Source organism: Chenopodium quinoa, unplaced genomic scaffold (assembly GCF_001683475.1).
Source record: "Chenopodium quinoa cultivar QQ74 unplaced genomic scaffold, ASM168347v1, whole genome shotgun sequence".
NCBI lineage: Eukaryota > Viridiplantae > Streptophyta > Magnoliopsida > Caryophyllales > Amaranthaceae > Chenopodium > Chenopodium quinoa.
In genome coordinates, this window is record NW_018742205.1 from 2,282,076 (window position 1) to 2,350,125 (window position 68,050).

The following is a 68,050-nucleotide window of genomic DNA, read 5'->3' on the forward strand; positions in this document are numbered from 1 at the left end:
TTACTAGGTTTCTAGGGATGTTCATGGTCGATTTTAGGAGTTTGGGGTGGGTTATGTGGTGGTTGGGTAGCAGGGAAATTGGGTGGGTTTCGGGGTTGTTGTGAGGAAGGAGGGGGTAAAGACGGTAAGGGAGAGGCAGGGGCGGCAGGGGGTCGGGTTTTGAGGGTCAAAGGGAGTGCAAGGAAAGGGAGGGGAAGGGGCTGCCGGAGTCGAAAGGGGTGCGAGGAAAGGGAGGGGAAGGGGGCTGCCGGATTTTGAGGGTGAGGATTGTGTGGGTGGGTGGCCGGAAACGAAAAGGGGAGGGGAAGGGGTTTTGGGTGGGGTGGCCGGAAATCGAAAAGGGGAGGGGAATGGGGTTTTGGGTGGGCTGGCTGGTGTTAGAAGGGGTGGGGTGGGGATTTGGTGGTGTTCTTTTTTTTTTTTAATTTTTTTTTATTCTTTATTATTTTTTTTAAAAACGGACCAATCAGAAGGTGGCACGTGGCAAGTGGTGGGGTCAACTAACGGACACTGACGGTCAACTAACGGAAATGGCATTTGGTGATATTGTACTAAATGTCGGTGGCATTTGGTGAATTTTGAAAAACTTGATGGCATTTGGTGAATTTTGAAATTACTTAGTGGCATTTTGTGAAATAGCCGTAAAAAAAATTATTATTAATGATAATACTTTGTGGGCAATGCCAAACTTAGATGAGTTTTTTTTTTTACTCCCTTTGTCCCTTATTTTTTGCTCCATTTGACTTTTCACGGTCACCAAGACGCGTCTTCAAATGCATATATCTCTATTTCTACACGCGTAAAAATTATAAAAATTTGATATTAATAAACTATACAATGAGACAATTCTAACAAGATCCCACATGAATATATTATCACTTATAGATCAACGAGAATTCATGGTCAAAGTTTTAAAGTTTGACCCACATTTTTGCAATGGGGCAAAAATTAAGGGATAGAGGGAGTACAAAATAACTTAAATGAAAATGGTTCTGATTTTTTGTTGAACTCATTTTTTATTTTAATTCTTCATAAAATTTATCACAAACCACTTTATAAAAAAATTTATGTCAAAATCCACTCGTTAAAAATAAATAAATAAATAAAATTGTTAAGAGCAATCTCTTCCCAGATTCTGATGGTTAACTAAATTTCCAGCGTTGATCTGGCACATGTAAGTCACGTGACTTACAATACCACCACCAGCAGCTAGCCACCCCCTCCCTTTTCCCAACCTTCGCCTAGCTCCCCAGCCGCCAACAACCCACCTTCCCCACTGACTAACCCACTCCCTCCCTCTCCCCCTTACCCCAACCCTCCCTCTTTCCCCCACGTACTATGACCACCAGCCCTCCCTAAACCCTAACCCGGCACCCGCCCTCTTCCTTTTCCCCACCCCAAAACAGCCCCCTAATCCCTTTCCCTAACCCCGAAACGACCCCCTCGCCATTTTGTGGTGGGGGAAGGGGGGCTATTTCGTGGTGGGGGAATGGAGGCATGGGTGTCGCATTAGGGTTTAAGGAGAGGCTAGTTGTCATAGTAAGGGAAAAAGGGCGGCAATTTAGGGTTTAGGGAAGGATAGATAGGTCACCAGCAGGGGAAGGAAGGTGTCGGGGGCTTGGCGATAGCCAGAAAGAGGGAGGGGGTTGTTGGCAGAAGAGTGGGTGGTTGGGTGGTGGTGGTTTTGTAAGGCACATGTCTTGTGCGTGCTCGGTTAATGCAGGATATTGAAGTCAAACATCGGAATCCAACCAAAGGTGGCTCTTTACAAAAAATATTTTAAATGAGGTGTAAAAAAATTAAATTATAAGGTGGTTTGTGACAAATTTAGAGTTTTATTAGATGGTTTTCAGACAATTTTTTTTATATATATATATTCTCCATACTACAAAAACATTTAACGAAGAGATTCAAATAAATGTAATTGATCTTAGCCCCACGATGTATAATTTCAGTTCCGTCACTAAGTGTTGTGACGAGACATGTTAAAAAGATCAATGTGATTGGCTTTGAATTTGATTGTTTCAATTTGGGTTATTTTCGTGTGAAGTCATATTCAATTTCAGGTCGAAGATACTTGACCGTGACCCATAATTGGTTTAGTTGTTCGGGGTCAAGGGTGTTGACAACACTTCATTTTATTTTATTTTTGACGGGATTGTTGTTCATTTTAATGTAAATTTATGACATGATTTGCAAATTCTAATACAAATGCGTTCTTGTACGAAGTTGTATTAACTTGATATATAACTAGTCAATCCCTATACATGAAAATTTGAATATGGAGTAAATTTTATTAGTATAAATTTGCAATAAACATTGAGAAAATTAATTTTTGAATATAAAAGTAAAAATTTATTTTATTAGTATAAATTAATTTGAAATTGAGGCTCCCTCGTTTCTTGGGGGCGAAAGGATTGCTCAGGGACGGGCTGGCATGGAGAGTTGGAAATGGGAGGGATATAAGGATATGGAAGGATGTATGGGTTGTTCGTAGGGCTCACCTATCACTCCAAACCGGCAACCTGGTTTTTGATGAGAACTTGAGCGTGAACGAGTTGATGATGGAGGGATATGGAAAAAAGTCAACACCATAATAGTGCTTGTCCGATTTGTGGAGCCACATCAGAAACAACCGGGAACATAGCACCTTCACGGAACTGCTTTGTAGTATCCTTTGCAATAAGATGGATGTGGATGCATAGCAAATTGGAAGGGAGAAGTTGTGTAAAATTGCTGCTTTAATGTGGCCAATATAAATTTGATCATCTTCAATAACGAGCAACCAAATCCTCTAATGTTCTGCAAGATGGTGGAGGAATACACCTCCTACGCCCAGTGATGTGTCTCACCCAGTTCATAGTGGAAACCTCCCCCTACTGGCTGTGTCAAAGTGAATGTCGATGCCCATATGGCTAAGGATGGAGCTGCAGGTTTCGGAGTTGTGTTCATAGATGCAGTGGGTAATACAGAGCTTATTCATCTAAGCTCCGTATTACCATCCGTAGCATATTTTTGCTTATATGATTTGATTTAGTTAGATCTGATCTCATTATTTAATTTCATCAAACTTTAACTTATATTAAGTGGGTCTTGTTAGATTTGTAATAATGTGTATTTTATTAATTTATATTTTTCGTGATTTTTCTTTTTTACGAAATTAAAGATATTTAGCGAAAAAAATTACACGTAAAACGATAATCTAATCTGAACTTATTTTTTTCTGATCTGATTCGATATGATTTCATCTTTTTTTTCTAATATGAACTAATTTTTCTAAAATAAGTAAAAATAAGCTGAACAATAAGATGAATTCATTTTTTTTTCTAATATTGTTAATCTGGTTTTTTCAATTATTTTCATTTTATTTTCAATTTTTTTGGTTAAGTTCTTTTTTTTTTTTCTTTTTTCTTGTTATAGTTATGGTGTATTTTGTTGTGTTTTTGGTGGTTTTCCGACGCCCCGTGGATTGTGTGTTGGTCTGTGGGTGGGTATTGTTGCAAGTGGCAGACGGTGGTGATTGGTTTGAAAATTGGTGAGTGTTGGTCCAAATTAAAAATGGGTGTCTTTCTTTATCTTCGTTTTTGTTATGTTTTTGGTATGATTTTTGTTTATTTGAGTTAAATTTCATATCTTAGTTTGATTATTGTTTATTTGGGTTTGATTTTTGTTTATTTGGTTTAATTTCATATTTAAGTTTGATTTGGCTTTGATTTTTGTTTATTTGAGTTTAATTTTTTTTTTTATTTGGGTTTGATTTTTGTTTATTTAGGTTTAATTTCATATCTTAAGTATTTTGTTGGAAAGTTTTGGTTTCTTTTAAAAATAAAAACAAAAATTAAAAATAGAGGTATAGTAACCGGTTGGAAAAGGTCATTGCCGGATTATGATCGCTTCAGTACCTTATTTGCCACGGTTCAAAGTTCAATATTTTAATTGCTATAACTATCAAAGTTTAAGTGCCTTCTATTGCTATTAACTCTTCATATGTAGTACAAGTATGTTACAGTACATGTTCTTTTCATCTTAAAAAACTACTTCGGAATATTTAGTAAAAACAATTATAGTTCAGTAAAAATAACTTCAATTCACTAAAAATATTTTCAGTTAAGTAAAAATTAGTAGCATTTAAGAACAAATATTTTAGAGAGTCACTGAAATAATTTCAAATCAGTAAAAATAATTTCACTTTATCATATTTAAGTTAAAAAAAAAACAAGGTAAAGAGTATAGGGCCTAAGAGAATGTGAAATGACCGAATTAGTGAATGACACATCTTTTATTTAAACATTCTAGAAATAAAACTGGTGCATAATAACTTTTGTGTACCCAACCATATTTTTTTAAAAAAAATTTACCTTTTAGATTCATTTGCATATTAAACTATCTCCCCAAACTACATTTTTTATCTTTTGCTATATTCCGAAAATTAGTTTTATCAAGTGAAAGGTAATTATATCATATTATTCAATTAGTAATTATAACATTCGAAAGGTAAGTATATCGTCCGAAAAGTGATAAGATTATTAGGAAGGTGACTATATTATTTGTAATGTAATTATATCAAATAAAAAGTAAATATAAAATTCAAAAAGTAATTCTATATTCATGACACACTTTTATTTTCACACGTCAATAATTGACTCACTATAATCATTCTATTAAAATAAAACAATAATAATAAAAACTATTTAAAGTGAATTAACACTTTAATTTTAAATATATGAAAGGCAGGTCATAATCAATCAACCCCCCTCAGCTCTTCCATTTTGTCCTCAAATTATCATCATATACCATCAACACAATTAATTAGTCAATTTAAATACATACTCCGTACATGATAATTGATACATACACATTTTACACCCGGATGTAATCATCAGCCTCTAGAGATATGCAACGTCTATCTCCTTGATTAAGGAGTACAACACAAGAAATTGAATATGAGAGAACACATCTTACCACAAATCTACAGGCTACAGCCCAAGAGCTAGGGAGTTTTTGACCTTTTTGTGTCCCTATTTTATGGAAGAGTATTTGATACAAGTTCGGAGTGCATGTTTTGTGCATTGGACATGACGTCAATTCTATCTATCTATTACATAATAATAATGCTAAAACAAACACTAAGAATGACACGTGTTATTGTCATTTCTCGATCCCTCAAATAAACCATTTTCAATTAATAATAATTCTACTTCATTTTCTTTTTATATTTATAATTTTTCATTGACAATATTTGTAGACTATAAATATATCTATAATAGCAAATACATATTCTTAGTATTAATAAAAATATTATTTGCTAAAAATGATATTATAATAATACATTCCGGTCAAACTTTTCAATTCAATTTATAGTAGAAATATCTTAACTTACTTACAAAATAACAATAGATATACATAGTATAATTTTTTATTAGTCTCTCCATTTTTTTTAAGTGGTACACTTTTTTTTTATTGTCATTTTTATTTAAGTGCTATGCTTCCTAATTTTTTGTAAACAACATTATTTAAATACGTAATATTATTTATCTCTCATCTCATGGTCCTTGGACAAACTCAATACTACTCATTTATTATTTCTTTCTTTATCACATCTCTTATTTTCCAATAAAATTTTAATTCTATATATTTTATTATAACTTTTTAACACTCCAATTGTTCCACTTACATATTTTATTCAACTAATAGGTTGCTTAAAATTATGTGCAAATTAAAGTGTAACACTTAAAAAATTGGAGGGAGTATCTAGCTTATTAAGTATATAATATTTTTTAGATGGATTAATAATATTATTTTTCACAAAAAAATTATATTTATTATAGTAAATTCATTTCAATAATAATTTTTTTGAATAAATAGTCATATGACATTTCTTTAACTCAATTTTTTTCCTTGTCAAATTAAGGCCAAATTAAAAAATAACACCAGAAAAAAGACACGATTTTGATAATAACACCACAAAAAAAAAGTTTTATTATAACACCACCAAAAATCCCAAAATTTTGGTTTCACCACCCACTAACGGATTTTTAGATGGAAACCGTTAGTGGGGCTCGCCATGTACACGTGTCATTTGTTTATTGGTTTAAAAAAATTAAAAAAAAAACCTAACCCCCTAACACAGCAAGCCCCAGCCGTCGCTGCCGCCGGCATCCCCTGCCCTCACATAATCCGGCGAAACCATGGTGGAGCGGAGGAGCAAAGACAACCAAAAACTACACAGAGGAACACCAGTTGTAATCAAAATGGAGAACCCAAATTGGTCGATCTAAGAGATCGAAACCCCATCCTCTGATGAAGACGATTTCATGCCTAAGAAATCTAAAAAAATTCGAGGAAAAAATGCTAAACAACTCACCTGGGTTTTACTCCTTAAAGCCCACTGTGCTGCTGGTTGCCTCTTGTCCCTTGCTTCCGCTGTCGGCCGTCAAGTCAAGTCTGGCCGCACCGACTCCACCGACTCACTTCGGACCGAGAACTCCGCTGTTTGTTCTCGTCTTCATACCTTTATTCGGATTTTCTTAGCTATGTCGTTGATCCTTCTTTGTGTTGAGGTTGTTGCTTACTTGAAGGGCTGGCATTTGGCGGATTCTGCACTTTATTTTGATCACATTGTTATGAATGAAAATGCAATTTTCGGGTTCGGGTTTTGGGGTTTCTTCGGATGGATGTATAATAAGTGGGTTTTGATTAGGGTTAGGTAACTTGCTCCACCTCTTCAACGGCTGGGAAGGAGGTGTTTTCCGGTAGGGGCTGGGCTAGGAAGGAGAAGGGAAGGGGAAGGGAAGAGGTAGTTGGGCTGGTTTCGGCGGATTATGTGAGGGGAGGGGATGCCGGTGCCAGCGACGGCTAGGGCAGGTGGTGCCAGTGGTGGGCTGGCTGGGTTAGGTTTTTTTTTTTAAGACCAATAAACAACTGATACGTGCACATGGCAGACCCCACTAACGATTTCCATCCAAAAATCCGTTAGTACGTGGTGAACCAAAATTTTGGGATTTTTGGTGGTGTTATAATAAAACTTTTTTTTTGTGGTGTTATTATCAAAATCGTGTCTTTTTTCTGGTGTTATTTTCTAATTTGGCCTCAAATTAAACCTATAATGAAAATGTTTATATATATACATCTTGCTGCAAGATGCACCTAAAGGTCAATATATTATTACTTAAAATCTTATGTCATTTAAAGTTTGTCAACTAAATAGGAACAGAGGGAGTATCATACAGATATTAACCTTAACTAACATTTTGAGCCGTGCGATGCACATGCTGTTAGTTGAAAGTAAAATAGGAAACCCATATTGTAGGGTGGATCTCAAGAGATATGAAAGATCTCCCTCACCGTACATACGACTTTCATCGAATACGACTTTCCACAGAATTCGATATGTATCTATGAGATCGAGTATGAAATTCTGTTTACTCACTTTAAATTGATATATGTATATATATATATATATATGTTTTTCTTCATATATTTTAATTAAATAGAAGTGGGGAATTTTTTTGAGGAATGTTAAACTATCCAAATTAAAGACACTATATCATGAGGAATGTGAAAAAAATACCGTCATTGCTTTCATTTAAATAGTTAGATATATAGGAATGCTTAAAAAGGAAAGAAGTGAGCTCAGAGATCAAAGGAGGATGAGACAAATGTCATTGATGATTTGTGCTAATTAAAGGTATTAAGTATAAATGTTTTTGTTATAGTATAAGTATATATTATATACAAGTATAGTGTTGAGCTAACTAAAGGTAGTAATTCGAAATGGATGAAGTATAAATTTTTCAAAATGGAGGAAGTAATTTTAATTTTTTTTTATAAAAAAACATAGTATATTTTGGAGTCGTTTGGTTCGCACAAGGGAATAGGAATGGAATGTAGAAAGGAAATGAAGGAGAATGGAATGAAACCCTTACAAATTAGCATGTTGTTTGTTAAAAAAAATAAAAAATCAAGGAACCATTCATCCACAAAATCACCACAGCACCACTTCCTTCATCATTTTCCAACTTCTCTAGCCACCCCATCACCTAACCAACACCTCTTAAAATTGTCGGCCGCACTTAACCGGTTCCTTGCCGCCCTTCCCCTGACCATCGTCGCTCCTCCCATCACCTTGAAAACATCTCCCCTCCCCGGAGAACCCTCCCTCACCCACGCATAACCTTAAAAAACCCTCCCCTTCCCTGATTCTTATGTTCTTTTGTTTTATCCTAGTCTTAACATGGTATAGTCTTTGCCCTCCCAAAATGTGTACTAAAGCACTACTAATGACAATATAGGCAAACCTAATATCTATTTTTTGAGTAATTTTTTTAGTTTAAATGCTTTAATACATTAGCCTACTAGTTCAACGGGTAGAGCATTGTGGAGACAAGAGTTTATTTTCATAGTGTGGAGACAAGAGTTTGTATGTGAGTTAAGTTGTAACAAAGTTTCCATAGTCGTTAATCATATCAACCAATTTATTCTTGTACAGAATATAACTTAGAGCTAATTTAATTTTCCTTTTAAAGTTATTTTTAGAGTTACCTATGTAGGAATCGAACCTACATCTTCTATGCATTTGCATAGTGCTCTGCCAATTGAGCTAATAGGTTTTAGCATATGTTCTAAAATTTATTGCAAATGTTTTAAAATTAGAACATAGGAATTGTTTAACAGAATATTGCTATGGAACGGGTCGAATCACACCAGCAACCACCTATTCGGGTATACAAAGGAGGCACAAACAAAAGAACAAGGGACAAAAATCAACAACAACAGTAAAGTATAATGAGGAAAGACAAAGAATTTTAATGATCCACTAAAGAGTGTGGCAAGGAGTATTTCTGTATGAAGGCTAAACTGGCAGTACATGACAAAATATTAATGCATGTTGGAGTACTTTGTAAGAGAAAGCTTGATATATAAAGGATTAGCAATGCAACAATAACTTCATGTTGTTGGAGAAGTTAATACTCCCTCCGTCCCCTCCGTCCCTTAATTTTTGCCCCATTGCAAAAATATGGGTCAAACTTTTAAAACTTTGACCATGAATTCTCGTTGATCTATAAGTGATAATATATTCATGTGGGATCTTGTTAGAATTGTCTCATTGTATAGTTTATTAACATCAAATTTTTATAATTTTACGCGTATAGAAATGGAGATATATGCGTTTGAAGACATGTCGTCTCAGAGACCGTGAAAAGTCAAATGGGGCAAAAAAATAAAGGACAGAGGGATTAGTAGTGTAGTGTAGTAGGTGTAGTCGTCCTCAAGAGTAGTAGCTCTGATATTTCCTCATTGTAGTCGTTATAATCTTATTAATCAAAAATCCTTCGAGCTATCCTCTATTTATCTGTTATTATTATTGCAAGTCAATAATCAAATTTCTTACACTACTAGAAAACAGTCAATCAACGACGGAAAAAATCCATTGGAAAACCCTAAAATTCCGTCGGAAGGCACCGTCGCATTACATTTTGTAGGAATTTCGCGATATTCCGAGGGAAATTCCGTCGGAAAGGTTCATTCTTACGGAATTTCCGACGGATTTTGTTCTGTCGGAGCCAAGTTTGACTTATTTGGAAAGTCCGTCGCAATGTTCCAACGAAACATTTTCCGTCGGTATGAGTTATATTCCGACGGAATTTTCCGTCGGAAGAAGTATATTCCGACGGAATTTTCCGTCGAGAAAAGTATATTCCGACGGAAAATTCCGTCGGAAAATTCAATAAAAATAATAATAATAATAAAAAAAACAGCCCTGCTCACCACCACTCCACCACCCTCTAACTCTAACCCTAAGCCCAGACCACCCAGCGCTACCAACCACCACTGAACCCAGACCCACGTATCACCTAGCCCAGATCCTCCTAACCCAGACCCACCCACGCCCCCCCACACCACCAGCTACCACTTAACCCACCCACGCCTCCCACCACCCTAACTTGAACCCACCCACCGAACCCACCTAACCTGAAATACTCTCCTAACCCGGCCCCACTTACTAGACCAACCACCTTAGCCACCAAATCTACAAACCACCACCGAAACCACCATTCCCCACCCTCCCCAACCACCACCGAAACCCACCACCCACACCCAGCACCGAAACCCACCTTAAACCACCACCTACACGCAGCACCGAAACCCACCTAAAACCACCACCCAGCACCGAAACCTACCTAAAACCACCACCCACACCCAGCACTGAAACCCACCTAAATTCACCACCCATACCCAGCACTGAAACCCACCCAATAAAACATCAAAAAATTTGGAAAAAACAACCGAAAAAACATCAAATATCTAACAACAAATTAATGAAAAAAAAAACCGAAAAAAACAACAAAAAAAAACCGAAAATACAACAAATTAATTAAAAAAGAAAAAGATACGTACCTTAATTCAACCACACAAAACCTCGAAATTGGGTTTACGAGGCCAAATTCGACCATGAAAACTCTAGATCTAGAATTTTCATGGTCGAATTTGACTTGAAAACCTTCGTTTTAACCATCAATAACCTTTTCATTGTCGGAATTGTTGTCGATTATAGCGGTTTGTCGTTGTTGTTGACGGTGCGAGAGTGAGAAAGAGATGAAGAACAGCGACAGTGAGAAAGAGAAAAGAGCAGCGAAGAAAGAGAAGAAGATATAATGAAGGAGGAGAGGAAATCACAGAGGAAGAGAAGAGGAAAGAGGAAAGGAAAGAGAAAGAGTAAAGAGGCGGAAAGAGGAGAGAGAAAAGAGAAATGAAAGGGGAAGGGAGAATTTAGGGTTTTCGGGTTTTTGTATCGATTTTTTTTTTTAAGTATTAAATCCGTCGGAAGAGCTTAAAATTCCGTCGGAACTTTCCGACGGAATTAAAATCCCTCGGAATTTTCCTACGGATTTTAATATGTTCCGACGGATTTTTTTCCCTCAGAATTGACAGCTTTTGACGGAAATTTCCGTCGGAAGCAATTTTCCGAGGGAAATTTCCGTCGGAAGCAGTAAATTCCGAGGGAAAAAATCCGTTGGAATATTTCCGAAGGATTTTCCGTCGGAACTAACATGTTCCGGCGGAATTTTCCGACAGATCCAAATTCCGTCGGAAAATTTGAATTTTCCGAAGGGAATTTCAGTCCGTCGGAATCTGGCCTATTTCTAGTAGTGTTAGTCTATAGCAAATATAGAATGCTAAATAAAGAACATATGACACATTCTTAAGAACATACTTTAGTTACTGAATATTCTTTTTTTATGTTCTAAATTTCTTTTCGCTACTCCTATGTTCTAAATTTAGTCTACTTATGTTCTAATTTTTTTTCCTATGTTCTAAATTTGGTCTACTTATATTTTAAAAAAAAAAAAATTCCTATGGTCTAAATTTTTTCTACGTATATTCTAAAGTTTTTTTTTTTTTTTTTTTATTATGTTCTAAATATTCTTTTACCTATGTTCTAAATTCTTTTGCCTATGTTCTAAATTTTTTCTACTTATGTTCTAAAGTTTTTTTTTTCCTATGTTCTAAACATTCTTTTACCTATGTTCTAAATTTAGTCTACTTATGTTCTAAAGTTTTTTTTCCTATGTTCTAAATTTTTTCAACCTATGTTCTAATTTTTTCCTATGTTCTAAATTTTTTCTACCTATGTTCTAAAGTTTTTTTTTCTATATTATAAATATTCTTTTACCTATATTCTAAATTTTTTTTTCCTATGCTCTAAATTTAATCTACTAAAGTTTTTTTTTCCCTATGTTCTAAATATTTTCTACCTATGTTCTAAAGTTTTTTTTTCTATGTTATAAATATTCATTAACCTATGTTCTAATTTTTTTTTTCTTTTGTCTATGTTCTAAATTTTTACGGCTATTTCACCAAATGCCACTGAGTAATTTCGAAATTCACCAAATGCCATCGAACTTTTCAAAATTCACCAAATGCCACCGAGTTTTAAAAAAATTCACCGAGTGCCATTAATGACTGACAGCCGTTAGTTGACCCCACCACTTGCCACGTGTCACCTACTGATTGGTTTTTTTTTGAAAAAAAAAACTAAAATTAAAAAAAAAATAAACCAAAAATATTTAAAAAAAATTAAAAAAAAAGGGAAAACAACCGGCCACCAGCCTAAGCCAGCAATCCCTTGCCGCCGGGACCGGAAGGCACGCTACCCACCCTAGCCCAAACCCCTAACCCGCGAAACCCCACCTCCCTTCCTCCACCACCTTGAAACCCCACCCCCCTTTCTCCACCACCCTGAAACCCCCTCTGAACCCACCACCAACACAAATTCGTACTGAAGAATCCACCAGAGCGAAGACTGTGACAGGTCCGGAGGAAGGGGGGTGGGGTTTCGGGGTTCGGAGAATCGTCTTAACCCACCTCGAGCACGGCCAATGTGAAGCCCACCGTGAGCACGACCAACGCGAAGCCCTTCCTTTGAACCGACCACCAACGCGAAGCCTTCAACCTTTGGAAAAAATCCGGCAGCCTCCTTCCCCTCCCTTTCCTCGCACCCCCTTAGACCACCAATTTTCGACCACCAATTGGTCGGGTTTGGGGTTTTCGGTCGGGTTTTGGGAAGTGGGTGAATCTTTAATGGGGTTTTGGTTTTTGGGGTTTAAGGGTGGGTGGGTCGCGACGGGAAAGAGTAGGGAAAGGGGAGGACTTACTTCGGCGACCGCCAGAGCGCCTGTCGGTAAAGGCGGCAGGATTTCGGGGTTTGGCGGCAGGGAGGGGGTGGTGGCTGGGGTTTAGGTGGTTTTCTGTAATTTTTTTTTTTTTTTTTTGGTTTTTTTAGTTTTTATTTATTTTTTTTAATTTTTAATTTTTTTGTTAAAAACGGACCAATCATAAGGTGACACGTGGCACGTGGTGGGGTCAACTAACGGTCAACTAACGGTTGTCAGTTATTAATGGCACTCAGTGAATTTTTTTAAAACTCGGTGGCATGTGATGAATTTTGAAAAGTTCGGTGGCATTTGGTGAATTTCGAAATTACTCAGTGGCAGTTGGTGAAATAGCCGAAATTTTTATGCTTTAAATTTTTCTGTATGTTATAAAAATTTTTCTTATGTTCTAAATTTTTTTCCCATGTTCTAAATTTTTTTTTTGTGTTCTAAATTTTTTTTTTTGTATGTTCTAAATTTTTTTGCCTATGTTTTAATTTTTTTTTCTTTATGTTCTAAATTTTTTGTGCCTATGTTCTAAATTTTTATTTTCTTCGTATGTTTTAAATTTTTATCCTATGTTCTAAACCAATGTTCTGATTTTTTTTTTTTTTCTGATGTTCTAAACTTTTTCTACCTATGTTCCAAAGTTTTTCCCTTATGTTTTAATCACTTATGATTTAAGCCTTTTTTTCTTCTCATTTTTCTATGATTTATCCTATGTTCTAAACCAATGTTCTAATTTCCCCTGTATTTTAACTATGTTCTCATTTTTTTTCTACTTATGTTCTAAATTTTATTCTTATACTGTGAGCTTTCTTTATGTTATAAATTTTATTCTTATACTTTGAGCTTTCCTAAAGTTAGGAGGCAAGACAATAAGCCTGAAATTCAAACCAAAGCCGACACCCCAACACCTCATGGCACCACAAGCTCTCACAAGATCTTGGACGAAACTCTTAACCCAATGTTCTAATTTTTTATTCTCATATTCTAAACTTTCTTCCTATGCTCTAATGTTCAGCTCATTCACTTTTACTTTTTACTTGTTCTTTTCCTTTTGGTTATATAAATTACTAAATCATATCTTATTGTTATGTCAATTGTTTTATGTATGCAAGACACAACTTTATAAACTAGACAACTCATCAAATAGGCACAACAACCAGCCACCTGTTTTGCGCTTAACACACTCATTTAACACTCTATAACCCTCCTAGAGCATCTGCACTCGCTGCACTTATTAAGACAACAAAAAAATACTTGTAAAAAAAATTTCATCACTTCCTTAAAATCCTACATACAAGTACAGTATTACATTATAATTAGAGCTAACATTCTAAGTGAGAGTTTGTTGCAAATTAGTTAATTTTTTTATAATTTTATTTTATATTGAATAATCGGATCCGATCCGATTTTTCTAGATCCGTGATCCGAATCCGATTCGAAAATTTTCGTATATCCGAAATCGAAAAAATCGGATCGGATATCTAATTTTTCGGATCAAATCAACTGGATCACGGATCGAATCGTTTGGATCGGATTTTTTGTCCACCCCTAAAATGGAATTAAGTTGGGAATTCATGACAAAATCACGCGCAGATTGGTGTAAGTAATGTTAATTTATCTTGAATATTTCCTTTTTTAGCTTCTTATACATAGCCCTTAGGGCTATGTTTATCATTTTCCTAATTAAAATAATAATACTCCGTAGTACTCCCTCTGTCCCTTATTTTTAGCCCCCAGTGCAATGTTACTTTGTAAATTATTTTTTTTGGTATTTAGAGAGTCACAAGGGCAATGATGACAATCGATCCCAAGATCTCTTAGAAACGAGAGGGAAGCTCTAACCACTCGAGTTATCCCTCACTCTCTACTTTGTTAATCTTTGGTTGGAAAAAAGTGATGAGAGAGAAAATAGTGAGATAATGGAGTTGTTATGAAAGTAAAATTGTAGATGTCCAAATATAAAATATGACAAAATTAACAAGATGGACTAAAAAGGAAATTGATGAATATAGAGAACGAATATATTACAAGTAAAAAATTACTGTGTGAAACTGTGAAAGGAGAGGTTTGTAATTTTATTTTTTTATAATAAAATGAGAATTTAATAAAAACTTCCTTGGGAAGATATACAATTATACATCGCGATGCTAAAAAAAAAAAAAAAACTAGGGAAATCTTTTTTCAAAAAACAAGAAGGTGGAAAATTTTTCAAAAATCTCTCCTCTTTCACCCTTAAAACTACTCCGCCAATTTATCGCCGTCATCAATCTTCTTTCTTCATCAGTTCAGCATTCCTAAAGGTATAATCTTTGTTTCTTTTATTTTTCCTATTTTATTCATCATTTTACTCTTTTTTTTTTTGTTCATAATTCTTCATTTGAGTATCTGCTTACATTTCAATCACACAATTCTGTAGTTTAAAAAATAGAATTGAACTTTGCGTGGGAAATTGTTGTGGGTTTTTTTGTAAGAAATTGTTGTGGATTTTTTGTGGGAAATTGTTGTGAAGTTTTAGTGGGAAGTTGTTGTGGAATTTTAGTGTGTAATTGTGTAAAATTGACAAATTGTTGTTCTTGACTGTTGGATTTTGTGAATTTGTTTTCAGAGGAGTGCCAACCCTTAATCTACTATGAAACACGCCAAATACGAAAATTCCACATTGATGGGGTTAACAGATGATTTAATCCATGAAATCCTGCTTCGAATGCCTGCAAAATCCTTAGGAAGGCTCAGATGTGTGTGCAAAAAATTGAATTCCCTAATCTCAGACCCCGAATTTGCCATATCTCATATCAATTTTTTGTACTCGGCTGCTAATCCACCCTTAACCGTTGCTATGCTTAGATATAATACCTTGTCATCGCTCAAGTTTAGTAGTTATGCTGATATCACTGAGGGCGTAAAGTTAAACCCATGGGGAAGACAATTCGACAAGGATGACACTTTCGAGGGTTGTTACTTTTTCATGATTGGATCATGTAATGGCCTTGTATGTCTTTACATTAAGGAGATGGATAAGAAAAGATATGATGAGGATTTTATGTATCTTTGGAACCCTATCACCAATAAAGCTAGAGAAATTTCATTGCCTGTTGGAGGGATTTCGACTTATGTTTATGTAGATTCTGGCTGGTTTGGCTTCGTTCAATCCTCAAATGACTACAAGATCCTCTTAGTTTCTGAAAAATATAAGCCATACCATGAAAAGTACATGTATTTGTACTCGTTGAGGAATGATAGTTGGAGAAGGATACGTGTTAGTGATGATGATTTGTCTTCCATTTCGGGATCTAACTCAGTATTCAAGGATGATTCATTGCATTACCTTGTTCACGGCAAATGCATACTGAAATTTTATTTGGTTACTGAAGCCTTTGAGAGGATACCCTTCTCGATTGTGCCTGAGCTATTTCCGAGTGTCAATCAGATGCTGCTGGGTGTCATTGGAGAATCTGATTGTCTTTGTGTAGCGTTTGTTCATTATTCTCACAATGAATTTGGGGATGACTCAACGGAGGAAGACTCAACAGAAGATTCCGAGGAAGACTCAGAGTCAGATACCGAGGAAGAAATTGAGGAAGGGGAATGGATGTTAGAGCTGTGGATGTTGGAGGAATATAACAATTGGGGTTCTTGGAAGATAACGTATAGGATTGACTTGCAAGAGGAGATTGCTGGATGTTGCATCAGAGTATTAGGGCTTACGTACAATGGCATTATCTGCATTCAAGCCGTAAATCATGGACTTGTGGTTGTTGATCCACATTGGGATCTGCCATCATATGTTATTGTGAGAAATTCTTGTTCTAAGGTTTACAAGATGAACGATTATGTAGAGAGTATTGTTTCCCCCTTTTCTCCTTTTCCTCTTGATGGTGAAGATGAAGATGACGATGATGATGATGATGGTGATAATGATGATGTTGATGATGAGGAAGAGGACGAAGAAGATGATGGTGATGATGATGATGATAATGATAATGATGATGGTGAGGAAGAGGAAGAGGAAGAGGAAGAGGACGAAGAAGATGGTGGTGATAGTGATGGTAGTGGTGGCGATGGTGGTGAAATTTAACTTGACTTGAGTTTATAGGACTTTTCATTTTGCATTTCCAGCCAGACTGTATATTTAGTACTAACTACTGAGTTCTATCTTACTTCATATGACTAAATCATCAGTTGGTGGTTATATTCATTGTGGATCAATTACTACTTTTGTGGGATCTTTAATTTCTATGGGATTACAAAGAACTAAAGAAGTACACAGTGGGTCTTTTGGATGCAGGAGACAGTTTATGCCTAATGCTGTGGCCGTCGATTGGGAATTGTCCTGGAAGATTTGATGTCAGCAGCTTCTAGCCTTGAGATATGAATTGTAATTTTATTTGCAAATGAATCCGGTTTCAACATCCAATCCGATTACTTGCAGCTGAACTTGCCTTTTGTAAGAGTGGTATAGAGGAAGATCATGTTTTGCCATTGTTCATGATATCCTATCTTATGCTAGTAAGTTTAGTTTATTATGAGTACTTTATGTCTTTGCAGTACTTATCCCTTTTAGTTTTGGAAGAAATAGCTTGGTTTTGAATCTGTTGTACTTTTGGACAAGTTGGTGTTGAATTATTAGTGATTCCTATGCACTTTGTCAAAAATTCCTTTAGCTGATTAACTTTACAGTAGTTAACTATAACACTCACCACACTTCTAGAGGAATAATTGATATTTTTCACTGTATCAAACATGAATCAAATGCAGTCGAATTTGGATCAGAAACTTGGATGGCAAATTTTTTAGACCAGATTGTATCTAGCTGGTCGGTTCAACCCGGCCGGTTTTGTTCAAGCTCAAGCCGGAATTTGCAATGGGTATTAAACTAGAGTATTAAGTTATTAACCCCTTCCTTCTGGCTTTGCGATGGGTATATACACATAAAATATCCTAGCTTCTCAAAAAATTTTTTATTAAGCGCGTATATATAGTTTGTTGGTAATTCCCTTTGTGGCTTTGCAATGGGTATTAACATGAAAATTATACGAAATTATTGGACTCCTTTATCAAGCGGAAATTATGGGACTCCTTTATCAAGCGAGAGATGTATTATGTTCTAACTGAAAATTGGTGTTGGTTGTAACCAATATAATGTTTTTATCTTAAAAATGAATATTACCGGAATTCATTCAATTCGAATTAAGATTGGATCATCTCATTTTATCAATGAGCGGTGAATTAATTGTTAATTTGCTAATGTCCTCATCTCCCACCCTCTCCTCTCTTAAACCCTAATTATGTTTTTTTTTTTTTTTTTTTTTTTTTAATTTGTTTATTGTTTTAGGTTTATGATTTTAAAAAATTGTTACACCTCTCGTAAGCCAATGCAAGATAAATTGTAATAACGAATTCCTTTATTATTATTGTGGATCAATCATACATTATGTAGTTTTGTGGGATTTATAATTTCTTAAGGTTAACAATACTTCGTGCTACAAACTAGCACAACTCAAGTCCATACTAATGGTTTCCCACAAATATAAGGTACGAGAGAATTAAATAAATTATATCACTACTTTAGTTATTGACAACATTAATGAAGGAAACGTAAATATTTTTAAGCGTATAAATGTCCACAAAGTATTATAAAGAAACAAATAATATTAACAAGAGTTATCTCAAACTTTTAGAACAGCAGTGATATACTGATATATTGGACACAAGCCATTATAGAATTAGAATTTCCCATGTAGTGCGCACAATTTTTGGAAATGGTTATTTTCTTAACTCCACAAAAACAATAGAAAATTGGTTTCACAATCTTTACCATATAACAAAATACGTCATTATAAAATTTATAGAGGGATGCTGATGATGCATCCGTGCATGAATCACAAAACTTCGCAACACGCACAAAATCACTTCACAAATTTTATTGCTATCATACGAAGTATTATAATTTAGATAAGAAAAACAAGAAAAAAGAGAGAAAAATGCAAAAAAATTTAATACTCGTATAAAAAAAATAGATCATTAATTGCAATTATGATATAAAAACACAAAGCACGTGGTGGAAAAAAGCATTTTAACAAAACTATGTAAGAATTTCAAAGATGAGATTGCAAGTTTTACTCCATAAAATAAAAATAGATCAATTCCAAAAATTAAACAAAAGCACAGAAATCCAAATAATCCAACAAATGGAACATAGGCAACATACGGAGTAATACAGATGCTTGCCAAAAGTAACATTCTTTTTCATGTCAAAATTATGCACATAACATGAAGGAAATGCAGAAACAAAAGCAAAACAGCTCATCAAAGAAAGAAAAAAAGAAACACTTATTAGGGGGCAGAAAAAAAAAAACACAGATGCATTTTGATTTTATTGCTTTGATAACATTTTCTCTTCATAATAGAGAGAAATATGAAAGGATGGATGAACGGAAAATTGCTGAGAATTAAACGAAAATTAAAAATATTAAAAAAAAATTGTTTCAATGTGTACTTTCAGGAGCATGATGTATCCGACTCAAAATTACCGAATCCGACTCATTTGACACCGATATTAAAGTTTCACATACTTTAACAGAATCATGGGACATAACTAAAGGACCACTTACAGCAACATCCAACTGCTCATCAGAAGCGGCGGACTTAGCACCACCTCTCATACCATCATCATATTCATTACCAACAATCTCTTTATCGGTGTTTGATTCAAATTCATCAGAATAGGTGTTCTCAACAGACAAGAGTTCCTTGTCAGGCTTAATTTCTTCATCCACTTTCTCCACCATGAGAACTGGTGTTTGTCCTTGATTGCTAAGACCAAGATCCAGCTCAGCACCCCCAAAGGATTCATCGTTCAGCACTTCATCACTGGTTATGGAAACAGGTTCTTTCCCTTCTACCACAGGTGTGGTGGAAACGACTTCTGGAACCGCCAGAATAGGCTCTTCCTTATTAACACTACAATCAACAGGATCGTCTAATTTATCCTCTTGAGCCAAAATTGGTTCCGCCTCAAGCTCAGAATCTTTGGGACTATGCAAGATCTCCCAATTAGGTATCCCAGACAATGATCTTTTAGTGCTCTGCGTCTTGTATAGATTCATTGCTTTCTGCAATCAAGTTGATAGCACATTAATAATTACATTTAAACACAAGCTAGATCAGTAAATTCCACTCTGGTTTATTCAATTAGTCAGGAGGTAAAAAAGCAACAATCACAAGAAAATAATCAACAATAACTACATTATATTGTAACAAACAAGGACTCAGGAAAGTTCAAAGTTAAACTAATGTAGTCATATAATTGTTCATCACCATTATATTGTATATCTCGCACGAGAACAGAACAGATATACACACATCTCACTGACTGATGACATTAAACAAAAGTCCAATTGAATGAAATTTGCAACAAAAGAAACAAAATAGCTGTATCACTCATATATAAGCACACCATTTATAAGAAATACATATTTAGGTGGATAAAGAACTAATAGCAAACCAAAAGACAATAAAAACTAAGATAAACAGCAGCCTTGCCAGTTAATATAACTTATTAAAACAGCATCAGCCAGCTTGGACAAACAAAATCATCTTAACAGACTAAATATAAATTTATTTAAATAACACTCTATAACACAAATCAACCTTTTTAGCAGCTGAACCACCTAAGTGATTCCAATACTAAACCACACTATCCCTACCCCAAACAGAAAAGAATTTCATTTTAGATGTTATAAAATCAAACCCAAGAGTCATGGTATATTGCATCAGTTAAAAGACATACCTTAAAAATAGAAGCTTTGGCAGTAGGGAAAAATGTCAAACCCATGGATAGATTTGCGATCTCTGAATCAGCAACTGCCCTCTCCTGCTAATGAGTCACAGAAATATAAGCACTATGTTATAATCAATCTATGTCAAAGATGATGAAGGGAGGCAAGACAAATTCAAGAAGATTCTACCTCAGTATATTCAAGTTCCATTTCTTCAATTAATTGGGACTGTCCCTTGACAGCAAGGTTAATAAATTGATTATACAATTCTGGATCAGCCATATCTATCGAAATATCAAGCTTAGCAAGGTATGCACGCACTGATTGAGCAGTTTCATCAACACTAGATGATTCAGGAGTCTTCTCTGTAGTCACTTTAGCTGGAGTCATTGGAATTTCCTTTGTGGATGACGGACCACTTGAAGTAATCATCTTTTGACTTGGCCCCTCATCAAAGACACTACTTTCGACATTAAGCCTTGAAGCACCCTGCACAGATGAAACTTCGTCCATAGATGCTTTAGCCATGGGACCATCTTTTTGAGACACAGATGTCAAATCCATATTCGGATCGCCATTTGATTTCCACATATCTGGATTCATGTCCCTTCTTTGAGCATTGGCAAGATGTCCAGGCCCATACATGGATGACTCATCCCTAAGGACACCATTACTTACATCCCATCCATGGAAATGAACTGGGCCATCTACCATATTCTGCCATCCTAAAGGTCTTACATGACCAGAAAACCGGTCCCCTTCAGACATATGATAAGGCATCCCAGGGTGGTTCATGTCCATAGATGGTCTAACACCAAATAGAGGAGGAAACTGAGAGAGCATGGGTGGGAACCCCCCATGATGTGGCCCGGGAGGACCTGGTGGGAAGGGCATAAAGCCATTAGGTAGTGGTGAGGGCCAATTAGGTGCCCCCTTCCAACCATTTCCAGGCCCTCTTCCTACATTGGGATCAACACTTCTCCTGAATCGGCTTCCTGAATGACCTCTAGTGTCTTCTCCTAAAGATCCCATGAAGGAAGGACTGTCAGCTCCACTCCTGAACCCAGATGGACCAGGAGTGTGAGATGAAATATTGCCCTGACTTGATTTATGGTGAAAAGGAGATTCTACTGGAGGATACTCCTCCCCAGTAGGCTTCTTTACAGAAAAATCTCTACCCTGTCGGTCCTCATTACCAGAAAAATCTCTTACATCATTGGAGCCACTGCTCCTCCTCTCAGCCTCATCAACATCAAGGCTCCTTCTCCTGCTAGTTCTATTTTGAAATCTGCGATCAACACTAGTTGTAGGAGATCTTTCCTTCAAACCTGCAGGAGAAGCCTTGGCATTTGGAGATCTTTCAGATGATTCTCCAACATGATTGTCATCAAACTTGGTGCGTTTCTCCCCTGATCGATACTTAGGAACTTTATCAAGTGCCTCAGATGTAAGGGCATCTCTCGAGGAATCTCCATACTTAGCCTCATCTTGGATTCCATCTCTAAAACATTAAATAACAGACATAAGTATTATAGCACTGCAAAATATGCAGTTAACAATATCACGAATTTGAAGCCAATCACTTAGATACAACAAAAAGTACTTTTCAAAACAATGTGTCCTTGGAAGCCAAAATATAAATATCCAAGTAACAATCTGCAACTACATACCCAGTTATACAAGAAATGTATTTAATAGGTACAGACAAGAAGAGCACCTGTATTTATCTGTATTAACATAAGCCCTAGAATTGGGTGAGGACCTACGTCGACCGCTGCTCACAACACTGTCTATATGTGCTTTTCGGGATAAAGATCTTTCCTTATCAACCTCTGACTCTACCCTTCTAGATTTATCACCATGATAGTCATCATACCCCTCAATAGATCTCCTCCCTCTATCGTCCTTGTACCTAGAGCTTTTATCATCAACATGGGAGCCATATTCATGATCATAATCCCGATCTCGGCCTCGATCATGGTTGTGATCACGATCACGGTTTCGGTCTCTGTCACGTTCGCGGTGATAACGATCACGGCCGCGTTCCCTGTCCCGGTCTAGTTCACGGTCTCGCTCATAGCTACGTTCAAGATCCCGCTCACGATCAAGATCATGTTCCCGGTCATCATGGTCCCTGTCACGTTCACGATCCCGATCATGATGGGAGCGATCCCGCTCTCGGTCCCGAACCCTGTCTCTATCATTATCACGGTCTCGTTCTCGCTCTGACTCTCGTTCATATTCACTGCCTAGGGGCTTAGATTTCTTTTGGGACACATCCAAATCTTTTTTCTTTTCATTTAGATGTTTATCCTCTGACCTGACACTGTTATGCTCTTTAGTAGCCCGATTATCCCTCTGCTTTTCATCCTGATGCCAATTCTCCTTATCTATATCTTCTTGGTACCTATCTCTACCTCTCTCATCCTTGTGACTTTCATCTTTATACTTTCCTGATCTGACAATATCTTCCCTAGAAGACAATCTTCTATCATCCAGTTCTCGAGTACTTTCCTGATGCTTGTCCCCATCGCCTGAACCATCTCTTTTCCTTCTAACTCGTCGATCGAGATCTCTCTCTGTATCAGTGTTACGAACTTCCTCTTGTATGATATGGTCTGATACAAAATAACAAGAACAATGTTCAAAAACTCTACAAATCTTCAAAAAGACATAAGAATATCACATATCATCCCTTATCCAATATATAACTTCAGCATAGATCCTTATTCAAATCAATACACAATACTTAGCAGAACCAGGCAATCACCAGAAACAAAAGGCAAACATTGCAAACTGATTGTTATGTCAGGAAAGAGAAAAAAAAAAAAGAAAAAAAAAAGGTGTAATGTTAACAATCACAAATCAAACATTGAAACAATACCTTATTTAACTTATTCAACAATACTCTCATAGTCACAGAACAAACCTTGAAAAAAAAAAATACATAGGAAAGGGGACAACTACCATCCAATGGAATCCTGATGTAAGCAACAACACTTACACTAATGTAGAACAAATTGATATTTGAGCAAAAACCTTCAATAAGATAGAGGCAAACAAACATGCAAAGGATATGCAGTATAACCAGGAACATATATGTACTGTCAGTATGAGACCACTCCAATAAACACAAGGAAAAAACCAGCATGCGAGAGTTTTGTGCCTTCATTGTTATGTACTCTTAGATATATTTATCATCCCTAATACTATGAAGGATCTCCACTTAAAATCCTAACTAGAGGAAAATAAGTCTCATCCAACAAAATGGTGGGATATACATTATATTAAATTGCATCACACATACCTCAAATCAATTAATTATTTCAATAAAAACTGAGATAACAAAAAAAATTGAAAAGTTATAATGACAATAAATAGTAAGTGGACTGGAAAATTATATAACTGGTAGAAATTCTTATTAAAAATAAGGAAATTATGATTAGACCTTAGAGTAATAATAAATAAGAACTGTCAACTGCCAAACAATCTCTCAACTTGAAAATTGTAAATAACAGGGCAAATTTGAAACTAACCACAGTATGAGACCTCCTGGTCAATGTCTAATTCTCTTTAGCTTCCAAAGTCATGCATTTAGACAATTCGTCAAAATATAGTTATCTACTTTAAGAAACAAGACACTCAATAACTGATTCATGCAGCGCGGTGATTCCAATAGCGTTTTTGGCAGTACTTAATTAAATTATAGTGCCAACAAGTCTTCTTCTTTAAAAAGAAACAATGAGATTTCAAAGCACCCCACAAATAAACTCCCAATAAATCAAAGAGCTTAAGCTCGGCAAAACAAAGATAACTTTTTTCCCTACTCTCCAATGCATTCAACAATACAGTAAAGAAGTTAAAATAAACACAAATAAGCGCCATATTGCTGAATTTTTTAGCATCATCAACCGGGTTAAATATCTCATGTGTACACCAAAACAGAAATTATTCTTTTGACAAATAATTGAGGTATAACTAATTGACATAGGTGGTGACTAAAAAATAATAATCACAACCCCAGCAATGCAAAGTAACCGAATAAATTAAAGAACAAAAATTGGATACACCTAAAATTTCTGCCTAGGAAAATACCGGATAGAATGTGGCAACTAACAAGATATTTAAATGTTAACTTTAAAAAGTAAATAAACTTCAAAACACCAGATCACAAGTATAGAAGTGCATGATCTCTTCGATCCTCTATCATGTAAATTCCATTACTTGAACATCTTTAAACATAAAAATAGATGGTAGTATGCAAACATTTTGCATAATTCTACAAAATGTAAGATGATTGAGCACAAAAAATACCCTTCAACAACACCAACAGGGAAAGTCCTATGATGAGTGCAAAACCATACCCAATGAAGCGCACAACCCTATAAAATCGCCATAGATAATAAAATTCTAATCTATAAAGATGCTCTTTACAGATGGTAACCATGCTAAGGATCAAGACTCTAGATGACAATTTTCAGTGCACAATGCAAGAGCTAACTCAAATGCATGATGTAGAAATAAAGGTGCATTCACAACATCATAAGTCTCCTACAAGAAATAAGCTCTAAAGGGAAAATTCAGATTGCACTCCTCAAGGTTTTTCAAAACAGTCATTAGGTGAATAATAATGAGCTGAACTATCAACCAAGCAAGCACCAAACAAAGGAGAATGAATATTTTTACTGTATAGAAAAAATAAAAAAGCATACTTGCATAAGAACTAAGAGCATAACAAGCATAATGGATTGACAGTTTTTAACCCTATCCACAATACACATACTGTTTCCCACAAAAAAAAAAAAAGCACTCCAAACCATGTATACTATCCCATATCTAGCTACATGATTGCCTCTAGCATGAGGTGGATAGCATGACAATTCATATTGTCTTTGATCTTACTGCAGCCATTAGCCTAACTTCTTGGTCCCATAACAAAAAAAATATTATAATTTACTTCTGTATTTATAATTCAAAGCCCTCCCCCTCAAAAAAAAAAAAAAAAAAAAAAAAAAAAAAAACAAATACAGACTTTATTTTTAATGTTTGATGAATATGTCCAGAAGGTAGCACACTAACACACACATATATACAGGTACATTCAATATGTACCAGCAATGAATGAGGTCAAAACTCAGGTCATCTGCTCGATTGCCTATCAAACAACCCAAGTGCCCCAAAAAACCAACTACCAAATAAAATAATCAGCTTACCAGTATCATCAGAAATACAAAAATATATTTCTTCCTGCTTTCCCTGAAATTATGCAGATGAAAAATCCCAAAACTGGTCCTTCTCACATATATTCCACCTTTACCACTTCTCCACTTCTCAAAATCATTGTAATATTAAAAGGGTACCTTAACACTTTCACCAAGCCCAATCAAACAAATTAATACATCCAATTCTAGATACACTTTCTTCCATTATATTGAACTTTAAACCAGCAAAAGCCTATAGACCAACTATTCTAACATACTGAATGCTAATTGCTAAGACAGTAGTAACGAAAGAAAAGGAAGGGAAGTAGGCACGGAACAGCAAATTCCTCTCATAAAATTTACGAGTAACATTTAAAAGTTTAACTATACTAAAAATGAAGGGAATGGAGCCTTTCCTTTTGGCTTTTGCCCATCCAATATCCAAGCAAAGAAAATGAATCCCTCACCTTATTTCCACTACCATTCCTTCAAATACTCAAATCCAAACACGTTATTAACATAATCCTTGTGCGTCGCAAATCATTTTTAGAGCTAGACATGACATTGCCCATACAAGGACAGCCAATTGAAGCAACTAGTAAACATCCACCTATTTTAATGGATGAAGGGGTGGCAGTTAAATAAAAATAAAGAAACTGTACACTACAATACCAACCACACGACGAAGAAACACCAGGACAATATCAATCCTACTACTCCATGTAAGCAACTGTTCCCTACAAGTCAAACAATCATTCAACAATAAACAATAGTAAGAAGCACATAAACAGGTTACCTTACCAGTATTACCAACACCATGCTTTCCACCACGCTCTTCTCCACTGCCCTGTTTCCTATTCCCTTCATTGCCAACATTCTCATTTCCAGTTACACCAACCACCAATCTCTCACTTTTACTGCCCTTCCTATCCCGCTCCGAACCCCCTTCTTTTTCATTCCTCTCTTTCCTATCAGACCTATGGTGCTTCGACTCCGCCTTACTTCCACTTCTCTTCCCTTCTTCTCCACCCGCCACCAAACTCCCTTCTCTCCTACTAGACCTTTTTGAATCACTTTTAGACAGATCGTGCTCGATTTCACCTCCCGTCCACCGGTCATCATCCTCCTTCTCTTTCCGCTTCTTCGACGTCAAAGGCGCAACATACTCCTCAACAATATCAACATTCACAACAACACCACTCAAATCCTTCGTCACATCCGCCGATTTCGAATCAATTTTCCGTTTCTCACCAGAAGTAGACTCCTTCAAATGCCTACTACTACTATTACTCTCACCATCTTCCCTCCCTTTCTTCTCCTTCAATCCAGAATCTTTCTCCGAATCAGAGTAATCCCTCGCTTCCCTTGAACTATGCTTGCTAGATTTATGTCGCGAACTTCTCGGCATTTTTCCTATTTCCTCAATTCAAACCCTTTATCAACTCAACAAAAACCCTAATTTCCTCCCTTTCTCAAACCCTAATTTTTATTTTATTTTTTCAAATCGAAAAACAACTTCTACCAAACAAAAAACATACGTACATTACAAAACCTTCAAATCTCGCTTCCAAAACCAATCCGCAAATCTTCCCAAATCTCAAATTCAATCCGCAATAAAACCGAACCCTAATTTCAAAAATCCAACACCAATCCACATAAAACGAACCGCTGCAATAACAACACAACCAAGAAAATCACAACGAACAGAATCTCCGGTTACCGGAAGAATGCGAAACCGCCGGCGAAAGATTCCGGCGACGGAGGATCTCGATCGAGAGGAGAGAAAAAAATGTGGAGGAGAGAGAAAATGAGAAGAGAGAGGGTTTGTTGTTTTATCGGAAAGGAGGCGAGCGTAGGATAATACAGCCTTAAAAAAAATATGACGAAAATACCCTTGGGATTAGAATTGTAAGGGCGTGTTTGGGTTAGAGGATTTGTTTATGGGTGGGAAGTTTTAGGGTTACGTGGGTGTTGCCAATTGGATTTCGACACTTCATCGTTTGGGTTACCACTTATTCAGGGTGAAACGATGCGTTTTATGGAAATGCAAATTAGGGGAAATTGGAAATTTTGGTGTAAGAAATTGGTATTTCTTGATGAATTGTTTCTATTTTAATGTTAGTGAAGTAATGTTAATTAATTAATTGATTGATAAACATAGATTATTAGCTTTTTTTTTTTTTTTGAAAGAAACATAGATTATTAGTTGGTTCACTCAACTTGCTTGATTAAATGATACTCCTTGATATAACTTTTGATTGATGTGTGAGCAGTAATCAACTAATCATTGCACTTGAATTTTGCTTATAGTACTTTCTATAATCTTAATAGACTTGAATTGAAATTATCTAATAATAATTTATTGACCATTTACTTATTTTGTTTGAAAAAATTTATCTTTATCTTTTTAGTCCTTATTGTATCCTATCTGAAATCATTATCTTATCTTGTTTGAAATTAATAGATTTAAAATTATTGAAAATACAGTAGAGTAAACATGGCTTCTTTTATTACTTTGAATCACTGTTGATCAATTATTACTAGTAGTAATTAATCATTTGTGAGCAAGTTACAAAACAACCTAAATCAAGGAAACAAAGTTAGTTTCTCTTTCTTTTAATTATTTTTCTTTTTTTGCTTAAATGACATTCGTTAGCATTGTTTTTGTTTATTTGAGCACAAGAATAAATGATAATTCAAAAGAAAAAAGAAATGGTAAGAAATAAATACGATTGAGGTTGACTTGCTCCATAATTTGTGTCTTGCTAAATCCTTGCGATGCATGTAATGTGAAAGATGACACAATGTTTTGTATATATTCAAAAGGTTTTGATTTTTTTTTTTTTTTTTAAAAAAAATAGATATTCATTGGGTTTGTTTGTTTCAATTTATTTTATCTTATTTTGTTTTATTACAATAATAAATGAAACTTGAGTACATGTGTTCAAACCCAAATGCAATGAAATTTTGTAGATTTGGATGGAAAGGTTAATAAATTTTGAGTACACTTAGTGAAAGTCAATAAACATGTGTCTTTGCTCTTAATCAAAACTATCTCCTTAGTATTATTGCCTTATTGGTAAAGGTTATAAGTGAATTTATAATACGGGTACTACTAAATTAATGATGATCAACTCTTATTCTAGTAGGCCCTTGCACCTAGCAAAAAGTTAAGTTTAGTTGCTCCACGTCAATGTAGAAGTTGCCCCCTTGTAAAATTAAAATCTATGTGATGGATGTTCTTACCTTGTTTTAACAGAAGAATATGTATAAGGGTCACATTTAAAATGGTCATTTGGTGACTAGCTATCATATGAAGTGGGCAGGAGAAAATTATGTTAACGATAGATAGTGCATGGTAGCTTAACATGATACTCCCTTCTCCTAGCTAAAATGATGTTTTAAAGTAACAATGTCGCCCCACTAGCTCATGTAGCAAGCAAATATGGTGGTCATTACTCATTTAGTTATTGCTTTTTAGCAGTGTATCATCACCGGTCAAGAGCAACACAAAGCCACATTTTATGGGGTGTGGATCATGGAGGGTATAAAGTTGATAGATTACAAGATGTTGAATGAAAGCTAATACACATATTAGATTTTTGATAGACGAATCTTATCTTATGAGGAAGATGAATCAAAAGAAAAGAAAGATTAAGAGCATTATGCTAGGTATACTTCAAATAAAATAAGACCAAAATAAGCTAGGTTAATGAATGAAATTTAATTTCAACCAATTTCATCCCTTTTGTAAAGGTGATTTGTCATTGCATGCATACAACTACAAACTAAATTATTGAATGAATCAAGGCATACATGCCACAATCTCCAATTTTTTTCAAATACAATTAGCAACTAGCCAACTATTTCAACTCCTTCATTTATTCTATCATTTTCAAGTTATACTTTCTTCAATTTTTGGTTGTATATATAATTGAACAATTCGACAAGGTAAAATTATAGTTCTACAAGTACAACATTTATATTTTCCTAGCCAAAGGTAATCAATGAAATTAGGTTAAGATAGATTCCCGCTCATCTCTAGAATAGTCCATGGAAGATGATGGTGTTGTGATGGTTTTATAGATTGGTATCACTTACATGAAATATCAATTAACCATGGTAATGGTCACTCCTCTCTCTTGTGAAATAATTGGTGCATGATGTTTATGAATTTATGATGATGACGAAGGTGTGATGGATGACATGGTGAGAATGATCACGTGATCAATTATGGTGGTAATGACGCTTGTATGAAAGAAAGTGGATCACCTTTTCTACTTCATTCATCTCACTGATTACTTCATTAAGGGGAGAATGATAACAAATCAAGAAAGCCAAATACCATCAAGAAAATAATGAATAAAAAAAAATCTAGCTAACACAAGAAGAAACATATACCTTGTTTTCAATCTGTCAATAAGAGTTGAAAGTTGTATAAATAATACATCTTATACGGAGTAAACATTTTTCTTCACGCTCTATTACATACAATACATTCGGGGATACAAAATGCGCCAGATAATGATAAAACGACTTCAAAATTCCAATCCTTGACACTATACAAACAAGTTAAAATAGAGTCTAATTGCATAATCCAAAAGCTCAAGAACTATAACATAGTCCACGAGCAAACCCCGTGAATAACTTCCTCAAACACATGCAAGCAGAGTATTTCCCCACGAGTCTATCCAAAATTGTGGCGCGTATAATTCAACCAGTCATCATTGATGAAGATCTCAACTACAGAACACATCAGAGAAAACCAAGAAGATAGATATTTTTCACCAGTATTTTTTTAATTTTGTTTATTTGTGTGTGTGTTTGGAAGAAATTGACATGCTTTGGCGCATGCCCAACTATTCAAACCTCTACTTTGCGCACAATTATCACACGCCATCTTCCTTCTTCTATAATTACTTCTTTTCCCCTTCAATTTGATCATTCTGCAATCAAAATTTTTCTGGGATTATCTCCAATTTTTCTGGGTATGTTTCCTAATCAACAATTAATTCAACCCCTTTTCTGTTTTTGCTTAATTTTCTAGTATGTCTCTTAGTATTTTGCATATGTTCTTCAATTATCTGGGTGTGTCTTTTAATTATCTTGGTATTTCTCATAATCATCAATTAATTTTCTTGTGGTGTAAAGTTTCAATCTTTTTTGTTATCTTGATGAGACTTTGCTGAAATTTTCATTATAAAATGTCAGGATCATAGAATTGGGCATTTATAGAATAACAGTTTTGAGCTTCTGAAATGTTGATTTGCTGATTTTTGATGTCATAGGTTGAATGTTAGTAAATGGCATTTGGCAGAATTGGAGCTAATCCGAGTGTGGAAGCCATTGATTTACGCTTCCCCAGCATAAATTCGCTGACTTTACTACTGAAACCTGTATTTTCAAGGCCAATTTTGAGACCCTTTGATCAATTATTGCGTAGAAGCTCTAAAAAATGTGTTAAAATGACATGCAAGGCTTCAAAAAGTATTGCCTCAGATGAAAATGATAAAATGGGTGGATTGTCTACTGTGGATGATGAATTGGGGCTGGTTAATAAGTTCGAAATGTCTGATTTCGAGGTTTCTGATCGTGTTAGCATCGGTCTTGGTGGGCGGGTATACCTTCTACTTGAACTTGTATCTTTTTGTGATCTTTTAGCTGAGAAATTATGTTGCTGATGATATTGTACCCTTTTACTTTGAAACTTATTTAGGGTGATGAGCTAGTTTTTGAAGCTCTTGTGAAGAATCCTGACAGGTTAGCCTGACAACTCTTCTGAGTCACTTTTTTGGATTATGTAAGTTGCATTATAGCCCCCCTCCCCTCTTTATTTTTATTACCATTGTTAGTATGTTTATTTGGGGAATTGGCAGCCCAATGTGTATTTGTTAGTATGTTAATTTAGGGAATTGCAGCCCATTGTATAAATGTTAGTATGCTGATTTGGGGACATTGCAGTCCTTTGTATAACACAAGAGTTGTGCTTCGGGAGCTTACTAGTGTTCAGGCTCAAAGGAGAGGCAAGAGAGCTATAGAGGTGTGTGAAGATTTCATTACGTGATTGATGGTTTAGCACTTTGGAGATTTGAGTTGGTTAATTAATGTCAGTTGTAATTTTGTTGGCATCAGGTGTTCAAGAAGTTGGTTCGTCGTAGACTTTTGTATCTTTCTTATTCCATGCAAGTTCATGGTTATGTCTCTTCGTCAACAAGTGATAATCACGCCGAGTTTACACTGGTCCATGGTGTAGGTTTCTTTCTGTTTAGAATTGTATCTTTGTACATAATCATAGTGTACTCAGATGGTTTAGCTGATTTAATGTTGGGTGGTTTACATCTTCCGTCACAATCTGAATTTTAGGAGTCCTGGTTCTGGATAATTAGCACTACAATGAAATTCACGCAATTGCTTCTATAAATGCAGTATCATGGGAGTTTCTCGCTAAGGCACTGGCTTCAACAATCAGACTGGTTACCAACCTTAGAAGCTACTCTTGCTCTTGATGAAGAGTCTGTTCGAAAGGTGGGGGATGACAGCATTGGAGGTCCAGCTGTGTCCAGGAAATTACGTCTGATTCGATTACTTATGAGGGATCTCTTGATAGGAGTATGATTATCATTATTATTACGAGTATTAATCTATCCATGTCTTATGTGTGTTCTCCTGCTTGGAAGGTCCTGAAGTTCATTATGCACTTCCCAATGCTTTCAGGTAAATTATTTGCATAGTCATGGACTTGCCCACACTGAACTGAGGCTGGAAAATTTGCACGTAAGCCCTGTGGACAGGCATATTAAAGTGAGTAGCTCTTATCTGTATGCAATGGTATTTATCATGTAAAGTATTGTTTTTTTCTTTTTCTTATAAGCATGAAGTTGATCTAGTATACTAAACCATGATGGATTTATCAATTCGAAATCAGAGCTCATCCAAATGGTCTCGCACACAAATGTGTGTTTACAATCTTAAATGTACTGGAATGAAACAGGTTCTTGTAAACACTGCTTAGAAATTGTTGGTTACTTTGTAGTCATGACTAATATCTGTATGCATGTATAATTTGTGTGGTCTCATTGTCTCCATGCCTCACTTGCTATTTTTGACATTTGTTGGCTGCAAGCCTGCAACTTGGTAAGCCCATAAATATGCCCAAGGTTTGCTGGTTTGTAAAGAATGAAGAAAGGCTGGGTTGCTGTCCTTGCTGATGTGTGTAAGCCTCCTTAGGCTATCTGGTGGTGTGTGTGAAGAGAAAGAAACTATTAAATTTTTGAGGAAAAAGCTTCTGCGATCTTCCCTGAAGGATTTAACATTTTCTTTTGGTTCTGTTGTATAGTTAAAGTTGCAATTCAGGAGGCAATTTTGCTTCTCTTTCCATCCCTTAGGGTTTATTACATGTGGGTTTGGTAAAAATAATAAAGATCGATTTTTTTTTTTTAGTTTATGGAGAAAAATATTAAGGAGGATAAAATATGTACTACTGGATAAAGAGAGAAGAAGATAAAATCTGACATGATAGAGAGAGATAAAAGGTAGGTGTGATGGATAGAGGAGGGTGTGTCTACTTGAAAGAGAAGTGCGGTTTTATTTTTTTCAAAAAGGCATGTCTGAAAGCTATTATGGGGCAGAGGGAATATTCGTACGTGATAGCCTACCACAAGTAATAACCCCTTGGGGGGTCATATTAATATAGTTTTTGATAGCTCCCTCTGCTCCATCCTCCCTCACAGAGTTTTTTCATCTATAAAAAGCTGTCATTCTCTCGTTTTACGTTTTTTTAGCAAGTTGTCTTATGGATTCATATTTTTCCAGGTAGGTTTTTTGGGAAATGCCGTTGACTTCATTGAGAATACTTCGAATAGTAAAGTTTTTAACAGTAAGAGAAGGCAAATGATGATTGCATTTGATATGAGGTACTGAAAAGGAATGTTTATGGTGTAAATCAACTTGAAAGTCTTGCAGGTTAATTAGTGATTAAAAAAAAAAAACCACACACACAGACAGATACCTTATACATGCTATTTACTTGTCACTCTTAGGTGTGTTGGATTTATCATGGCAAAGATGGTTCTGCCGGAGCTCATGGATCCAGTAATCTTTGCGGAGTTCAAATCATTTCTTACCAAGGTACTTATTCATGATATCCTTGTTAAGTATCCCATTTTGAATTATTAACATGTGATGTCAGCTATTAAATAAGATTCCATGTTGCTGAGTTGTCACTAGTAAGATGCTATGCTACTGAGCTATTAAAATAATTCTATGTTGCTTAGTTCTCGCTACGTTATGTCCTCCTGGTGTTAATGTTCATTATTCTCTAGGGAAATGATCCATCATGCTTGCGTGAATTCATGTTGCCAATTTTGTGTAAGAACTCCCCTTCTGGAAGTATTGGACTTCAGGTTGGTGAACTCTATCCAATTGAGTTGCTGTATTTTTCCATCCTGTCCTCTATCTCTTGGTTTCCTTTTCCTTTTCCCTTTTCTTGGAAGAAGGTTGTTAAAAAGTAATTTAATTGCAGATACTGGATCGAAACTGGGGTGCTGGGTGGAATCTTTTGGCGTTGCTGCTTGCACCAAAACCTTTTGATAGAATAAGGTACCTTTTCAGTTTTTCTAGAATATTGATGCTTTCCGTAGCCCTTTGATCCAACTGGATATCTGCTTGTCATTGTTTTTCCTTCTATTTACAAGTACTTGAATGTGAAAATATAGCTTCATGTGTTGTCAGCTGAAAACCCTAAAATATAGCTTCATGTAATATTGAGAAATGAGAATAGCTTTTATTGTGGATTTTTACATCATCATTTGCATCATAATACTGCCCTCATTGCTCAGAGGACTATCTGAAAGATAAGGCATTGTGTCTTCTGCATTGAATGCAGAGATGATGAACTCTTTGCTTCAGTAATTTGGCTTAAGAACTTATGCTGTTATATAGCTGTAATTGGTGTGGTAGATGTCCATTTACCTTGATAACACAGCTAAACTGGCAATGGTTGCAAAGCTGTGATATCTTGAAGAGATACAGAGAGCTTTTACTTTCTGTGAGCATGGCAGATGTTTATTAGTCTTGGTATTGTAGTAAAGAATGCTTAAGAAATGTATGGCGAGGTTTGAAATCTTGAATGCATATGATGTATGGAATAATACTCATGGCTTCATTTCGTGATTTAATTATGTCATATTCTTATTTTGTGACAATCTAGATCTATTATTCAGCTGACCAGCTCTATATATCAAGTTATTTCATTTTATCATGTTCTTATTTTGGAAAAAAAAAAAAAAAAAAGAGAAAAAAAAAACCTGAAAAACCTGCTGCAGCATGGGTTATGCTATCTATGTGTTCTGTGCAGCTGTTTAGATGCTCTGAGGCACCCATTTTTATGCGGACCAAGATGGAGAGTGCAGCCATCAATGAACGTTATTAGATGGGGTCTTGGCTCTACTGCTGTTCGAATTACTGAAGAATACATCTATCGGCAGCCTCAGGTAGCTATCAGTTGCTTACCCTTGTGACTTTAATTAAGATATATGAGGATCTTGACCAATTATGTTGTCCTCTTTTCTCATTATGCGAGAACAAAAATCAAATTTGTCCCTCTCTCTAATATAGGCTTCATAGCCATATATGATTCTTAGAAGTCACATAGTTCTTTGGCTTGATGGAATGCGTGGTTCTACCTATTATAGAGGAGTAAACTGTTAAATGTGATTTAGATTTAGCCATTGGATGACTGATGTCTGATGAGGAATTGGAGGGAGAGAGGGGGTCAAATAGCCATCCTCACTTCCATTTGCTTGTTAAACTTGATCAACAAATTGAGATAAGTCGATAAGGTGCCCTTCCAGTACCAAGACTGGTCGAATATTTGGTCTTACTTTGGCTTTTCATTTCCCTTCTCCCAGATCTAACTTGAACAGTGAGCTTGAGATGGAGTTTAGTAGCTAACATGTAGTCTAGTAGTCTTTAACTTACCAATGTCCATATCAGTTGTGTGTGTTAGTGGCTAACATGTAGTCTTTAACTCACCAATGTCTGTATCAGTTATGTGTCAGTGTGTGTGCTATCCCATTGCCACAGCATGGATTTGAATTGACCTTGATGCTCGTGTTTTCAGCGTAACAGGCTCTCCTACTTTGTTGAATTGATGGAGATGCTGAATCCTTATCCAAAGCCTAAGGTACTGCTCCATAGTCTATACGCTCTCTGATATAGATTTTACTTCTGTTATTTGAACGTCAACTAGTCCTGTTAGTTTTATCATTTCTCTTACCACATAGACAATTAGACAGTATCTGGCCCCCTGGTGGTTTTATACTGTAAATTTGTATACTGTTTTCTTTCTGTTTATTGATTGTTACCACAACTTCAAGTTAAAGAGTTAATAAACTTTAGTATTGAATATTTTCTGTGTAGCTAATATATTTGATCTTGCAGAATTGGTTGGAGTTGTTGCCGGGAAAATGGCGTCTACTTTACTGCACAGGTCGGCACATAGGATTAACTCTTCGGCAACCTGCTCACCGAGTTCTTATTGGTGATGTGCACTTAATTGTTGATAAAATATCAAGTCCAAAGACAACATTTAAGTTCACTTCAGATATTGCTTTCAATGTGATTACTGGTCAAGATTGGCCTCATGACAAAACCGGTACACCTGGAAATCTTAAAGTAATGTCTCCATCCAGATTAAGGGCTGGCAGGCGGCAATACATCAAGAAAGAGAATTCAGAAATGTCATTTTCTACATCTTCTAGCGCAACCTCGGTAGTCAAGATATCATCTAGCAGAAAATGGAAGAAAGCATTCCCTTACAAGGAGATTCCTTCTAGTCTTCCAGTAGCTAAATTAGCATCTAGTGAAATTGAATTGACCATGAACCTTGGGGAGCCACTAAGTAACAATGTTGATGATGCTAAACATGTGCTTAAAGAAGTTCGACTCCAAGTGCCACCGGAAATGTTTGATTTGTCAAAAGTTGTATGTGGTACATATGTAGATTCTAGGCTGCTTGTCCTCCGTAGTGTAAATGGTTCGGCACTTATCTTTACAAGATCATGCAGATAGGTCTATAGAATTGTATCTGTAAATCCCTTGGACAGGCCAGTAGCTTTGTACAGTCTTTATGCACAGTAAAATTTATGTAAAAATCAGATCCTCTACATAGCTTAAGAGAGATTAGGCAGCACTACAATTATTATGTGCTGTAGGTCATGGGTTAAGATTATACACCCAAGGGGCTGCAAGCACTGTTAAATGTAGCATGTCCATAAATTTATTTATTGCTTATTTCTTACGTTGAAAATTAAATTCCGAAAAATATTTTGCCCAAGAGGATTTATGATATACTTGTACAAGTACATAACCATATGTTTTGTAGTTCTAATTAAAAGATGACATTAGGATGGCCGAGGCCAATGAGGCCGTCTCAGTTTCTCAACATGAGAAATTTATATCTCAAAAGGTTAAATTTATAAAATTACAGGCAACATCGCTACTTCAAGTAGCGTATTAGGACGGTTTTGACAATGAACAATAAAAAAAACATTTATTAATGACTTTGCCGTTCATAGTTTGTTTCTTATGTTGAAAAACTTGAAATTTCTCAAGGCTAACCCATCATGAAAAAGCATGCATGTATTGTGCATGCACTGTACTTTTGGCACAGCCCCAATGGTTTATACTAAATTAATCGTAGTTGATGGCTAGCTGCTTATTGTTGCTCTGCAATTAGGAGTAAAAAGACAACATTCCACTAAAATATGCTGAAATTATTAATGTATAACGCTTCTATGTTACTTTGCAGCGTTAGTGGTAAAACATTTCACTTGAAAACAATCTGATACCCATCACTTGGCCTGTGGGATGAAGTCATGAAGATGGCCGTATACCATAACACGCACTTCTGTGATTCAAACTGGGTGAAGCAAATCTATGGGGCTAAGTGTGCAGGATCTTCTTCTACAGGATAGTATGCTAGTCGGTTTGGTGGTCAATCTTGTCATCACTCGTATTTTTCTTTTATCTACTCTTGGCTTCTTTAGGAAGGTTGAGGACTTGAGGTATTGTATCTTTTACCTAATACCAATTTCTGTACTATTTCAAAAGGTGATGGTAGTAACCAAAACTCCAAAACTATGGCTGTGTTGTTAACATACTTCTATTTCGCACTAAAAAAAATAATACTCCGTAGTTTGTTACGTTATTTGTGAATTAGACCGAAATAATAGGAGCCAACTCCAAAAAGGGGACAATGGATCCTGAAAATAATGCAAAAACATACTAAGGTTTTTTTTTTTTTTTTTTTTTTTTTTTTTTTTTTTTTTTTTTTTTAATCAATATTATCATGAATAAGATTGCCGCTTGCAATACATCCTCAAATTTTACACTAGCCATGCTTCCATAATTTCTTTATAAAATGCAATTGGAAACTGATACTCTTCAGAAGCAACGCGTGATAGGAAATGGCAGGCTCCAACATGCGGTTGCAGCTAGGCATTGATCACAATAACCAATACATGGTCAGAGTTCCCTACACAAAAATACTAGAATGATCAATGAAGTTTGTCATCAATTTTGGTGATGACCAAGGGGCTTAATCTGCAAAAAGTTACCGCTTACCAGAATGTATTGTCAATGTCGTCTAAAGACATTTGTATAACAAATCTGCTGAGAAAAAGCTTAAATATAACTCTGTTTCAAAGAGAAAAACACAATTACATTTCTTTGCCACCTTTAAACTATTTCCATGCTGCATTAACTCCTAAAGTTTGGAAATAGAAACAATCAGGCAACAGGGGAAAATGAAACATGTTCTAGGGCAAGGGCAGCAGTATATATAGGAGGACCCAAAATGACTTACACAATAGAAACTCTATATCAATCCTTGACGCTGTAGATCAGTGTATGTCTTCTTATTATAGATATTCCCCTCTTTATCTTCATATTCCTCCTCAAGGTCTGGTCGCCACTTGTGCAATCCTTGTCTTCTTTGGATTTTTTCCCAGAGATTCTTAGCATCCTGCAAACCAAATTGAACATATTAAATCAGGCACTTCCTAAATTTATAAAAATAAAAAGTTCTATAGACATCTTTGGAGCCAAAGAAATCAAAAAGTGATCAAACTATGTAGCACAGAAACCGTAGCAGGAAAAAACTAAGTTTCTGTGTTTCCTGGTTTACTAACACGTTGCAGATGCAGTATGCAAAAGAAACAGCTACAAGCAACTCGCAGTTTACTTAAAAGTTGAAACCTTTCAGAAAATCAAAAAGTGATTCACCCAAGCTTAAACAACCTAAAGGTTAGGGTCTTGTCACATTTGAAGAATATGAACATCAGAACATGTGGGCTAAACTAATAATATGCAAAAGGCACAAATACAAGATATACTATATGTTCTAAGTCCAGGAAAATATGGATTTTTTTGTACACTTCAGCTTCCATGTCAAAACTTCGAAAACAAGCACACACTTGTTGCGAAGAAGAGTATCAAGCCATGTTAACTTGCACTTCACGGAAAACTATTTCCTCTTCATCCACCAGAATTTATTACAAGAGCCCCCAAATAAAAACGGGGAGTGAAGATGGAGAAGGAAGAGTAAAATCAGAGAAGGGTTTTATGAAATCCTAATTTTTACATTTTCGGGGGTTGCTAAGTCCTGCTTAGATATGCATTACATAAATTCAAATCACCCCAATAAAATGAATCAAATAAACTCCTCTTACCTACTTAAATCTTTTTAGTATTAAAAACTTCATTTCCAGTCAACAACAAAAGGGGCTATAAGTCTCTTAAGCTTCATTTAACTAATCACTTTCATTATCGTTGAAGTTTCTTAAGTTAGAAAATCATAATTGTTTACTCCACTTGAAATGAAAGTACTGAATTCAGTAATTGGAGATGTCATAGAGAAAATGAAGCTGATTGATGGTGGTGGTAGATTAAAAACAGTTTGTGATATTGGGGGTAATAATTCCCATCTCTCCACTTTACACCATAACTAGCCTTTTCCATCTTCCAACACCTCCAATCATTTTCATTCTATTCACCCTTAATACACCTCTCAATCTAAGCATGCCCTAAGAATTCAGGACACAATGCTAACCAGCTAGGTAATGCAATCAATAGGAAAGTTACTGGAGCAATATCTTACTACAGCCTATAGACATACCAAGTAACCCCTGACATTTAACCAAGTTCAGTTCAGTTCGGATCTTTTGAGGAGATCGCCTCTATAACAAGCTAGATCTGTCCATTGACACTTTAAAAACATAAATGACAATAACTGAATAGCTGATTATGCAAGAATTTAGTTCAACAAAGAAATTGAGCTAAAAGATAAATGCAAAGGCTTATCATCACAAACAAGCTACAGTTAGGGCGTTTTCAACAAGCTATCAACTATAATCATCTCAAACAAGCATGGATGATCAACTAGCTTAATTTGAAGTCTTGAAGGGTGGTACTCAAGATCAGGGATCAAATCCTGTGTACATGATTTGCCCTTGTAGCTCTCTCTAAACCCAAAATAATCATCTCAAGCAAGCCATTTTAGGTCAGAGAGTACAAAAAAATCATAGTACTCCCGCCGTCCCCAAATAAAAATCCCAAACCCCTCTAATCTGTTTTTTTTTTTAATTTTTTTTTTATCCACTTCTGACCAACAAGACCCTACTATCTTAATTTTGTTTTTATTTTTTATCCACTTTTAATCAACCAAACCCCACTATTTTTTTTTTTAATATTCACCTTTAATGAATTAAATCTCACTATCTTTTTTTAAAAAATCATCTTCCTAAAACACGAGCAAAGTGCAATGAGACTTGTATTGGGAATGGAGGGAGCAGTGCATTTTTCAACATCAAGATATGGCTCAATTGATTTCAATCACAATCAAAACTACATCCAGCAGCCTACATTTCACTGACAAACTCAATGAGTCAATGCCAAACACCATGATTTAATACGAACAATGTCTCCAGTATGCTTAGGGAAACAGAAAGTGATACCTGAATAGATGTAATTTCATTAAAGTTCTTTGTGTTTGGAATACCAAGACAGCGCATTCCATGTTGGTGACGCCATTCTTTAAAATGTCTCTCGAAAGCTCTACGGCCCCAGTAGCTATGGTTCCCACAAATTTCACACTTAAACTCCTGAATTGCACAATAGAGAACAGGAAATTAGAGAGTAGGTAAAAAAAAAAAACCAAGTGTTTTTTTTTTTTTTGACAATAGCAAAAACCCAAGTGTTAAGTTACACAGAATGGTGACCTAAGATATATAAGCCAACACATTACAAAACATAAATCAAACCAAAAATATCAAGCTATCAGGAAAAAGAAGAGCCAGAAGATGATAAAACCAGGCAGTAATGCCCTGTTGATGACTAAAATACATGAAGGCATACCTGTCCAAGACCGTGGAGCTTATACAGCCAATATGGTATTGGTTTTCCATCCCAACCAAGAGGCAACTTTAGAGGATTGTATATCGGTTGATCTTCTTCATCACTTTCAGATTCAGCATGTACATCTTCCTGCAAAATCATAGACACGGAACATCATTGTATGAAGCACCAAGGTACAACTAGATAGCACTAGAAAACATAGGATGAATAAGAAAAGCGATAAAATAATTATACCTCCTCGTGTTCTAGCGCAAGCTCCTCATAAGTCATTCCCTGCTTCTTCACAGAATTTTCTTTAGTGCGGACTATAATCTGTAACCAAAAGAAACCAGAACAATAGAAGCACTATCAGCCACTTTTTTCTCACTTACTATACCCAAACAGCAGAAGTAATTAATACTTATTTACAGAAGATAATTTGTATTAAATATAAGTAAAAACACTGGGCAGATGCTTTCATCAATGCTGTTACCAGCAAAACTACAAAGAGTTATGAGCTAACCTCTTCAAGCAGTTCACAAAGCTTTACCATCTTGGCCTCTACTAAGGCCAACTCCTTAATATCATCCTGCTTCTGAAACTGCAGGTCGCCATTACCATTCTGCTTTGAACCACGTTGTGGTTTAGCAAAATGCTTTTTGTCCAACTTTTCGAGAGGAGTGTTCTGTAACAACGGAAAACAAGATGTAATGTTGCAGGATATGTGCTAAGAGCATTTACGAACAGTAAGAAGAACTAAACAGATTGTTCTTTCATGGCACACCCTAACAGCCTCAAGTAATAAATGATGATAATGTTTCATTGCAAGGGGCTTAGCTAATGAAATTAAGCTCGGATTCAAAAATTTGAATTTCTTCATCATAGGGATTGTTCGAAAATACCTTGGTAAGGAATAGTCTCTCCGCTCTTTGTTGTATAGTACCACCTGTTTTCAGTCCTAGAGCAGCCAAGGCCTGAAGGACAACAACAAACCAATCATAGTTTTAAGTGCTCAAACATATAATCACATACTAAGAGCAGCATACTGTAACAGAGTATAAAGAAAAAAATACACCCTTCAAAGAAAAAAAAAATAGGGATAAGAGAAAAGGCAAATAATGCATGAAAAATAATAACCAGCGAAGTAAATATGAGGCTAAAATTTTATTAGTACCCCTCTTCTCCAATACAGATACATATTTGACTCTCCAGTTAAAAGACACGATCTAACTTAGAGGTGTCAAAACACACCCGACCCAACCCGACCCGATACAAAACCGACCCAAAAAAATCCGATTCAGATTCCGACAATCCGACTCGTATGGACACAAGAAATTATCATGACTCAATTTTTAAAATAGATCCGACCTCACCGAACCCGACCCGGACACCCAAATTGACACTTCTAAATTCTAACTAGCATTGGACAGAAGAAAAAGGCAAGTAATAAACTCAAGAAGATAGACAACAAAAAAAACACCAGCCATTAGAATAAAAGGATACCAAAAAAAAACCTAATCCAGTTCAAGACTTAACTTTGTAAACATCCAAACGGAAGTTAAGTGAAAAGGTTGCCAGCTTTTCTACATAAAATTCATTGAATTGAATGCTGGTCATCAATTTGTACATACAACAACAACAAAGCCTTAGTCCCAAAATGATTTGGGTCGGCTAACATGAATCGTCATAAGAACTTTTAATTACTAGTACAAGATAATCATTTGAAATAGTTTGAAAAAAAAGGTGAGTAAAGAGAGCAAAAGAAAGAGCATCCAAGAAAAATTAAGGGAGTTTTAAAAGAGAACCAAGAATAAAATTCAAGAATGTTTTAAAAGAGTGGTTAAAACATTGGAGTAAAAAAACATAAAATTTAACTTTAGCAAAGGAAATCAATACAATTCATAAAACATTAGTGGGATAAAATAATAAAATTAAATACGAAAATAAATTTAGATTGTATATATATAATCACGACAAGTCATTGACGTGAATTTTTTCTCTCCACACCACCCTATCCAACACCATATTTTCTTAATCGCCAAAGCATTCATGTCACTCTCAATCACCCTCTTCAAAGTTTTCTTAGGTCTTCCTCCGTCGAAAATTGGGAACCACTTTTGTCTCGATTAACTACCATCCAATAGCATGTTGGATAATGAATATACTCAATATAGGCATACCAACATTATGTGAAGGAATATGCCTAGAGGAAATGCTAATTTATACTTCCTCCGTTTTCTTTTAAATGCAACACTTCTTATAAATGGAAATGTCATAGTAATGCAACACACTATACATGGTTAGTTTTTTTTTTGTGAATTTACAATTTTACCCTTACTTAAACAACATTACATATTTTAATTACTCACCAACTCTTAAACATTAATTAAACTACAAACTACTCCAGCACCCAAACCCATTTTAATGATCGATTTCACCTCCAAGCTTCCCCCCCCCCCCCTTTTCTCTCACTTGCTCTTCATCCTCTCTTTTCCCCATAGCCACCACCTCCCAACGAAACCACCATCAACCACCCACCACCATCAACAAAACCGCCGAAACACCATCAAGTCATCAACCTCACAAAAACCACCACCATTTTCACCATGTGCCTCACCAAAACCACCACAGCCCCCCCAAACCACCACCCACCTCCATGACTCTCGCCAAACCAACACCAATGTTCATCACTATTTCCAAATCCACCAGATCTACAAACCCTAAAATGTTAGCCACCACCACCTCTCCAAGTCTATGACCCTTAAATTGGAACCACTCGAATCAATTTCCCTTACACTGAAATTGTTGAATTCTGACCATTTTCTCCTTGCTTGAGTCCTTCGATTGCATATCTGAACCCTACGTTTCATATTTTTCGGTGAGCATAGTTGGGTGTTTTAGTGGTTTTTGGTGGGAGTGGTAGTGGTGGTTTAGAGTAGTTTTGGAGGGAGTAGTGGTAGTTTTGTGAAGTGTCAGCACTACAGGAGGTGTTTTTGGTGGGAGTGGCGGTGGTTTCTAGGTAGTTTTGTGGAAGTATGTGTTTTAGGTGGGGATGGTGGTGGTTTTCGGTGGGAGTGGTGGGGATTTTGGTGGTTTTCGGTGACAATGGTAGAGATGTTGGTGGTTTCCGTTGGGAGTGGTGGCATGGTGCTGTAGGTGGGGTGGGTTTTAAAGTTCAAATACAATTTATGGGTCTTAATATCTCCTTTAATTAAAAAGCTTAAGCCCATGTAGGACCAAAATTTTACCCCATCATCTCTCCACTTTCTTAATTACTGTGCAAAAGTGTGTTGCATTTAAAAGAAAATGGAGGAAGTACTTCGTAATTATTCAAGCTTTGAAACATGTAATTTATTTAACAGAGAACAAGCATGTTAACATTCTCAAAAACCACAAGCTTCGAATATGATAACATTCACCAACAAGCACTTTTTTTTTCCCAAAGTAAACATGCCAGGCATATAAAAGGATAAAAATAAATACAACATTTGCATCAATACATACACCAAATTTACAGCATAAAAAATATTAGAGCATTAACACAGTAGTATTCTGCAACATGAAATAGCTTAATGAGGTACATGAGTTAAAGACATTACAGTTTCTATAGTAAAGACAAAGCAAGACTTGTTACAACAGATGACTAACCTCTTTCAATTTCTCAGGCCCCAATTCCAAAAGCTCGTCCACTGTGCTATAATAATCAAGATCAATCAAGGCAGTCTGAGAAATATGTCCATTCTCTTGTCCCTCATTCTCCCATCCCTTTACTTTCCCATTGGCCCATTGCTCTTCAAAATCATTTACTACCTATTTTTACAGATACATAATAGATTAGCAAGCAAACAAATCAATAATTGCTTACAATCATCATAATTTGTTGATTAACTAACAATAGCTAAACTCAATCAATGTTCTTCACAGGTAATTAAATGGCCAGTTATAATGTCAGCTAAACCCTAGATCACTACAGAATTCTATATGGAGAAATGTACAGTGGCAAAAGGAACAATACAAGAATAATGAATCAAGACATGCAGCCCCTTCGTCCATAAAACAAATCTAATTCATTTAAGGTCAGTCTGCAAAAGGTATCAATCATGCTCAGCAAAACACGTTAAGTAAACAAAATAGGGAGATCTAACCTTTGAGAATATTCTATCTAGATCTTTTAATGGCTCCGTTCTCTCAAAGAAAGAGATCAGATACTCCAATAGCTCAATAATATACTCTTTGTATTGCCTGCAGAAGCACCATGCAAACAACAAACAACGATATTTGTACTATTGCTCAAAAAAGATGGAGATAACTTATGACCACAAAAGACAAATAAGAAGAGATTTTAGATAAAAAGGGTTTACCTTGTCATCTTTCGTTTGCAAGGAATCATATGTGGCTGTGAGAATTTCTCTAAATAAATAACGTAATCCATCGGTTCACCAAATTTTGAATTAATGTACCTATTGTAGAATTCGTGTAAATCCAAGTACCGGCCAGATGCTTCCTGAAATTCCATAGAGCATTTTCAATTAAAAAAAATAAAAAGAGTACAGACATTCAGTAATAAATTGAACATTGTGAAGGAAAAAATAATGCAAAATTAATACTAAAAACTACACAAAGTAAACTCTTTAATATTAAGAACTATTGACCTGTCACATTAATTTGACTCAATACAGGCTGCTTGATAGAAAAGAAACATATTAGAGAAGAACCATACTTTAACTATCTCTTGAACATTTTACTGACTTTGTAATCCACACCTTTAGGAATTATAAAAATGATTCATCCATATACCCCTACTCTATGTTACATGGACTCGGGAACGGGTGTCGGACATTGACACATGTCCAAGTGTCCCATCCGGCAAGTTCCAAAATGTTAGGACAAGGGGACTCTATCCGATATTTGGACACGGGTACGAGGACACATCAATACGTCACTTAAATTTATATAAATAAATTATATATTACAAAAGCTTTAAATTTTTCATTATGTCTACCCCTAATTTTTTTATTTTAATTCTTTCCTCGGTAAATTCTCCTAATTAATGGCAATCTTCTTCTCTCCATCTTCTCTATATTAATGGTGATTTTCGAACAAGATATGTTTTTCTTTCATGTTTCTTCTCTTTTTTCCTCTCCACTCTTAATGGAAGTGTCCGGGTGCACATTGAAGGGTTCCGACACAACACTTCGCAATATTAGCTGTGTCCGATTAACATAACCCCTACTGCCTTCTCTGTAAAGACACACCCAAATAAAAAGAAAGAAAAAGGAGGAAAAGCAAATTGACTGCCTACATGGCTACATATTTGGCACAATCATTCCTAGATGCCTAATTCTGTTCTTGGCAAGTCCAAATGAACAAGGACAGGAAAAAATAAATAAATAATTCCAAGAATGAATAACGACTCCTCTTGTTCAAAAGCCTGAATAATGACCCCTCTTATTCGAAGTTTTTAAGAGCCTATCAGCCTATCAGAACAGAAATAGATAGTCAAGCGGAAACGTTACAAGTTCACATACAAACACGAGAAAATATAATAGATATACTTTTTCAAACACTAGGAAATATGGAAAGGGCACCCAAACTAAAACAATTATTTAAAAAAAAAAAAAAAAAAAAAAAAAAAAGAAAAAGAAAAAGAAGCTAGAAATGGGGGAACCGGAAAAAATAATTAACTAATACTTGGACAAATAAACTATTGTCACAAACCAAACCCCCAAATCTTATCCATAGCCAAAGGCCCAACCAAATCACAGCCCCTTTGACCAATATACAACCAATAACCTAGGTTACCTCCTCCATCTTTCCTCTTTAGCTTTAGTTTTACCATCAGTTTCATAGTATAAAAATGCAGTTTCGGTCGCGATCGCGGGAACGGTCACAGTATCACGGTAACGGTATTGATTCGTTGATCGCGGACCAGGTTGCGGTTGTAGCGGTAGAAATTTATTTAAAATTTATGAATCCAAAAAAATTATAATTTAGGTTTTTAAATAAATTTTTATATAGGTTTTAAATTAAATTATTATACGAAGTACTTAGTACTTACCTTTAAACCAAAACCATACTTGTTCTTTTATTTACCCGTTGACAAGTATGACAACAATTTAAAAAAGAAATACAGTAACAAACATAAAGGCCCACTATTGTCCCACTAACTTATTTATATATAATAAAAGTGACTAAACCCATTACTTGAACTTACACGTGATTTACACTTTACAGCTGTCCCATACTCCCAATATTTACTTTCTCTCTCTTCCATTGGTTCTGAGCTAAGAAACTCATCGGTTTCCATGGAGTTTCTCCATTTCTTTCCTTTTTTTCCTTTTTTTTTCTAAAAACTGAGTAATTCTTCTCGAAATTATCAAATTTTGAGTCAATAACGTTCGATGCGGACGAGATTCATTTCGTATCGGCTATATCGGCCAAAATCTCGGCCTTTTGAAAAACGCCGTGCTAAAACAGTAAATATCAGATCGGTAAGTTCAAAATCCGTTACAAATCGGCCGATTCGCGACGTATCGGCCGCATTTTTACACCATGATCAGTTTTACAATCATGTCTCCACTTTCTCAGAAAAGACTACCCAATTGGAGGGGTTGACCCTTCATTTTCTTTCATTTTGATCGTTACTCAATATCCATATGTAACACCACCGACATACAATGCCTATCTATGATTCCATCATGAGAAAAACCAAGACTCAGTTTCGCCTTAAATACACAAGGTAAAATTAGTATTAACGACAAAGATTGTCAATCTTTCAAGTTGTATACACACAGCTAACACAGGCTTCTTAGTTAAAAATGCTTCAACCTTGGATGCACAACAGTTACTGATTTGAAATATGATAGGGTTGAATAATCAATCTGCCTATCTCCTACTCTTTTCCCATGCTTCATAGAATCATAGATAAGGTTGGTTTCTCCAAGGATAGTATCTATACAGCTCAACCACCCATATCTATTGCCCCCCAAAAGATGATTCAAGTCTGCACTGTTTGCCTCATCCAAAATCTTATCTGCTAGTCCTAATGACACGGAGTTTGTGGTGTAGAGTGCACCCGCTTACAGTTTAATGATCATCCCAGCCATAGTTGGCAATTTGCCATCATTAAGGCCAATTTTTCTTAGATGATAAAGATGGAGGAATTACATTATTAAGCCATACCCATCATCATCGAAACCACACTCATAGTTATACCCATATCCAAGCCTTGCAAGAAAGATAAATTTTATGATATTTGGGGCTTTCAAGAAAAGGTGTTTTTTTCCTTCCTCACCTTAAAAGCGAAATCACCCTTTCTACTCTTCCATTTAGCACCCAATTTGAAGCTTGAATGTCAATTACAATGAAAAGAAACTAAGCATGATTGTTTGTCACAATACACAAAATGACCAATACAATGACTCCTCCATCAGTAACCTTGAATTGAATCATTTGGTGGTCAATCTTTCCAAATAAAGTATCCTGTCTTCATTATGATGTAAGTCACAACTTAAATAAACAAACCACCATCCAAGCCCCACATTTCCCAACTGGATGTGCTTTGGATGAATATCACAAGAATAACAAAATTAATCTCTTTCTCGCTCCCTAAAAACAGTGCTTTTTATCTCTCTCCTCCCCTGCTCCACTTTTTTCCTATGCCCTGCGGTCCTACCCATTTCTATGTTCTCCTCCAATACATGATTCTAACTTCTTCCCTTCTTTTCTCATATACACTTCTATTTTTGTTACTTCTTCCCTAAATCCTTGAGATATTAATATCAGTTGCGCCAGTCCCTTCTAAATTTTAAATCCTTGACTTCTCTAATTGGGCTAACACATAAAACTGAAGAAAGCATACTAAATATCCTGAATCAATGGTAATGCAGTTGCATGAAATATGTCACATCCAGAAGGAATTCTCAAAACGTAAAACACAATAAATAAAATAAAAAATACCTCTCCACTAAAATCAAGCAATGGGTCCTCCTTAAACATCTGCTCATATTCCTCTTCAGCATCAATGACACGCGCAGATGGATGCCGCCTGTGATACTCACGAATCTGCACACAAATTCCAATAAGAACAATCCCAACATGATAACATCCATAAACACCACAATGTTTACGGCAATTCCACAAAAGGCTCAGAGACAAGAAGCATAATCAAAACATGACATTTCAAAATTCCACACAAACCAACAAACAATTTTTTGTTCCAATGTAAAATTCGAATATACAAAACAATAAAACATACATATATCCCTGCAATCATAACGACTCCATAACTAAATTTAACAAAGCACAAATTTCAGCTATTTCTCAACTTATAATTGTCTGAGACCACCATATTTGACAAAACCTCAAAATTTCAAGTTTAATCTCACCCTAAATTTCTAACACGACAAAGAAAATCAAATTTGCAATTGTCCGGAATCGGAAAAAAAAAAAAAAAAAAAAAAAAAAAAAAAAAAAAAAAAAAAAGAAAGAGAAGATTACCTCTTTCAATCTATCATAAAAGGCACTAAACACATTGGTACCAGTAGCAGTTTGACCTCCAAGTGCGGCAATTTCATCTTTCCGAGCACCATCTTTATCTTCGTAAATCTCAACCTACAAATCAAACCCCAAAAACGTAAAAAAACCATAATCCCAGAAATATCAAAGCGCAAAATCAACGAATTGAAAAGATTAAAATCAAAACACAAAGAGGAAATTACGAGTTTATCAGTGGTAGAGAGGATGTGCTCAATCATGAAACGAACACGATGACTCTGTAAGAGACGATCTCTAGAAGAAGCACCTTCATTCTGAAGCTCCTTGACAATGAGGCGCTCTAATCTCTCTACTTCTTCGTGAGAACCTCGAGTTAGTTCCAGAAGAGTCGACGACATGTTCTTGTTTTTGCCCTAATTTTGATTTTGATTTTGAAATCTAGGGTTTTTGTTCCGATTGGGGATTGCAATTCGAGTTGCAGGGGTTTTGAGTTGGGGTTTTTGGAAAAGAGGGAGTTTGTGTTGTCGGAGTTTTTAGAGAGAACTGATGGTTTTTGAGTTGAGTCGGTTTAGGAGAGAGAAAGTGCGCAAAAGAACCGAGGGAGTACTGCCACCGGTTAATGTTGGTGAGTGGGGGTGAGTTCGTTTTGTACATGACTGGCTAATGAATTAGTGAGTAATCGCGTAGTGGATTAGATCACTAGACCTGCTCAAATTTGACCTGGCTTGAAAAAAGTTTGGGTTTGGACATAATTTTTTGGCCCAAATCTTGGGTTGGCACGGATAATTTATTTCTGGATTTTAGGCAAACAAAAATTACAATTTTAGTTAAAAAGTAGGCATGACAAGATGGTGGCCCTCGTAATATTGAGCCATGTTTATTTCAACCCGAAGTTGGGTCCGGCCTGACCAAGACCCTTTGCCTAGAATGGGCCAATTTTTTTGCCAAAATCCACCTTGGCTCGTGATCATCTTTGTCGCTAATGTAGCCACATAGGCCATAAATATTTGATAGAATGGATATTGATGTTTGTAATAACTCTAACCTTTTTAATATTTTTTTTTTCTAATATGTTTAGAATTCTCCTCATGAGAAGAGCTTTTTAATGATCATTTTTCTTACCATTTAAAGAGATTGAAATGGATATGGTTGTGATTGATGTGATCGCATCTCATAATAAGCTAATTGTGAATATACTTAAAAAGTTATCACAACAATAACACTTCTTACATAGATAGACTTGTTTTGAAACGAACAACATGTTTGTTACTATTGTTTGTGAATAATTATTACTTTGAGGCGCGCTTAAACTTATTTTTGGACTTCAAAAGTCTCGTGTAATTTGAATTGTGTATTGTTAAAGAGGTTAAGACTAACCACCACCGTAAATCCGTAATGACTCTATAACTTATCACCACCACCATTTATTACCAAACCTTTTTCGTGCACCTTCCTATATCTTCATTGCGTGTATGTGACTGAGCATCTATCTTTAGATCTTCGTTTTGACCGCCACAATGTAGCATCCATCATTAGTCATTACATCACCTAAAATCCATTGCTTTCTCACTCCCACACCAGAATATAGTCCAGTATTGCTAACTATTGTTCCCTTCGCATTAAAGTAGGTTATGAATCTTGTATTACTGTTTACAAAATTAAGTCAAAGGTCTTACCATCTTTTGTCTATGCTTTCATATCTAACTCAAATTAAATACAAAGTATATTAACTTTTATTGGGACGGGGGTGTCTATTTTGTATTCCATTCTATTAGTTTCACTATTATTTATTGATACTCATTATTACAAGTAATACAGTACAGACATAAATTATGATACGGAGTATTTTAAAGTAATAATTCGGGACATTGTTCGGATTATTATACATTAGTTCAAATTTTATATGATGGCAATTGCAAATATTAGAGCCCAATTGGTTCAGCAACAACTGTAGTAGAAAGTTAGAAAGTAAACCCAGATACAAGAGAAAGGAAATAACAAGTAAATAATGTGGAAATCCATTTTAGGAGGAGACGATGATGAAGAAAGAAATGAACGCTTCTTCGACGATCAAACAACCGATGATGATGATCTTTGTGCTCTCTCTTACACCCAGGTTCTTCATTTCATCTTTTCTCTTTCTTTAAATTCATCACCTTTAATTTTCCAATTTTATTCCCCAATTTTTTTAGTTAATCTCACTGTAAATTTGATTTTATTTTTTTATTTACTTATTTTTTCCGCAGAGAATGTACGGGTTTGCTGCTTGTCTACTTGGCGGATTTCTCTTCATATTCTTGGTATAAAATCCCTTTTATTTTTAATCTTAATTTCAAGGATTTGGATCAATTTTCAAATTTTGCTACCTTGTGCATTATATTGGGTATTAATGTGATGGAATAAAAATTGAATCATGACGATCGAAGAACTGATAGCATCATGACTTTGTAATGAAGTGGATAATGATTTCAGCAAAGAGGGAAAAATGAAGGATCCTTGTTAATTGTGTTAGCAATTAGAATTACCTTATAATGGGCTTATTTTTCTTGCCATTAGAGCCTGTTGTGCCGACCGCCAAGTAGTTGGATGGTTGACCTTGACCATCATTGGCTGTCTATCTTATATGGAAATGGAATTTAGTTCATTGTCTTGAACATGATAAAGATATGGAGAATTGTGTCAGGGCCCTACCTGGATCGAGGGAGAGATTTTCTGAATCCAAAAGGGATTGGCATTGAGGCACCATCTAGTTTTTTATATTTACACTTTACAGTTTTTAATCTCATAGGAAGTATCCAAACAATGAATAAGAAACCATGACAAGAGGTGGTGTGTTAAGGTTTATTGCTTAGGACGTTTTTTTTTTTTTTTTTTTTTTTTTTTTTCACTTTTTCCATGTGGATTGGCATTATTATGGGTAAATTCTGCATGTTTCTTTCACTTGAATCTGTTGTGTCTTGTATTTTTCAGGATCATTACTAGCTTAAAGCTTATATGTCTCCAAATTCATGAAACTAGAAAGTTGATGTGATTAAAAAAATAAAGAACTCTCTATACCTAGAATGATTTACAAGTATATCATCTGAATAACAAAAGCTTTATCTTTCATGTATTGTGACCAAAAAGACTTTATGTAATTCTTCATGTAAATCATCTATTTTTCTTCCTAACATAGTTGGTATTTGAGTTTTTGGCAGTCAATGATCGTGTTCGTAAAGGCCATCAAGTTTGCCCTACTGTTTACTTTTGGGAATGTGATGGCTGTTGGAAGGTAAACATGTTCTTTCACTACTTGATATCCACTTTTTTTACAAGTCTAGGTCCCTAAACTGTTATATGTACTTGTCTCTCTACTGTTCGGTACATGTTTTTTTTTGGGAGATTTTTCATTTATTGATGTCATTTTGACATCTGATACGTTTAGAGATGAAGCCACATTCTCTCAGTAGGTCCTCTCTGGGATTCTGGTTGTATTGATTATCTTAGCTAGTTAGCTGTACAGGTATACCAGATAAAGTTAAGCAAAAATGACTGGCTTAGTGGTTAGAGTATTAGTACTAAAGTTGGAGAACTTTGGGGTCTGATTCATGCTAACTTTTTTTTTTTTTTTTCTGAAAATTTAGAAAATTTAGTGCCCACGACTTGCAGCCTGCTTTTCAACCTCATGTTCTGTTTTTACTTAGTCCAATAAAATCAGTATGTCGTACAGCCTGCATTTGCTTGCACAAGTACAGAAAGATCCATGCTTACAGTCTTATGGCTCAAGGTTCATGAAAAATTCAAAAGGTTTCATTTTTTACATTAGATTGCTAACTTCTGTCCATGGTTCTGTCAAGTTTGTTTGCGGAAGAAGAGACCTTTGTGCCTGTGTTACCTCTGACATTAAAACTAGGGTACACAATGTGACTTTCAATTAACAAGTTACAACTGTAGCTATTCATAACTGTCTGTTGTTAATCATGAATAACCTTTGGGCAAGCCACCATGTCAACGTAAATTCACTTTTTTCAAACAGCACATTGCATGATCTTATATATCATGTTTCTTTTGTGTGGCAGTACAGCCTTCCTCATTGGACCAGCTGAGCAATTAAGAAAGATGTTTGATCCTGTTCGTCTTTATGCAACTGCAGTCTACCTGGGATGTGTAGTTTTGGCACTAATTTGTGCTATTTTGGTAGGTCTGCTTTTTTATCAGTTAGGAATATAATTCTTTATGTGGGTTCATTATAGGGTGATTACTGCCTGCAACATTATTATTATATTATTTGGATGTTGTTGTTGCTGTTGTTATCTTAAGGTTAAAAAGTCTTACTTGGGATAAATGTATAAGAAAATCAACTAATCGTTGATTGATTAGTGATTTCCTATAAAATCTTGTAGGCATACTTCCTTGGCTACCTTTAGTGATATTTTTTTAAGATTATGAAACTATCCTTGTTGATGATATTTGTTCTTGATGACCCTTTGACATCATCTTGTATTTCTCTTCGATATTTAGCTGAGGTTTTCTTTTCTTATGCACTTTGAAGAGTTTTAATCATATAGTCATTGAAGTTTGCCATGCAATTAAAAATTTCATGGCATGTAGATTGTAGTGTCTCTTTCTTCCTTTTATAAAACATTTTTTCATGGCATTTTGACTTTGGTGTGCATATTCTTTATTGTTCTCGTAAAAGAGGCCATTAAAGTGTAAATGTTTTCCCCCTAGTTCTTTTATCTTTCTAAAGGAGGTTGAAGCCTTTGTTATGGTCTGATATTGGCAATTTCTTTTACTTTCTGCCTTTGCAGATCCACAGCAAGATTTTAACTATGTTTGCTATGATATGCGAGATATGTGCTCTCATTTGGTGAGTTATTTTGTTCACTGAATTTTAAGCTGCTTTTCCCAATGCGTATGTGTATGGATGGTGGGGGAGGGGGTTATTCTACCCATTCTCTTTATAATTGTGCATGTGGCTCTCTCTATATCTGTAAGCCTTATCTATTTATTGACCAATGTTCTTTAGCTGCTCATGCTTGCATAACTTTTTTCTTTGGGTGGGGGGGGGGAGTAGGGTGATGAGAAGGCCCATCCTAGAAGAGGGGGGGATATTAGTATAATCCCAACTAGAATGAGCTTGGTGAGATTTGACCCTTGGCCTCACATCTTGAGGTCAGAGAGCTAGCAAACTGCTCTCTAGCCTGCTATCTCGAGAAAAAAATAAATAAATAAAGAAAGAAAGAAAGAAAAAAATCATGCTTGCATACATGATGTGGTCTTCTCTGAAAACATTACATATTGAGTTAAACATAGCTTTTTGCTGATGATTTGATGTACATTTTTAGGCTGATGAATGCATTGGAATAAGGATTTTAAGAACAACCTTAAGAGAGCAGTGTCAGGGGTGGAATTACAGGGACATTTGATTAAGGCTTAAACAAGACAATAGGGGTCATACATTACAGTGTCAAAGAAAGTATAGTAATAGCATACACTATTCTCTAAAGTCTTAATTGACACCCCCCCCCCTCTCTTCCTCCCACCGGTACAAATGTACAGCACGGAAATTGAAGATATAAAAAAGAAAAGAAAAAAAAAAGGCAAGCCTCCCAACTATCCATTCTGTGGGGCCAAAGCTCGAAAAGGACATGTTGGCACCTCTTGCTAAAGATTAAAATATAGTGAATGAAAATCCAGTTCATAAGCTTAACATGGTTTTTGATACAGGAAACAATTCAAGCTAGCTAAATTGTTGCAATTGCAATTAGGTTAATGGGTGATGGCTGTTCTTTGCGCTGGAAAATTGACTTACACAAGGCAAATGATGGGATTAATTGATATTACTGTATAGGAGGGTGTTTAAGGAAAGCCTAGCAGAAGTCAGACAAGAATTCTTAAGGTGTTTGCTGTGGGTCATTTAAACTCTAGCGAAATTCTAAATGGTGACTTGTGAGAGAAGGCTTTCCTTTATGATTGCTCTAGTTGGCTGTTTTATTTTCTTTTTCCTGATTTATTTGATCCTAAGAATTTAAGAAGCTGCTTGAATTATAAAACCAACCATTTTGTATTCTTTGGCTGTTTCAGGTACAGTCTAAGCTACATTCCTTTCGCCAGAAGAGTAGTTTCTGATGTGATGATCCGCCTCTTCGACACTGAAATTGAATTTTAGAAGTGTCATGGTTTTATCACCTTTCTCCACTCAATTCACGATTATTCTTGGCTCTTTCAGTTATTCTGTTGTGATAACTGTTTCAAGCAGGTTCATACAGTTCCTCTTATAGCCAATTTGCACTTTGCACTTTACTTTAATTCCTCGTGTGCAGTTTCCCAATTTTCCTGTAAATTACCCTCGAACCTTTTTTCTTGCTGGACTCGGAAGGAAAAGTTCCGACTAATCAATCAAGCTAACAAATGTCCTTGTTTGCTGTATTGAAATTGACCACTTACCCCTACACCTAGATTCTTATGATGTTGATTCTCAACAACCTTAATTCAGCCTTCACCACCTACCCCAAAATGTATACCTGTGCTACCAAAAAGTTTTACTTGTATTATTTTTGTACAAATGCTGTTTTTTATGGGCATTACTCTGATTGGCTGTGCTCGTTCCGAATTCTTTGGAATAATAATGTATGCGTGCGGTAATTGCTTGTGTATTAAACAAAAGCTTTCCAGCTTTGAATTCTAGTGTGGTTGATGTTGATTTCTCTATTTCTATTTGAGTCTAATCGTGTCTATCTTACCTTATTATATACAAAGTACTTCTGTACATTAGCAGTTTCTGTATCTTACCTTATTATATACAAAGTATTTCTGTACATTAGTAATTTTATAGTTGCATTATAATATCAGCAGCAGCATTTCAACCCGACTTTTTTGACATGTTCTACTAATTCGGTACATTACCAGTTTCTGTATCTTTGTCTCTCCACATCATCCACACATCATATGCTGAACCTAATTATAGTTAAATCATTTTATTGGGAGTTGGAATTGGAGTTGGTTGATTAATTTTCCTCCAAATTCTATCTTTAGATTAAAACACCTAAAAGCAAATACACGATCACCCGTAGTTTTCACCATTTAGGACTAGATCGAATCCGGATTCATCTAACTCACCTGGCTGTTTTTTTTTACAACATAACAGGAAACAGTGTTCTGTGTTCACTATTAACAGCTTCACATTATGCATTGCACCATTATACAATCCTACTAGATAAAGACCTTTTGATTAAACATCATGTTGGAGTGTAAATTACTTGTAATAATTTTGTTCGGTTAAATAAATAAAAATTAAAAATTAAAAAAAATAAAAATTAAAAAATGCAACAGTAACTTCATATTGTATAGTCTATAGTTTATTCTTGTATTGGATTGTCATGTGACCAACGATTTTTAGATCTTGCCGTATCGCCGACTTGGACTTGGACCTGGACCTACCACAAATCCACAATACTAAAGTCCGCCATCTTTTACTTATTTCCACTACTCAGTACTTTTTATTTTGTTTATTAATTTTTTATTTTACTATTTCACTACTCACTCAAAATGGTACACGTAACAAATTAAAAGGGACGAAGATAGTAATCCGTATCTATTATCTTTTAGAAAAATTTAATTTTCATATTCAATTTTCTTTGAACTAATCAATTATTGTTGCTAGAGGTGCATATAGGAGTATGATAAATGATCTAAACTGGTTTCACATTTTTTTTCTTTTAATCTATTGAATTTAGCTTATTGTTATAACACAAAATATTGCGTCAATCCAGCCTGACCAAATGTTTCGTCAGCGGGTTTTTGCTCTATACCAATGATCGCTCCCATCGGCGTCGTTGTTATTGGCGGTGGTATCGTCGACGGCGAGAAACTTGTTGATTGTTGATTATATTTGTCCATGATTTATGCTTGAATTAGCTTGATAATTGCTGGAGATTCTCCTATATTTCGAAAAATGCCGAAAAAATCGATTTGGGGCTCTCTTTTGTGATGTATAATTGTTGAAATTGATTGTCTTATGTGATTGTATGTTGAATTGTGAGCGTTTTGATAACGAATGCTTGTATTTTGGTTGAGAAATGAGCATGTTATGTTATACCCATGAGCTTAGTACAGGACCTTCAATAGTGATTCCGCCATTGTTAACCTTTTAATTATTTTTATAAAATAAATTCTATTGTCTAGATTATATCATCTATAATAAGTTGGATGATATCCTATATAAGTTGGATGATATTCTCTATAATTGGATGTGATATTATGTATATCAGCCAACAAAAGGAACATATCAACTAACAAATGAAGCATATCAGTCAACAAAAGGAACATATTAGCCAACAAAAGATATATGTTAGCTAATAGATTGAACATATCAGCCAACAAAAGGATGAAATCAGCAAACAAAAGCAACAGATAAGCCAACATATTGTACATATCCTCTATCAAATAATATATATCCTCCAACAAACTTTACGTATCCTCTATTAAGTAACACCTATCTTCCATCAAATTGTACATATCATCTATCAATTACTACATATCCTCCATAAAATACTACATATCCTTTAATAAATTGTATGTATCCTCTATCAACTAACACATATCCTCCACCAAATACTACATCATATCCTCTGACAAACTGTATGTATCCTCTATCAAAGATAAATTGTACATATCCTTTATCAAATACTACATATTCTAAAACAAACAATATATATCCTACAACAAATTGTACGTGTCCTCTATCAAATAACACATATGCTCCAACAAGTTGTACATATCCTCTATCAAATAATACATATCATATATCAAATACTTCATATCATATATACTTATTGGACGAATTATTTGGTGCGACTTGCCGCATCCAATACCTATAAATGAATCAATACAAGACACATCATCTTTTTTGCCAAGTCAATTTCAATTCAAGTTAAGATTGAGCCATGCCTTCTATCTTAATTTGTCTATTTTGAAGTAATATTATCACTCAAAAATATAATCGGGATGCATTGAAACTTGAAAGCAAAATTAAACGACAAGTATCCTCTTTTATAATTTTATTTTCTTTGAATAACTTTATTATTATTTTTTTATATAGATACGATCCCGATTCAAATAGAGAATATTGCGTGAGATACGATCACCATTCACCACTTATATCCTCACATTAATAGTAATTTTCCCTTGATTAAAGCTAGGGTGGCCTCTACCTATTTATTTAATGAGTACTATGATTAATTTTATATAATCTTGTTAAACTATACACCTGATATAATATTAATGCACTTTAACTAAGAATCTAAGAGTAATTAGCCCCTTAAACGCCTGGAAAGAGACAAAGAGTGATGCTACTTTTCGACAATTTGACTAACTTTTTCATCCCTTTTCTTCGTTATTTGCATGTTACTGAAATAATTGCGGCAACTTGTAAGGCCAATTTTTTTAATATGTTGATAAATTAATGTGGCGACTTGCCGACTTGTCCTGCAATTCTGGTTTTGGATCTTGTGAAAAAAAAAAATTATCTAAGCTAACCTAATAGAGTTTAGTGGTATTACTAAATGTTGAGAATTAAAGATCTTTCAATGATCGATTGGCTAAATAATGATTTATATTTGTCGATTTTTTGTTTTTTCATGATAATTTAAATTAATACAGCTCAAAAATATCACATAAAATCTAATTTTTAGATTTTTTTGTTTTCGTTGATCTATTAGATCAACTTGTATTTACTCGTTTTACACTCATTTGTCATAATCTATAACATTATTACCAATTAGAATGATTGGCCTCCCATATTCCATATCATGACATATATCTAGGGCTTACTTAAGCTCTATAATGGCGCACTACCACCACTAATTTCAGTCTTGTGGCTTACTAATCGAATGTGTGTTAAGTGTATTTGATTATTGATGGTGGAGTACATATATATTACATTGTATCTAAATATCTGACGATTTATTTCAAACAAATTTCGTTGATATGACAATATAGGTGAGTTTAATACTTTTTTTGTTTTTGACATTTTATATTCTAAAAAACAGCAATAAAAATCGTGTAAAAGTCAACTTCTAAAGCCCGATATGACTTAAAATGACCAACTCTAATTATGTACTAAACATAATACATTTGTCATTTACAAAACTTACAACTACCAAAAGAATATAATACTAGCATGTTGTCGCATAATGATTATGTTAACCCTGTTTAATAATAATTATACAATCTTGTAAACAGCAAGAGTTAAATAAATTGGAGACGTGCAGTAGCAACCTCTGATTAGTCTGATAATCTAATAATGGTATAATTCCCAAGATCAACCGGACTGTCGGAAAGAAGGAAAAGGTCGTTGGCTGTTGCATGAGTGGAAGGGTATCATTGTTAACTCTTTCCCCTTTCAAAGGGTCAGGCTTTGGCAGTTTGGAAGCCCACCTTGTACGGCAAAAAGGTTGGAGCGTGTGTCTCACTTTTGTTTTGTTTTTTTTTTTTTTTAATACTTCATTCATTTCAAAAAAAAATTATTGGGTGGGTTCGGCGTCACTTATATGGTCCGGTTTTGGCTGTTTAGTAGGTAAGATCATTAAGAATGGGGAGGAAAGATATGTAATATGGAGTAAAAGACTTATCTTTAAATTGTCTTTACGGGAGTTTGATTCTCATGAGATGTACGTAAACTTTACCGTTAGACAAACTACTACTCCATATGTATGACGAAGGATATGTGTCTGATTATACGGAGTATGAATTATTTTCACACATAAAATTGTTTAAAATGTACTCTTTTTGTTACTTAACATAGTTCCACATATAATGCATGTGACTAGAATACATTTCTCTAAGCTAGAACTAAACATTATACCTATATAATGGTTTAATTTGTTGACACTACAAACAAACGATTAAGGTTAATCTATGGACTATAAATTATTGTACCTAGGTCTCATAGAACTTTATTATATACCTAAGAAGATCAATCTATCAATACTTGTAAAAATCTAGCTAGACCACATACATACACTCGACTCGGGTGTATTGTATTCATGATCAAGCTAGAAACCTAAGACATAACTATAAGAAATTAAATCTTTTAATAAAAATGAATTTAAACAAAAAGTGGCAAGATATTTGAAGAGTTGAAAAGTAAAGTACGTTGACAATTATTGGAGAGGGAGAAAATCATTTATTCTTGCAATCATGTGCAAGGATACAATGCAATGTGTTTTGTGAGCAAGAATATTGGAATACTCTTTGTTTCATAGATCCTTTAATTTAATTTGCTCAATAATTTTTTTATGGAGTTGGAATCTTTGTGCTTTATCTTGCTTTCCTAGATTATTGTTGTCGAGGTTCGCAGCGCAATGTACTATTACTAAAGCTCTACTAGTGACAAATGTTCGATCATATAGCCATGTAGGAAAATGGATGTTGAATCAGGAATTTTTAGATGGTCTAATCATATCATCGAACATTTAAAGAAAGAATTAGTACTCATTTTGGCTTGCTTTATTTGCTTAGCAATATGCTCAAACTTTAGGTTGAGATACGATCGCCGATCGATCACCAACGTACGATTTATAGTTTCTAATGAACCATTTTTCTATCACTAAGAAAGAATAACATTCGCATATTATTCATTATTTTTTTCTCCAATCATTGTTCTGCATACCGTTGTTCAACCTACTCCACTATGATAACGAGAAAATTAATTTTAAAATAAAAGTAAAGTAGGAGTATAGATATAAATTGGTATTATACTCCAAATATGATATAGACCCCGTTCACTTCACCTTATTTTTGCTGAATTGAAATTATATTTGCTGAACTTAAATTATTTTTACTGAACTGAAACTAATTTTACTGAACTGAAATTATTTTTGCTGAACTTAAATTATTTTTACTGAACTAAAATTAATTTTACTGAACTGAAATTATTTATGCTGAACTGAAATTATTTTTACTGATTTTCTATTATATTTTTCTTTAGATTTACAGATTTTTACTGAATTGAAATTACTTTTACTGAATAATTTTTTATTAGGTGAAGTGAACAAGACCTAAATCTTGATAAATATATCTATCAATAAAGAATATAGTACAATGGTTCTTAAAATTAATAACAATAAGAAGTCAATTTACTATGGAACCTACGTAAGGAAAGGGTAAGATTTTTTGAGGCGATACATGATATCGGCATATCGCCAACAAATATCGCCAACAAACAATAGTAGTTGAAAAGGAAATAAAAATGCCATATAAAATTCTACCTTAGTGAAAATAAGATTTTTTAAGGTGAAACATGATGTCTCCAACAAAAAAATAGTACTGTAGTTGAAAGGGAATTGATTTAAAAATGCCTTATAAAATCACTACCTTAATGAAAATATCCAAGTTGAGTTTGACTACAACAATCAATGTTGAGTTAGTAGGTGAAAAAATTAAACTAATTAATACAACTGATTAATTAGTTAATGAAGTATGCAGTACCAATACAATAACAAAATATATGGATCTTGAATCTTTTATAAAAATTGATATTTGATTCTCCTTCATTCATCTTCACTATATACTTTACCTACTAGCTTTTAATGACTTTCTTAGGACAAAAACAAAAGATGCATGCTTTAAAGCTTAATCGCCCAAATGATGCCCTAAAGGACCCAACTACTGGTTTTAAAATTACTTCACAGCAGCCCTATGGATGATGGGCATATGCTATGCGTGCCCTCTATGAAAGGGAAAAAAGAACAATGTATGAGGAAAGTAATGATGATTAAGATTAAATAATTAGTTTAGAGTTAGTTATCGCAAGAATAAATTACATTACGATGCCATTTTTTACTATTAGTTTTCAATGAATGTAGGGAATATATACTGATCAAATCCATAATAAGCTTTGAATTTACGAATCAAATTTACATTACTTGTGCAAGCTTCGTTCTATGCCTCTTGAATATTAAATCTCTCAATAAAAGGGGAAAAAGACCTTAAGAAAATGTAATATTGCTCGGTTGACATATTTGAGCTCACTTTTATTAATTCTATCATTTATAATTATTAATTTCCCAGATTATTTGCGCTACTACTTGTCCAACTTTGAATCATAGGTTTATGACTATATGTATGGAGTATCATTTACGTAAAATATAATATACGGAATAGTTCATGTTGAATGATATATTTTTTTTTTAAATCACACTTGTATTAATTAATTCTTTAGGTTATTAATATACTATATATAAAACTACAAATTTGATATGAATATTCTTGGACAAGGTCAAATGTCAGTATTATAACATTTTGACAACTCGATCATGCAATGATGTAATGCAAGTATGATGATGAGCACTTAACCCATGCTGCATAATTAGTTGGAAGGTTGTCTAAATGATGAATAAGTTATGCAGAAATATTATAACAATTGGTTGCAATTCGGAGGATGAATCTTTCTATATTTGGACCACCTTGAATAAGATTTTTGACTCAAGAATATCTATATATATGTCCCATATCATGACTCCCATACTCAAGACATTAACTGATGAACACACTACAACTGCTTGACTCCGACTTGTAAACAGTTAGATATAGCTAAGCTAAGTAGTGAGTACGGAAGAGTTGCCTTGATGTCTCCTTGAATTAGCATTTTTCTACTAGTTCAATTTTGTGTTCAAAATGAATATGTACTACTTTTATTAATTTGTACTCCTAGTTTACATATTGTATGATGTGAGTGATCAACTAGCTTAATTAATTAAAGTATTAAAGGGTGATATTATATTCAAGATAAGGATCAAATCTCGTTTACAATGTTTAGCTCTCTGCACACAAAAAATTAAATAGTAAATAAAAATGGTACGGTGGTTTATATTTGCTAGCAAAATACAGTCAATAAATAATTGAAAGGTATAACGCCTGTCGGTAAATAATTAGCCACATGATATGATCTTCGTCTTGACAAATCTTTGTTTGTTTATCTGTCTCCTAATGTGCATCACAAATTCACAATTGATTAAAGTTAGATAGACACTGCACTCATACACATGCATAACTTTGGATAGACATGCAAAATTGTCAACACATTGACAATAACGATGATGGGATTTTCCCATAAGTTACGTGACTATATGTAGGTTTGAAAATTGATTGGTTGTTTTAGTTGCTTTTACATTGTAATTTATTGATAATTGATAATTATAATTATAATTAAAGAGATGAGGTTGAGGTGTGGGAGACACTTGGAGTACTTAGCTAGTTAGCTTTCCCAATATCTCAAGACCCATACCTCCAAGGCTCCAAACAAGTCTTAATAATGATGAGTACTAGGAGGAAAGAGTTTGATTGGTCGGGCCTTGTGGCGCAGACCAACCCGGCCCGAAAATGCTGGGTTATGGCCAAGTTTAAATGGGCATGGAATTCGAGTTCGGGTTGTTTTTTTTTTTTTTTTAAAAAAAAAAGAAAGAAAAAGAAAAGAAAAGAGTTTTTGGTTTTCGAAACTTACATTTTTAGATAAAATTTAGGTTCGATTTGATTTTGGCCTGAAAAGCCCATTTATTTTTACCCGATCAGATAGCGAGTTTGTACACGACTTTTTCAGCTCGAAATTCAAATCCTTGACCCGGGCCACTTTTAGGGCAAACCCAACCTGGCCCGTGATCACCTCTACTTTGATATGCTTACAAATTCAAAGGAAATGTCATATCAAATCCAAGTAATGCTAACATTATTATGCTAATTTCACTCTTTCCCGTCTTCTACAATTATTTATTACTGTATTTATTTTGTATGGAACACTTACATAAGAATGATGTGGATTACAAGTAGATATTTATTCCGGAGTAACAACAATACCTTTAAATTCTACATGCTTTCTCCGCTAAAAAAATTCTCGTATAAGCACTGGAAAATTTAATGGTATAACGATATTCATGTATTAATATATGTGTGGACGTGTGGTCCATTGTTTGGAAAGTGGACAAGGACGTAACTTGATTGTGTTTTGGGACCATGAAGACGACCAAGTCGACTACATCAAACGATGTTTCTATGATCCTAACTACGAAGCACTTCTCTCCGGCAACCTTTGTTGATAACAATATTAACAACATCTAGTTGTAATATCTCTCTCGCTCTTTTTTTTTCTTTTTTTTTTTGGAAAAATTGCTTTAAATAATACGACCTTTAGTCCGTCCGCTAAAAACAAGTCTACCTTTTGATAATCCCAGAATAATATCACCTTTGAGGGGTGTCCGCTTTAAACAGGATTTTTTACCTGCAACCTTAATGACCGGTTAACCTTTTGATTTTTTTTAATAACTTCGTTTAACACTTTAATTAACTCTTAAATAGAACTTTAATTATGGTTAACAATTAATATAATTAAAATAACTTTTTTTTTAAAAAAAAAATTACAGCTGCCACCTACTTCCGTTTCTCCGGCGCGCCCCACTGCTTGCCCGCCGTTGCCGGCCACGCCCAAATCCCCCCTCCGGCGCCGACGCCCTTACCGATCCTTCCCCTCTTTCCCTCTTCCCTCTTCCCGCGAACTAGCAAACCCCTACCCGAAATCCATCTCCCTTACCCACGGAGGTTGTTGCGAGGTGTTGGAGCGGCAGCAGCGTGGAGGGGCGGTGGCTGAAACGCGCAAGGGCTGCACGATTCAGTTTCTGCATGGGTAGGGGGATTTTCGGGGCTAGGGTGGGGTTTTTGGGGTCGGGGTTGGGTTTTCGGGGTAGTTAGGTGGTTTTCCGGCGTTTTTCGGGGTCGAGGCTGGGATTACAGGGTTGTTATTCCTGCACTTCAAATGGGGGTGTTTGGGAGACGGAGGAGGCGAGAGGAAGAAAGGTCGGGAATGGGGGTCTGGGCGCCGGTCGTTTTCTGTGATCAGGGGAGACGGTGGTCGGCGGGTTGGGGGCTAAGCTGGATCTGGACTTCGCGGTGGCAGAAGGGGAAGGGTGGTGCTGTGAGGATTTTTGGTTTTTTTTTCTTTGTTTTTTCATTTATTTATTTATTTATTATTATTATTATTATTATTATTATTATTATTTTAAAAATTAAAATATTAAATAATTCTTAAAAAATCAAATTAAATTTACAAAACCAATAAAAAAATTTGTTCTAAAAAAAAAAACCAATAAAAAAATAATACTAAAGTGATTAATATTGTTTCGGGGTTTTTTGATGCGTCCTGCGGGAGAGTTACAATTCCAAGAATGCCCTTCAACCGCCTGTACCTGCAAAACTACGGAGACTCCGGTGGGGTGGAGCTCCGCCTCCGACGATCAAGTCAGTGATGTACGGGAGGAAGAAAGTGCGTAAAAGAGTAATTACTTCTCGCGTAATGGGAGAATTCCGCAATTAAGATTGCTCGGGTTTTGTGTAAATTGTATTTTTGAGTGTATTCTTTTAGAAGGAATTGAATTGAATGCCCATTAATGAGGATTCCCCCACTATTTATAGTGGGGAGCATTGGTTCCCCATTTAGGGTTCCTAGGACACGTGTCAGCAGGGGATTGGAACCCTGCTGACCAATGGCGAGATGCCACGTGTCGCGCTGTCATTGGGCCACGTGGCTGGGGTTAAATTACCCCAAACAAATATTATTTAATATCTTTTAAAAATAAAAAAAAAATTAAATTGTCAAACTAATAAAATATTGACACGTGTCCTACATGACCTATTAATCAGGTTACCCAACAGGTTACAACTTGTTTAAAGCGGACACCCCCCAAAAGTGGTATTATTTTGGGATAATCAAAAGGTGGACTTGTTTTTTGCGGACGGGCTAAAGGTCGTATTATTTAAAACAATTTTTCCTTTTTTTTGGGGGGGGGAGGGGAGAGGTTGACAGGGGGGTGGGGATTGACAACTAGACAAGTATAAAAAAATCTTTCTTTTTTTTTAACTTTCAACAAATAAATGAACAAGCATACCTCAAAAAAAAATATTACTACGTACATTCGTTTCACATTATTTGCAACAATTAAATTTATTATATCTCACAAAAAATAGTCAATTGTTACACATAATGTAAACGGAGGTAATAAACAAATTACAGGAACTTCTGTTATCCAAAAGAAAAAAGTTGCATAAAATCATTCATGTATGAGTATGGATTACGAAGTACCTAGCTCAATTGATCACAAATTTAAAAACACATGAGTAGAGTATTAAGTTTAATATGTGTTATTAATCCCTTAATTAATTTGCTAAGCTAATTAAATTCTCGTGCTTAATATTTCCTCCAATCGAAAATATACGATTTTTATCCAATAGATACAAGTTTTTAGCCTTTTGATACAATAGAAAATTCGAATTATTTTGCTTGTTTGAGCACTTTGTGAATTCACTAAGCTCTTTTTAAGGAAAACTACTCCGTATCTTGCAATTGCCTATTGTAATTAGCCTATAGCTAATTGTTATCCAATTATCTATGCAATTAGGCATTTAGCTTTCCTATGTACATGACGTGGTGTAACAATTAGTTATTGACAAGTGTTTTAATTGCAAGTATCGTTGCGCTATGCGGCCAACAGTAAATGTGATAGTGTTGCCAATAGTTTTGCTCAGCCAATAGAATTATGCTTTGTTTTCCCCACCACCCTCCTCATTAACTATACTACTATAGTCAAATTCAACTCTCTCCTTATCCTTTGATAATTTCAACGGTTATTCAGCTTATTCTTATTTCTAAAGTGTTTTATAATTGATATGTACCCTTTTAGAAACACATGCTTGTAGAGCTACTCGATTCGCTATAGCACCCGGAGCATTCCCCCAAGGGTGTCCTAAAGTTCCTCCACCCAAACTGTACTACAGAATCATCCTCAAAGATCTTGGTTAGAGCAAGCATATGCCAAACGTGAATACCTCCCGAAGCAACGGGCAGAACACCCGGTGTGGAAACCCAAGATTGAGTAAAATAAATACCACGACTTCGGTCTTTTTCAGTATAACCATCACGTAGTAAATCAACAAAGCCTAAAGTAATATCTCTTTCTCCTTCAAGCTTACCTAATACGGTACCAGAATGAATATGATCTCCACTTGACAAACGTAATACTTTAGCTAGTACACGGAAGTGCATACCATGATTCTTCTGTCTATCAATAACTGTGTGCATTGCACGGTGGATGTGAAAAAGTAGACCATTATCTCGGCAATAATGAGCCAAGCTAGTATTTGCAGTGACCAAATGTTTGATATGTAAATGTTGTATTGAAAAACTTAATGCAGTAATTAAGATCTAGTCAAACTCTTTGTATTTAAAAAAGAAAATTCATGTTTCTAACATTAATAAAATTCGTGCACTTATCAAATAGTATTTCAGGGAGTAATAAAATTGTCTTAAATTTTCAATAAGATATTACGAGCTGGAGAACAAATAGGGCTATGTTTAGCTTACTTTATTTTAAAATCTTACGGAGTATTACTTATTTCAGATCATATCAAATAAAAAAGTTCAAATTAAATTAGATTAGAAAAAGTAAGTTCGTTTTATGAGCGATTCGCTAAATATGTTTATTTTCGTAATAAA

At 35.1% G+C, this 68,050-nt stretch overlaps 5 protein-coding genes across 12 annotated transcripts; 3 read left to right on the forward strand and 2 right to left on the reverse strand.

The window, feature by feature from the left end:
* The first annotated feature begins 14,454 nt into the window (after positions 1-14,454).
* Positions 14,455-17,005, forward strand: LOC110726439 (F-box/kelch-repeat protein At3g06240-like). The gene is made up of 4 exons (XM_021905921.1): positions 14,455-14,962; positions 15,268-16,591; positions 16,661-16,726; positions 16,842-17,005. Exons 2-4 carry the CDS (start codon positions 15,292-15,294, stop codon positions 17,003-17,005), a joined length of 1,530 nt encoding a protein of 509 aa, XP_021761613.1. The 5' UTR covers positions 14,455-14,962; positions 15,268-15,291.
* A 1,846-nt stretch (positions 17,006-18,851) lies between these two features.
* On the reverse strand, positions 18,852-27,916 carry LOC110728774 (zinc finger CCCH domain-containing protein 18-like). 2 transcript variants are annotated; one of them, XM_021908423.1, is made up of 5 exons: positions 26,443-27,916; positions 22,158-23,058; positions 20,630-21,941; positions 20,452-20,538; positions 18,852-19,774 (listed from the first exon to the last, which is right to left on the reverse strand). In XM_021908423.1, exons 1-5 carry the CDS (start codon positions 27,047-27,049, stop codon positions 19,148-19,150), a joined length of 3,534 nt encoding a protein of 1,177 aa, XP_021764115.1. In that variant the 5' UTR covers positions 27,050-27,916; the 3' UTR covers positions 18,852-19,147. The 2 variants fall into 2 exon arrangements, with proteins under 2 accessions (XP_021764115.1, XP_021764123.1); XM_021908431.1 differs by having other exon boundaries at positions 20,452-20,535; positions 26,443-27,915.
* Positions 27,917-30,252: 2,336 nt separating this feature from the next.
* Positions 30,253-36,976, forward strand: LOC110728786 (probable plastid-lipid-associated protein 14, chloroplastic). Its single transcript, XM_021908439.1, has 14 exons — positions 30,253-30,629; positions 30,930-31,259; positions 31,358-31,401; positions 31,603-31,681; positions 31,774-31,890; positions 32,068-32,250; positions 32,356-32,442; positions 33,454-33,554; positions 33,681-33,768; positions 33,963-34,043; positions 34,163-34,239; positions 34,997-35,132; positions 35,762-35,824; positions 36,082-36,976. Exons 2-14 carry the CDS (start codon positions 30,945-30,947, stop codon positions 36,709-36,711), a joined length of 2,001 nt encoding a protein of 666 aa, XP_021764131.1. The 5' UTR covers positions 30,253-30,629; positions 30,930-30,944; the 3' UTR covers positions 36,712-36,976.
* An 861-nt stretch (positions 36,977-37,837) lies between these two features.
* LOC110728796 (splicing factor SF3a60 homolog) lies at positions 37,838-50,155 on the reverse strand. Of its 7 annotated transcripts, none has more exons than XM_021908485.1 (14): positions 49,755-49,928; positions 49,534-49,647; positions 48,994-49,098; positions 45,396-45,538; positions 45,180-45,276; positions 44,683-44,844; positions 41,937-42,008; positions 41,558-41,719; positions 41,290-41,367; positions 41,056-41,184; positions 40,656-40,802; positions 38,507-38,665; positions 38,266-38,337; positions 37,838-38,176 (listed from the first exon to the last, which is right to left on the reverse strand). In XM_021908485.1, the coding sequence occupies exons 1-12, from the start codon at positions 49,926-49,928 to the stop codon at positions 38,519-38,521; spliced, it is 1,530 nt and encodes a 509-aa protein (XP_021764177.1). In that variant the 3' UTR covers positions 37,838-38,176; positions 38,266-38,337; positions 38,507-38,518. The 7 variants fall into 7 exon arrangements, with proteins under 7 accessions (XP_021764177.1, XP_021764181.1, XP_021764167.1 ...); XM_021908489.1 differs by having other exon boundaries at positions 37,838-38,189; XM_021908475.1 differs by having other exon boundaries at positions 38,266-38,407.
* A 1,302-nt stretch (positions 50,156-51,457) lies between these two features.
* Positions 51,458-56,223, forward strand: LOC110728835 (vesicle transport protein SFT2B). Its single transcript, XM_021908505.1, has 6 exons — positions 51,458-51,646; positions 51,777-51,830; positions 52,728-52,801; positions 53,589-53,706; positions 54,321-54,379; positions 55,597-56,223. The coding sequence occupies exons 1-6, from the start codon at positions 51,539-51,541 to the stop codon at positions 55,679-55,681; spliced, it is 498 nt and encodes a 165-aa protein (XP_021764197.1). The 5' UTR covers positions 51,458-51,538; the 3' UTR covers positions 55,682-56,223.
* Positions 56,224-68,050: the final 11,827 nt, after the last annotated feature.

Excerpts from the sequence above, each read along its gene's own strand:
- LOC110728835 (XM_021908505.1), top strand. The coding sequence starts at position 51,539 with ATGTGGAAATCCATTTTAGGAGGAGACGATGATGAAGAAAGAAATGAA. Across the intron at positions 52,802-53,588 it reads AATGTGATGGCTGTTGGAAG|TACAGCCTTCCTCATTGGAC; the intron begins GTAAACATGTTC and ends TTTGTGTGGCAG. Across the intron at positions 53,707-54,320 it reads CACTAATTTGTGCTATTTTG|ATCCACAGCAAGATTTTAAC; the intron begins GTAGGTCTGCTT and ends CTGCCTTTGCAG.
- LOC110726439 (XM_021905921.1), top strand. The coding sequence starts at position 15,292 with ATGAAACACGCCAAATACGAAAATTCCACATTGATGGGGTTAACAGAT. Across the intron at positions 16,592-16,660 it reads TGATAATGATGATGTTGATG|AGGAAGAGGAAGAGGAAGAG; the intron begins ATGAGGAAGAGG and ends ATGGTGAGGAAG. Across the intron at positions 16,727-16,841 it reads TGGTAGTGGTGGCGATGGTG|TTGGTGGTTATATTCATTGT; the intron begins GTGAAATTTAAC and ends CTAAATCATCAG.
- LOC110728774 (XM_021908423.1), bottom strand. The coding sequence starts at position 27,049 with ATGCCGAGAAGTTCGCGACATAAATCTAGCAAGCATAGTTCAAGGGAA. Across the intron at positions 20,539-20,629 it reads TGGAACTTGAATATACTGAG|CAGGAGAGGGCAGTTGCTGA; the intron begins GTAGAATCTTCT and ends GTGACTCATTAG. Across the intron at positions 19,775-20,451 it reads CCAAAGCTTCTATTTTTAAG|AAAGCAATGAATCTATACAA; the intron begins GTATGTCTTTTA and ends ACTTGATTGCAG.
- LOC110728796 (XM_021908448.1), bottom strand. The coding sequence starts at position 49,928 with ATGTCGTCGACTCTTCTGGAACTAACTCGAGGTTCTCACGAAGAAGTA. Across the intron at positions 49,099-49,533 it reads TTTATGATAGATTGAAAGAG|ATTCGTGAGTATCACAGGCG; the intron begins GTAATCTTCTCT and ends ATTTGTGTGCAG. Across the intron at positions 41,185-41,289 it reads TTGCGCTAGAACACGAGGAG|GAAGATGTACATGCTGAATC; the intron begins GTATAATTATTT and ends ATGATTTTGCAG.
- LOC110728786 (XM_021908439.1), top strand. The coding sequence starts at position 30,945 with ATGGCATTTGGCAGAATTGGAGCTAATCCGAGTGTGGAAGCCATTGAT. Across the intron at positions 31,682-31,773 it reads GAGGCAAGAGAGCTATAGAG|GTGTTCAAGAAGTTGGTTCG; the intron begins GTGTGTGAAGAT and ends TGTTGGCATCAG. Across the intron at positions 32,443-33,453 it reads CTGTGGACAGGCATATTAAA|GTAGGTTTTTTGGGAAATGC; the intron begins GTGAGTAGCTCT and ends ATATTTTTCCAG.